Below are 70787 nucleotides of genomic sequence, written 5' to 3'. Positions count from 1 at the left end.
AATAATTGTGGTTGTTTTCCCATTTGTGTTTTTTGTAAAGTTAAGTTATTCTAGCCATTTTTGAAAAGCAGTTTTAGATCTTGAACTTTTTAGGCAGTTTTTTTAAGCAATTTCGGTCATTTTTTAATAATTTACTTTTTTATAGCCAGTAGATACGACTCATTTTGAAATTGTGCGTGGAATATAAAGTCACATAAAAATCAGTTAAAAGTATTTATAGCCACAGAATTTTCTGGAAGTTTCACCGAGCTGGTACAGAGAGATGTGTGGATTGTGAGTTCAGGAAAATTTAGTGTTTACCGAGCAACATATTATATAGCTGAAAAGTATGAACAGTAGTTTTCATGTTGGGCCACTAGTGGGTATATGACCCTATGACATAGTATAAAACAGTTGAAAACACCCTCTTGCAATCAACCCACATGTTCTATTCCTGTGCGTCACTGAAACAATTCTGGGAGAACTACTTCATCACAATATCTAAAATACTATCAGTTGACCTACTCGCCTCCCCGCATGTAGCAAGATTTGGGCTTCCCGAAAACTGGACGTACTTTCCAAAAATACAGTTGGGCATCATAACATTTGCATCTCTACTATCCAGGTGCCGTATATGACTCTGGTGGAAATCCAAGAACGCATCATCTTGTCGCCAGTGGCTCACCAATGTTGTGTCCTTTGTTAAAAATAGAAAAGATCACACGTTGTTTCAGAGGCAGTACTGACAGCCTGTTTTGTCTTATTTTGCTTATTTGAGCACTCTGTCCCCTGACTAAACCCCCTCTCTCTTCTCTTATCTATTCATTTATTTCCATTATATTTTTTAACATTTGTATTTTTTACTTATATTATTATTTTTCTATTCTTCAAGAGTCAACTCATTTATTTGTTCAGGCTTTTAATTAGCTACTCTTGGGCTGTTATGATGTTATGATTTCATGTTGTCTTGGCCATTTATATTGTTTGTGTACTTTCTGATGTTTTTAGCTGGGTTGTGAAGCACTTTGTGGCTTTTTGACTGTGAAAAGTGCTATATAAATATATGTTACTAACTTACTTACTATTCTATTTAATTAAATGTTAGATTTTATTTATATATTTTTTTATTTATGTATTTTTTCTCATATATTTATTTGTTTATTTCTTGCCTTCAGTTTTGTTTTTAGTGGGTGGGTAACATACTTCCCTTAAGGTGCAAGTGGAATTTGAGGATTGGGGGAAAAATGCGTAATGACCTCTGTATGTATACGTCATGTTTAAATCTGTTACTTTTGATTTGCTATCATACAAAACTAAAATAAATAAATAATAAAAAAATCAAACCTACACACTGAGGTCGCGCCTGTTGACCAGTGTTTTTCTGTTTTTACAGGTAAGCTGGTTTGTAAGCATTAAAAGTAATAGCCAACAGTAGAGTGAGACCATAAGTGCCTTAGAGTTGCATTAAAGGGTCAATTTATCAGTTTGAGTGTGTAAAGGGTAACTCGCCACGTTGTGAATTTAAGACGACATGTCGTCCGTGACGAATGGCGATCGCAGTGACAGAACCAGAGAACTGCTTCATGGTGCGTTGAGTTCATGTGAAGACAATCTAACTCATGAGAGATGCACATAACTTCTGTTAAATCAGTGATTCTAAACCATTGGGATGTGAAAACCTTTCAGTTCTGATCCTGTGGGCGACAAGGAGCGCAATGCTGCTTCCCACCACTTGGGACAGTGACGCATCATCCAGTTGTTGAGCACACTCCAATGAGCAAGAGAAGAAGACGCCAGACATGAACTTATGATTGAAGTGATGGAACAGTTTTAAAAATGAAAAAAAGAACACAAAAGTGATGCCATCCCTTCCTCAAAGGCGAAATACATCCAAAAGTACAACCGTGATTTATTACCGCCTTTGCTGCCCCCCCCCCCCCCCCCCCCCCCCCCCCCAACTCCCAGCAGAGGCTGTAGGAGGAGCTATGGCTGAGCGCCCGATGGGCTGTGAGCCGAAACACCTCCTCCTAGCGGCGGCTGCAAAACGACCCTTCACATATCCTAAGTGCTGTCTCGATATGTTGGAATCTGTCTGTTGATGCTAAATGTGCCTGAGGTGGATTTTTTTTCCCCCAATTGCAGACTGTCTCCTTAGAGCACAGTCTGCAATCTGCATTTTCTCCTCCTCTCCTCACCTCATGTTGTCCTTCTTTCCCCCAAACTTTCTATGCAATTTCGTTGTAGCTGTTACAATGACAATAAAGACGATTCTGACTCTGATTCTGAAGTTGGGTTTTGTGAACAGAGGTAGCGAGTCAGAGCCCAGGGTATTAACGCTCGTGAACCAAGCATTGAAGCCTTCAAAACTCAGGCGTCATCTCGAAATTAAACATCCACAGCTGGTTTTAAAGCCACTGGATTATTTCAAGAGAAAAGAAAATGGGCTGCAGATGCAGAAACGATGGATGGTGTCAATGACTGTTGACACTGATGACGTCCTACTGCCAAACAACACTGTGAGGCGCTGTATTGCTGACATGGCGTCAGACATACAGCATCGGCTTTTAGAAGGAATAAAGCACAGCGAGATTTTATCAGAATTTCTCTAAGTTTTGTGAGTATTTAAATCTAAATATTTTGGGGTCTGATTTTTCGTTGTTAACATAGACTTGAGCCTTTGTGCTTTTTCCTTTGTTTGAGGAGTGTTAACGGAGAACTTGTCCAAAATCTCGGCCGGCGGGGAAGGGCGTACAGAAACAGCAGCCCAGGCTTTAACCTTTTTTTTTTTTCACACCTTCAAATAAATTGTACACACTGTGCGTACAGGATTCTGGCTGGCGGCGCCACTGCTTGTTTACATTCATCCACACAACAAAGCAGCGGAAATCTACCCAGATGCTGCAAATTGGATTTTAATCACTGTCAGCAACAAAAGATTTTAAAAACTTATGAGCAATAAGTGACTTGCGCCAGCAGCGTCACCACACTGAAGAACTCCACGATCAATCGGCGCTATGGTATTGTGGGAGGGGCTGATAAATCTCTTCCCATGCCTTCCTACTGTGGAACTTACCACAACATTGTTTTTCTTGTGCCTGTGTATAAACCGCCTTGAAATTGCATCAAACTACTAATTTATTTATTTTCATAATTGGAAATAAATTCAGGTGTCAAGGGGTTGAATCAATCCTTAACAAAAAGAAGCTGAACCTTATAGGGGATCCTCTGGAGATGAATCTAGAGAAGTGTGGAATGAAGTAAGGAAGGCTACAGCAAAATACAGAAATAAAATAGAAATGCATTACAGTGGTGGCATCCTTCAAGCAGCCTGGCAAGGAATTACAACTATGGCATCCATCAATCAATATGCTGATGGGCGAAAGCAACCCATGAGAGTAAATGTGATTAATAACTTGGAATTACCAGATGTTTTCAACTCGTTCTTTTGTCGCTTTGAATCTGACTTTTCTGTAAAGGTCACCTTACTGAAATACAGTGGTGTTCAGTCTGCACTGCTAGCACTGCTAGCACTGCTAGCCCTGTCAAAAAATATATATATTTTTTGTTTTTAATAATTAAAAAGTACTTCTGAAATCTGTGTCTGGAATCAATTAGTGACTTTAGCAACTTTATCCAGAAGACGACTGGTTTTATTTTGTGGAGCTCAAATCTCCTATGTCCTCTAAACACATCACCTCCTTTCCTCTGCTGGGGCTAGCAGTAGCTTCATTGCTCCCCTCTGCTGGAAGCTGGACGCTGCTATTGGGTTAAAATGTTGAGTGACAGGATCATCAGCCAATCAGATGTTGATGTGTTATTGACAGAACATTTCAGGACCAGCAGAGTTTCTAGTGCTGGTCTTGGTGTCTTCATTGAAATGAGCTTGACTGATTGGCTCATGGGCAGGTGGTGATGACTCTGTTATTATCTGCTACTCTGGAGTGATGGCGGCTAATTTAACATCAAGATCCATGATACAATAGTGGACTTGCTTCAGGGGCCTTTTTCAGTTGTGAGTAGAAGAAGACCGACACCAGAAAAGGATGAACGAACTCAGACCAACAAAGCAGGATGGATTTAATCTACAAGTGATGGTGAGTGCTCATTTGTTTTGTTTTTACTTTCTCCAGATTAGATTAGCGCTGCTGCTAGCATTTGGTGCAGGTTTTGATTGTAAAGTGGTGGTTTCTATACAATCGCGGCGGCCCGATTAAATTACGTCGTCGTTCACACACACACAGACAAGCGCAGTAGTGTCATAAACGTAGTGAATGACATAGTGAATGACAGTAGTGCGCGAGACTTGCACTGTGCGAAACCCCCCAAAATTTGGATAACCCAGGAATGTGTTAAAAGTATATTAAAGAAGACGAGCGTAAGTAACAGCAGGTCCTCATGTTATCTGCTGGACACACACTGCATTACTGTGCTGAGCAGCTAAATGGGGTCTTTTTGTCAAGTGTTCCAGATGTGTGTTGATCGTGTCCAGATACCCACAGTTTGGAAAACATCCACCATCATACCAGTTTCCTAAATGTAAAAATGCCTCGCAGTGAATGACTTCAGACCGATTGCACTTAAATCACGGGTCATGAGAACCTTTGCAAATATATTATATTATATAAATATAATATATTATAAAAGACCTGGTGGTTCCTCGTATAGATGGCAAACTAAAAACTTTAGTTTGTCTATCAGAGTAGCAACGGTGTCAACAAAGCTAAACGTTTTATTCTGGTCAGTCTATAAGCACCTGGAGAAATCAAAGTCTCGTGCAAGGATTTTATTTGTTGATTTCTCTTGGGCTTTTAATAAGATGCAGCCTCACATTTTAATAGACCACCTTGCATCATATTTTAATCCACCTGCTCAGTTTTTAATGTTTCTTTTAGGCTTCTTAACAAACAGAATCAAGCAAGTGTTGGCGAACTGACACATGTACAGCAGAAGGCTTTGAAACACAGACTCACCTCAACGTTGTGTTCTGTCTCCTTTTTATCATAGTTTTATCATCATCTTATCATACACCAGGGGAGCGTCACCCTGGTTCTCCAGGGCCTCTGTCCTGCGTGTTTTAGCTCTCTCCCTACTTACAGCATACATATAACCACGTTTACATGTAGCTACCCAGCTATTTGAAAAATTGGTGATGTTTCTCAGATATTTCACAGTTACACATAAACGTAACTACGACTCACCACAAACGATGTTTTCTGAAAACTCCTGGAGATCTGGATAAAATTGCGTCTCTGTTTGCATTTAAAGGGGGGTAAGTGGATATTTGCGTCACAATTCGTGATGTAGAGTGTTTTTTCCATGATTCTGATTGGCTATCATGCCTTCATGCTTCCCGCTGCACTGCCCCCTACAGGTTTGGCATGCCCATAGCAGCTCTGAATCAGCGGTATATGCAGTCTGTGTAAGTGAAGATTTTTTTTTATGCTCGAGGGGGAAATGTAAAAACCCAGGTACATGTAAACGTGGCCTAAGTCTAAAGATGGTGTCAGCACCAAGGTTGTGAAAAAGCCCAATTACGAGCCCTTCATTGTAATCAGGTGTGTTGGAACTGGGAGAGAGCTAAAGCATGCAGGACAGGTGCCATCGAGGACCAGAGTTGGGCTCTCCTGATGTACACACACAGCCACAGAACATCACAGGAAGGCTGCTACATCGTCAAATTCTCGGATGACACTGTCCTCCTGTGTCATCTTCAAGGCCAAGACTCTGACCAATCAGGCCTTACTGTCAGGACTGTGGTGAACCCAAACGCAGACTCAGACTTCGATCAGCTTATGACAGTTTATTTAAAACAAGGTTTATAAAACCAAAGGGGAGATCTAGAGGCGAATGGTCTAAGTCCAGGCAGAAAGTCATAAACATGAGGAAGTCCAGAGAAAACACAAGGGAAACAACTGGGGTCAGAAGTAAAACGTCAATGATGATCAAGCACTGAGACAAGAGGAAGAGGGGCTTAAATGCACAAAACAAGAGCAGACAGGTGATACAAATCAACACTAATCAGACACATAGAGGGAGTTAGGCAGAACAATGACAGGCCACGAGAAAGCACCATTCACAACCAAAAGGTGGAATTTGTAGACTCTTATAAATATCTAAGCACTGACTCACAGCTTGAGTTTGACAAAAACACTGATCTGAGTGTAGCAATGAGTCGATTTAATGAGGAAGCTGAATTCTTTCAATGTCTGTGACACAATTTTACAACATTTTTACCATTCTTTTATTGAAAGCATTTGAACCATTTCCTGAACCTGCTGGTATAATGGGCTATCTGTGAAAGACAAAAAGAGCTTAAATAATGTCATCAAATTGTGCTCCAAATTTATTGGAACTCCTCAGGGGGACTTGGGCACAATCTGGGAGGAAGAAGTAGCTCGAACAGCAAAACAAATCACAAGCCAACCAGACCACATTCTAAGGAATTCTCTCTCATGCCTTCAGGCAGACGTTATTGTGTGCTCCAAAGAAAAACGAACAGGTACTCAGAGTCTTTCATCCCCTCTGTCATAAAGCTCTTAAACACAGACCAAACTTATTTTAAAATGTAAATGACCATAAAGTTCTTTGAATGGCATTATCCTTGTTTTATTAGTATTTTTGTATTACTGTTCTTACCATTTTGCTGCCTTGTGCTGTCTTACTTTGTGTTTATCTTATCAGGTGTTATTGATTTCTTCTGTTCTGACGTTCCCCTATGTCACTTGCTAAATAATGACAGATTGATTGATGACTGACTGATGACCGAATGCATGCATCTACTGTATGTAAATGTACACACTGGGAAAAACGGAATATTTCTCCTTGTGGGATAAACAAGGTTTCTGAATCTGAATCTGAATCCAAATCTGAATCTGAAAAAGACCGAAGTGGAGATTTCCAAAGTCACTGCTACACTGAGGGGGGGATTGCGACATTGAGAGTCGAGAACACCACGGCTATTCCGATATTAAAAGTTGAGAGAAACCCACATGAGGAAACTCCAAAGGAGCTAGCTGAAGCAACTGACGGTACATTGGACACTATGCAGCAACTTGAAGACAAAGTCCACAAACTCTCTGGACAAATTAAACCAGCCAGACAACAAGACGGCGACTTTCTTCAGTTCTTGAGTGACATTCCCAGATATGGGGACACATATTATTGTAGGAAAACCATTCTAAAGAGAATTTTGCATGATATGGCCATCCCTGTTACACTGCGGTGCTGCCTCTTAGCTTCTCTGATGGAAGGGGTTGGCTCTTGCTCTATTGAGTCCCACCTTGTCTCCAGGTCTGAAGGCAGTGCTTTGTACCTTCAGGAGCCTGTAGACCTCCCCTGTCAGCCATGGCTTCTGATTAGCAGCAAGAGTGATGATTTTAGACCAGGGGTTGGCAACCTTCAATGATATTATAAAATTAGCACATATATGCAGTATTTCTGGGTTTTTAGAACCATGGGTGTGGGTGTTGTAGCATTCAAAGTCATTGTGTTGTGATTCATTCATTCCGTTATTTAACATTAAGTGAATAATTGCCACTGTCTGTAGCCCAGAGGAGGAGGAGGAGACTGCCCTCCGAATCTGAAATCACCTCCAACAGATTGGTTGAGGTGCCGCCGAACGCTATGGGGCGGCTGAATACAACATTCAAGTACTAAAGTTGGACCCTGCTGCTCACCCATCACTCCAATTCAAACCAACGTTAACCGTAATGGTTAAACTTCACAAGGAGGCCCAACAGTGTACACCAGGGGTGTCAAACTCCATTCACCTGGGGGCCGCTGGAGGCAGAGTCTGGTGAGGCTGGGCTGCATCAGGGATTCCACAATCAAAGTTAGACAAAAAAATCCTCCAACATAAGTAGTAACACGTTTAATGATTTCTTCTGAACATGAAGTGTCCTGAACATCATTGGAATGTTGAACAATGATCACGAACTGTTCTTTTCTACCAGGGTTTCTCTTGCCTACTCTTTGCTGCCTGAGCTTTGGCAGCACTGACTTGTCTGAGTTACATTTGGCTTGAGAGGAATCACTTCAAATCATCTAAACTATCACAAGAATATTAGCCATTGTGGAGTTGCTATACATACCACATACTTGTTTTCTTGCAGTTGCAAGTAGCAGAGATATAATTCTTGATCTCTATAAACAACAAGAACACGACACCCTGTCAGTCCTGGTGGCCCACCCACAACTCATAAAGTAAGCTACACTAGATCAACTCACTAACTACATGAACTAAGCAACAAAAACACAACACAATCATTACCAAACCTACAAACCTAATATAACTCCCATGATGCATTGCAGCTGTCAGCTCTGTGATCAGCTGCAATGCATTATGGGAGTTTCTGTTAGTCATGTTTTAGATGTCATTGTCTGGGATTATATCAGGTTTGTAGTGTTGGTAATGATTGCATTGTGTTTTGTTGCTTAGTTCATGCAGCTAGTTAGTTCAATTAGTTTAGTTTGGTTCATTAGTTGTGGGTGGGCAACCAGGAGTGGACAGGGTTTGGTCCTGCCAAGGTGTTCACATTGATGTGTCAAAATAAAAGCTTCAAATATAAGCAGCAGCCATGAAGCTGAATATTTCATATGTAATTACATTACTCAATGTAAGCTTTTGGAAACTCCTGTGTCTGAAGCCACTGAAACTAGTGTTACTGGAGTGTTTGACAGCTATTATATAATTGACAACAACTGACCTCACATCATTGAACATCAGGCTACTGCTTTAGCGAGCAGCAGAAGTCCTTCCACTTGTACCTAGAGGGCTGTAGTAATATTATACTTCCATATCAAGGTGGGGGCCAAAAAAATATAATCTCCCCTGTTGTACATCATTCCTGGCATGGTGACATTGTTTTTTCCTCTGTGAAAGCTCCAGCTATAACTGCAGTGATAACTCCAGCTATAACTCCAGCTATAACTGCAGTGATAACTCCAGCTATAACTCCAGCTATAACTGCAGTGATAACTCCAGCTATAACTCCAGCTATAACTCCAGCTATAACTCCAGCTATAACTCCAGCTATAACTCCAGCTGTAACTCCAGCTGTAACTCAAGCTATAACTCCAGCTATAACTCCAGCTATAACTCTAGCTATAACTCCAGCTATAACTCCAGCGATAACTCCAGCTATAACTCCAGCGATAACTCCAGCGATAACTCCAGCGATAACTCCAGCTATAACTCCAGCTATAACTCCAGCTATAGCTCCAGCGATAACTCCAGCTATAACTCCAGTGATAACTCCAGCTATAACTCCAGCAATAACTCCAGCTATAGCTCCAGCTATAACTCCAGCAATAACTCCAGCTATAACTCCAGCTATAACTCCAGCAATAACTCCAGCTATAGCTCCAGCGATAATTCCAGCTATAACTCCAGCTCTAGCTCCAGCGATAACTCCAGCTATAACCCCAGTGATAACTCCAGCTATAACTCCAGCAATAACTCCAGCTATAGCTCCAGCTATAGCTCCAGCTATAACTCCAGCTATAACTCCAGCGATAACTCCAGCGATAACTCCAGCTATAACTCCAGCTATAGCTCCAGCGATAACTCCAGCTATAACTCCAGCTAAAACTCCAGTGATAACTCCAGCTATAACTCCAGCGATAACTCCAGCTATAACTCCAGCTATAACTCCAGCGATAACTCCAGCGATAACTCCAGCTATAACTCCAGCGATAACTCCAGCGATAACTCCAGTGATAACTCCAGCTATAACTCCAGCTGTAACTCCAGCAATAACTCCAGCTATAACTCCAGCTATAGCTCCAGCTATAACTCCAGCTATAACTCCAGCTATAACTCCAGCTATAACTCCAGCGATAACTCCAGCTATAGCTCCAGCTATAACTCCAGCTATAACTCCAGCTATAACTCCAGCTATAACTCCAGCGATAACTCCAGCTATAGCTCCAGCTATAACTCCAGCTATAACTCCAGCTATAACTCCAGCTATAACTCCAGCGATAACTCCAGCGATAACTCCAGCTATAGCTCCAGCTATAACTCCAGCAATAACTCCAGCTATAGCTCCAGCTATAACTCCAGCTATAGCTCCAGCTATAACTCCAGCGATAGCTCCAGCTATAACTCCAGCGATAACTCCAGCTATAACTCCAGCAATAACTCCAGCTATAACTCCAGCTATAGCTCCAGCGATAACTCCAGCTATAACTCCAGCGATAACTCCGGCTATAACTCCAGCGCTAACTCCAGCGATAACTCCAGCGATAACTCCGCCCCCACCTGATGATGCGTCTGGCTCCGCTTTGGCCCAGCAATGATGTGGAGCCAGCTTAGCACCAGTTTAGCCCTGATAGGCCGGGGCTTTGGCATAGGAAAGACAAAGAACTGGTGCTAAATCCGGCCCTGGCTCCGAAATAGCCCTTGGTCCTTTCTGGTGGAAAAACCTCCTCGGAGTGTCAAGAAAAGTGCTTTATAATCACCAATGCATTATTATTATTTTATAAATGGGCTTTCAACAGAGCCACACTCAGGAGCAGACTTTGTTCTCCCAAACACATTGGGTACATCCGTATAGTCCCTCCTATCTACTTTTGGGTGTGAGGCGTTAGGAGGCTTCGTAAAGGCAATCACGTTGTTGTGACCATCAGACTACAGTTTCACTAAGTGATGAAATAATAATCCGAGGGCGGCGCAGGTTAGTGATGTCATCCGTGGTGAAAAAACTCAAAATTTCTGAAAATGCACTACAAAAAGTGCATTTATAACACTTTCCCCTGTCCCTCTAACCCCTGATATAATGTCAAATATATCAAACTGAAAATAGGCTGCACAAAAAGTTTACTTTACTGTGTTCGTTTTACAACATCCACATAATATTCATAGCTGGGATCTGGGTTTTAGATTATTTAAAGTTGTTCAAGGCAAATTATTAATAAACTAATAAATTATTATTATAACTTACATGATCTGCTTTGAGTCATACTGAGTTTCCCTCAACGCTCAGATGAGCCGGTCCCTTTAAATGTTGTTGCCGCAAGGAATTGTGGGGCAGCGTGATCTGGTCTCCTTTGCTAAAGGAAGCATCAGTGTTTCCTCGACTAAAGGAGGTCATAAAGGAAGCATTGAGCCTCCTTTCCTTAGCTGATTGAGAATTTTAATGCTCCTTATCATAGCCGCCACTTAAACACTTCCAGGGTTAAGGAAAAGTAGATAGGAAAGGAGATAGGAGGGACTATTAGGATGTACCCATGGTCAGGACCAAGGTCGGCCATCTTGCCTCTCTGAAAAAACCCATTTCTAATTCATTTTATTGTGATTCACCATTTTTTTTTGTAGTACCAGCATATGTCTCACACACTCCCTCGACTCTTTCCTCTCTCTCTGCTTCACACACACACACACACACACACACACACACACACACACACACACACACACACACACACACACACACACACACACACACACACACACACACACACACACACACACACACACACATACACCAAGCTGTAGAGTAGAAAGGCAGTTAGAATCTGTGTTTTCTTTGCTTTCAATGCTAATATCACTTATTCATTGGAATCGTACTTGTCTCTTGTGTGTCAAGAACTCCAAAATCCTCCAGGCGTTACTATTAATTTTGGTAATAACAATTCATTTAAATCCCTCCACCCATCCAGCCACCATTGTCTGTGATCTGGCATAAACAGGACTTCCTGTTTAGCAGTAAGAGGAACTGTTCTGACATTACATGCCCTGTTGGAAAAATGACCTTCAATCTACCAGCTTTAACCGCAGCTTCTCCGTCATCTTTGTCACCTCGCTACATCAAATGAATCAACACATAATTTTTTAGGCAAAGTCTTTGAGACAAGACCCCAGCGAACTCAGTGGACCCAGGTCCATTGTGTGTGATGTTGCTGCCCTTTTGTGGTTGCTTTAGGTCAAAATGAGCAGTGGCCCCCTCCTGGAACCTTGCCATACTGTGCATGGAATTCATTATTCCAGCTGTGTCTCCAGAGTTCGAATTACGGGGGAGCTAAGGGGAGCTGGGCTCCCCTGAAAGGGACCTGAACTCCCCTGAAAGCCTAGTTTGACAAATTTAGGGGGAGCTCTAAAAACACTGGCACTAGTCTGATCGGAAAATAGGGCTCCCCCGAAAGCCACGTTGTAATTCGAACCCTGTGTGTCTCCCATATGTGTTGCACTCGTTCAGACATATATGCCCTGTCTACCCAAGCCAACAACCTTTTTTCTCCACGGCGTTCTTAAAAAACAATACGTCCACACGTCACTATGAACACGGCTCAACATGATTATAGTACATATGCCAGGCCTTTAGAGGCCGCTGTGGTTTACCAAACACACCAAAAACACCGAAGAATACATGAGAACATAGAAACTGCGAAGATGACATACTCCTGCTTCTCCTCATAATCCAGAACTGAATTCAGGGCATGTTCACATTCCCCTGCTTGAGGCGTGCTAGAGTTCTCTTTAGGGACTTTGTGGGAAATTCTGTTTCGTTTGGGGAAATATGAACGTACCCCAAACACAGTTCTGGAATGCAGTGCATTTTGGGTACACAAATCCAAAAAGGACGCATCGTTTTCAGGGTCACCATCTGAACCTAATGAAGATGTGAAGTGGTCCATCCCTCGATGATGATATATTGAAACATTGTTTCATATTCTTATTTTTTTTTTTATTGAGCAAAATTACAATTTACAAAATGTTGATAGTTTTACATTTTCTATTAAATAATAGACAAACATCACAAAATACAAGATGATGTATACAGGATAACTAAAAGAAAAAAAGAAGAGGCTAGAATAATGGGTACACGATTAAGTAATTCAGAGAAAGTCTAGGGTTTCTCTGTAAGGTTAAAGTCTTCTACTACACTGCAATGTTTTACAACTTTCTTTTTCTCCTACATTTAGAAGACGAAAAATATTGACATAGTTCCTTATCAAAAGTGTTTTTGTTAAACAATTTTATATCTGTTTTTGTGTATAGAGAATTTTCCAGTAATTAAGATTGTGTTAATGGACAAGTCATAAATGGAATTTTTAGCTGGTATAACAACTAAAACATGTCCTTTTTAAGGTTAAACAAATGTCAATTTGGTAAGACAACCAGATCCTCATTTATCCAAATAGCATTTTTAAATGTACAGTCTTTTGTTTCAATGTATTTGTCACAACAACTGTTGTAATCAAAATCAAATCTAAGTCTCAAACATTCAGGATTTATATGATTAAGTGTTTAGAAGTGAATTTTCTTTGCTTTGGAGCCACAGGAAACTTGAAAGATTTGGATCTTAGTGTTTCTGATTCTTTTTTCTTTCTTTCTTTCTTTCAAAGGTCTTTATATTTAAACATAATAACAGAAAATAGCTTTAACTTGTACAGGGAAATATTTTTTCCTTTCTTTCAGTCCACAAAATATCCAAACATGAGACAAGCCTAATCTAGATGACAAACTACCACAGCTGCATCCAAAAGTCACATTCTGATAAATAAAAGGTCGACAATACACACATCTGTACAAATAAGGACAATCCTTCTTTCCTACCAACTCTAAAGGAAGCCAAGTTGCATTTACGAACTATGTTGTCAAATAAGATGCAGTCACCCCCCCCCCCCCCCCCCCCACCGCATCCACCCATCAAAACACTTAGAAGAAAATAAATAAATAAATACAAAGAGCATTATCCAATCCAATCCACTTTATTTATATAGCACATTTTAAAAACGAAGCGTTTACAAAGTGCTTCACATACTGCACATAAAACTAAACAGTCCAACACTAAATAAGTATAAAACCATAAAATTAAAATCAAAACAGATGAAAAACTAGAAACACATTAAGAAACTACAAATAAGAATAAAACAATTAAAAAGAATAAATAGAAATATAAAGACGCTTAAAAAGCAATAAAATAAATGAGAACAATAAATAAAAGACACAGGGGACCACACGATTCACGCAGCTTTATAAAAAAAGCTCATTTTTTTACCGAAGAATTGTATGAGACTGTGAGATGAAGGTAGAATAAGGTATTTAATGAAAAATGTGTCTTGTTTTACAATTCGACCGTTATAAATTGGAACTGGTATATTTCTCATTGATCAAGAGTGAGTTAAAAGATGCTCTATGTGTTTTCTAAGTCGCTGTGGCCCCTGAGCTCTGCCCTGTGGGACGCCCCGGCCCCCGCACCGCGGAGCCGCGGAGGCTTGAAATCTCGCGAGAGTTGAGCAGCGTCGCGTCTGACGGGCTGTGTGTGTTGACGGGGAGGAAGAAGGCAGAGCAGCAGGAAGGGACGCTGCACCGCAGGACAAACAGCGCAGAAGTAGGAGGAAATACCAAACAAACCATGGCGTCAGGGGACACCCTGTATATAGAGGCGGACGGCACGGAAATGCCGGCTGAAATAGTGGAATTGCACGAAATAGAAGTAGAGACAATCGAGACGACAATAGTGGGAGACGACGGAGAACACCAGCCGATGATCGCCTTACAGCCGCTGGACGATCCGCACTCCCTCCACCCGCACCAGGAGGTGATCCTGGTGCAGACCCGGGAGGAGGTGGTGGGCGAGGACGACTCCGAGCTGCACACGGATGATGGCTTCGAGGACCAGATCCTCATCCCGGTGCCCGCCGTGGAGGAGGACTACATCGAACAGACTCTGGTTACTGTGGCCGGGAAAAGCTCGGCGACAGGCCGAATGAAGAAGAGTGGCAGCGGGAAGAAAGCGGGCAAAAAGAGCTACCTGGGCGGGGGGGAAATGGGCCGCAAGTGGGAGCAGAAGCAGGTGCAGATAAAGACTCTGGAGGGGGAGTTTTCAGTCACTATGTGGGCTTCGGGTAAGTTGCGAGTCCTGGCGGAATTCCTGCTGCTTGCCGCTCGCTTTGTTCTCGGTGTGTGTGTGTGGAGCCCGGGCCTGGCGGGGCCTCGTCCCCCGCTCCAACGACCACACTTTTCCCCGCTCCGGAGCAGACTAACCCCATTTGAAAGGTTTTTGTTTTTAAAGGTAGCCATGTTTTATGTGTCGATGGGCGCCGCCATATTTCCCCGGTCTGGAAAGTATGGCGGCCCGAAAAAATGGCGTTTATTTGGCCGACGAAGATGGCGGCGGGAGTGGGAGCGGGTGCAGCGCGCGCCGCGCGCCGCGAGCTCCGCTAGGCCGCTGTGGCGCAGTTGATCCGGGGCGGCGGCGCGTGCAGGGACCGCTGGCCGAGCGCCGCTCCGGAGCGCACAAACGCCGAAAACAAACACGAAACGTCATATTTACGCCGCAGGAAGGCAGAGCGGACTTCGTGCAAGGATTTTCACGTTTGACGGGTTTTTAAACGGCGCACATGTTGAAACGACGCGAGTGAAACTTGATCCGCCTCCTGACGTTAGATAGTAGGTATTAATACAAAGATGTTAAACACGAATGTCGCGTTCCATTAACAGGATAATAAATATACCAAACGTTGATTTGCTTCCCAATTTAGCACTATTTAAATTTTAAAACTCCTACTTGTGCGGCATTTTAATTGCTTTCAATGAACCTCTCAGTATTGTCATAATTAGAAGTAAATTAAAGAAATTAAAAGTACATTAACCAAAATCAAAGCACTTACAATACTTTTTAGATTGAATATATTAGGTGATCATGACTGAGTTTTTAATATTGCAATAACCGAATGATTTACAATAAATGCAATTCAGTGGATATTGAATTCAGTATACTTTATGTATATTGTGAATGTTGGTATTACAAAGGTGCCATTCACAGTGCATTACACTAAAGAAGTCAATTAAAATATCTACAGTTGGTGCAAATAAGTGGTTTTGTGGAGTAATGTCATTTTCAGATTGCTGCAATGTATTTCTGCTGAAATGGGATTTTTTGATTGCATAAACTCAAGCAGATTCTGTTTCTCCTTGAACTAAATGTTAGTTTAAAGACATTTTGTGTGAATTAATACAATAGAAAGTGTGTTGAGTATTTGGTCTGACATGTAGAAGTTGATTGGATGTTGCTTTGCTCAAGTCTTTTTTGCCATTTAAAATAAGGATTTAACATGTTTAACCCCTTTATATAAATGGTGACATGCAGCTTTCAGATTCGTGTGACAGAATTGTCTTGACGATGTGTAAAATCCATTTCATACAGATGACAAGAAGGACATCGACCATGAGGAGCAGATCACAGGTGAAAACTCTCCTCCGGATTATTCCGAGTACATGACGGGGAAGAAGCTTCCTCCCGGGGGCATCCCGGGCATCGACCTGTCAGACCCCAAACAGCTGGCAGAGTTTGCACGGTGAGTGTGTCGTCCACCTAGTTTACATGAAGGCAAACCAGAAGTACGACTTCTATTGAACCACAAGCTGTGCATTTTGTCTGTTGCAGCATGAAGCCGAGAAAAGTAAAAGAAGACGACGCTCCGAGGACGATAGCCTGTCCGCATAAGGTGGGTGCTTGACAATGTCCTCTACCACTGTGTGTTTGAAATTGTAGACTGGCACTTAAACAAGTACGTTTTGTGAAGATCAAATATCTGTTTTCCAAGGAACACTTGGCCGAGACGGCAGCGGCGGCCCAATGATCTCGCACTAGACACCAGAGGTTTAAATTCTGATGTAAAATACTGTTGTGTGTTTCGAGCTGCAGATCGTTCTGGAAATGATCGCATAGATTTGGTGGTGTGAACTTGGAGATTGTAGTTAATTCATATGGTGCTGTCCAAATCTTATCAAATCTCATCTTCTAAAACCTGAAGATGGACTGAGGAATCCCAGCAGGGTTGTTTGAGACAACAGACTGGGTGAGTTTAATATTGGGCTTCTCTGCAGAAGACCACAAAACGTGAGCAATGGTGAGAAGGTCTCTGCTCTCATCCTGGACGTCCTCAGGGCCGGGTCCTCGGCCCCTCGGCCCCTCTACAGTCTGATAGCATCATGGACCTCAGGAGCACCCGGAGGCCAGGCAGTGAGGGTGGAGAGCTTCAGGGTTCTTTACTGCTCCACCAGAGAGCCTGGTGACCTGCTGTACTGCTGCAGACAGGGAGGGCCTGTAGCGGGTGGGGGCCCTGGGACCACACCACCTCCTCTGAGACGCACAACATTTCAGTGCGTCCTCGTTTTAAACACTGAACGTGGAGGATCTTCATGCGTTTTCGGTTTGTGCGCGTCACATTAAGACGGTGTTCTGTGTGTGATGGGCTTTCCCGTGTTTCTCGCCCCCCAGGGATGTACCAAGATGTTCAGGGATAACTCCGCCATGAGGAAACACTTGCACACTCACGGGCCTCGTGTGCACGTGTGTGCAGAGTGTGGCAAAGCCTTCGTGGAGAGTTCAAAACTCAAGAGACATCAACTTGTACACACAGGCGAGAAACCTTTCCAGGTGAGTCCCCGGGGTTGTGTTGTGGTGGGGTATGGCGGGGTGGGGTGTGGTATGGGTGATCCGGTCCCTGGTCTGGCTCACCATGCTCCTCTCCTTGTCTGCAGTGGGGTATGGTATGGCGGGGCGGGGTATGGTATGGTATGGTGGGGTGGGGTATGGTGTAGTATGGCGATCCGCCCCCTGGTCTGGCTCACCATGTTCCTCTCCTTGTCTGCAGTGGGGTATGGTATGGCGGGGCGGGGTATGGTATGGTGGGGTGGGGTATGGTATGGTGGGGTGGGGTGGGGTATGGTATAGTATGGCGATCCGCCCCCTGGTCTGGCTCACCATGTTCCTCTCCTTGTCTGCAGTGCACGTTCGAGGGCTGTGGCAAGCGCTTTTCTCTGGACTTTAACTTGCGCACACACGTCCGCATTCACACTGGAGACCGCCCGTACGTGTGCCCCTTCGATGGCTGCAACAAAAAGTTTGCCCAGTCCACCAACCTGAAGTCTCACATCCTCACACACGCCAAAGCCAAGAACAACCAGTGAGCAGGGAGGAACTCTGGAGGACCCCTGGAGGAACTCTGGAGGAACTCTGGAGGAACCCTGGAGGACCCCTGGAGGAACTCTGGAGGACCCCTGGAGGAACTCTGGAGGAACCCTGGAGGACCCCACCTGCTCTGCTCCCCACAGACTCTTGTCCTGCTTCGTTGTGACATAACAAGTCCCTCTCTTGCCTCTAGGTGAAAGATTGAAAGAGAAATGACCTCTTTGAACTTTTTTGATATAACACGGAGGTTTGAACAAGGAACTGGTAAACTCCGCCCCCTCAGGCTCCTACCCCCCCTCGGCTCCACCCGGACGGAACCACGTTACACTTTCTTCTTGTTGAAGACGCTCATTCATGGATCTACACCCACACAAACAAGAAGCCTATTTCTACCTTAGCAGCACAGCCACAGCAAACGTTTTTGCAATATCTTTCAAATTTGCATTGATTAAAAGACAACTTTTCAATTTTGTACTTGCCTCCCCACAGTGTGCATATTGTACACGGTTTGACATAAGCTCTGTAATAACGTACGTAGTCAGATTGTCCCTGTAGCTCTTCACTGAAGAGGTTTGTTTGTTTTCTTTTTCCCTGCCTTGACTGTGTTTGAGGGGATTGACTGGTCTTTGCATATTTTTATTTTCTACAATGCAATCTCAGAATCGTGTAGATAATAGCCATGTGATTTTCAATAGTAAACACTGTTAAAAAAAAACCCAACAATTTTGATTAAAGTTTTCCTCCCTTGCACTACCAGCACAACAGGGTCATTTGTCTCATGTTGCAATGCAAAACTATTCAAGTTCACTGCAAAATGCAGTCGTTAAACGGAGGTGTGATCGTGTCAGATTTAAAAAAAGAAATAATTTCTCATTTCGAGGTCTATCTGAATTTAAACTCCACTGAGCTTGCGTCTCAAGTTTGCCGACGGACATTTTCTTCTGGTTAAAGGAAAACGACAGTATCAATTGATTGCTGCACAAGCGGCGTGGTATTTCTCGTCTTACAGCTTGAGCAGGTTCACGCCAACGTCCCAGCAGGTGTATTGTGGAACAATTTGTCAGCTGGCTTTCTCCTGCATGACACACTGAAGGACCCGTCATGATTGCCGTTGACGTTAAAGCTTTCACTGGGAACGTGGGTCTTCAAAGGCTCAGGCTGTGGACGTGAGCCAACTTCTGTTTTGTTTAGATGAATTCTGAAACGTTCAGACGACAAATGTCAGTTTTCCATCTGGTGTCTGGAGCCGGTCCCAGTTGACCGAGGAAGATGAAGCATGTGACTTAATTAGTTGAGAAAGGCATCAGTGTATATGATAAAGGCTGAAAACTGGAAAAGACTGTGCGGTGGAGACGGGGCTTTATTGGCTCGTTTGGTAGAACAGCTCCTCTCCTCTTCCTATGAAACACATTAAGACGTCCCCAAGTACATGTGCAGCTTCGAATCAGTCACTGCAGGCACTCGTTCTCCGGTTGAACACCTGATGTCAGTTCCTGTCAAACCAGGGATAAAAACAAGTGGCGCCGAGGCTGAGTCGTTGGGAAAGCCAGTGTGTCAGAGCTTCTTGGTAGAAACAGTAACAAACTAAAGTCGAACGTCGTCACAAGAGGTCCTGCTGATCTGGCAGCAGACCACGTGATTCGGGATTGATCAACAACAAGAATTGCACGCAGATGTTCTTGTTTTGAAATCACGACAAACACTGGAACTGGTTTTGTCCCTGCCGAGTCAAATCATGAACCAGATTCAGTATCGCACATTACATCCACTCTCCAGACAAACAACACACAATCCAATTACAGCCGGAATCTTCTTCATCTGATGGAACCACTGCATCCCACATAACGATTCCAATGCGGTCGTCATTAAAAATAAAGTGGAGGAGGTGATTTGGATGATGCATAGCCACCGGTGCCTCCACGCAGCACCGAGCATGAATTTAAAACACAACAGTCTTATCTTCCCACAAAGGGATCAAAGAGATCTGGGTCAGTTAAAATGCAGAGAACAGCAGAAACGAGCAGCATGGAACACAAACGTCCCAAACTCTCACTACCGCTGACCTGAAATCAGTTTTATGTTTCAGAAAATGAGAATTGCACAGGTTTGTCCTGAAGCAGACAGATCAGTAGAAATCAGTGTCAGGTTTTGTCATTAGAACAAAGAGAATAATGTGGAGTGACGCAGTTCCTGAGGCTGTGGATGGAAGAGCACCAGCTCTCTCCTTCTGAAAGCTTCAGTCTGTTCGGAGGGCGGCGAGCAGGGCGGGGTAGTCCGGCGTCCCCCAGCCCGTCACCGGGTCCCACGACGGTGCGGCACAGAAGCCTTTCCCCTGAACCTGCTCGTCCAGGCAGCTCAGGTGGCAGCCTTCGGTCACCTGCAGGGTCACAGGAAGTGCAGCGTAAAGAGACCAAGCTGTGCTGCAGGGAAATGCTGAAATGTCACAAGCGAGTCCTGTCACACAAAATGAATATGTTCAAGGCCGCCATGATGTAAACGAAACAAGCCGTGGAGCCAAAGGTGGATGAACCGAAGTGAAAAGTCCCTCCTCCCCAAGGATGACAGTTCAGTGGGTTGATTATTAAATGATTCCGGAAGAACGGATGAAGCTACTGCACGGTGTCATCCAACACTTGTGTTCAAAACAAGTTGATCAGGAAGCTGAGACCAGCCACAGAGAGCTTCCTGACCTCCTGCTACACCGGCGGCGGGGGAAAGACTCCCACGTCACACAATCATCTGTTGAACTAAACATTTATTCTGAGCCGAAATGGAAGAATCCACCACCTCCCTGACAAAGTGGCTTCTCGGTGACTGAAGCGACGGTAAGAAATGTGGCTCACATCGAACAGGGCCTGGCCCTGCAGCGTGTAGAGACGAGGGTTGAGGAAGCCGAGGGGAGGGAGCCCCTGCTGCAGGCGCTGGTCGTTGATGAGGGAGAGCATGCCTCCCACCACGGGGGTGGACGCCTGCAGGAGGAACGGCACACAAACGCTTCAGGGTCATGAGCTGCGTTCAAGTTCAGTGTGCGCAGTGTGGCTACAGTTACCGGAACAACTAATCCCATTGCTGATTGCTAGTGACTCCTTTGAAAAGTAACTTAGTTACTTCACAGATTAGTTCTCGAAAGTAACTAAGTTAGATTACAATTTACTTTTTCAGACCCCCCCACCCCCCCCCCCACTGTATGAACAAACACGGGTTTGCTGATCGCCGCCTCCTGCACCATGTTTTTACATATTTAACCTTTGACCTTCACTCTTTGTTGTATTTAATCTGAGTCACGCTTTTACTACTATTATTGCTATTTATTTACCCAGAGATGTAGTTGTAGTGTGTTATTGCACTATTTATTGCCACTGCCTGCTCTATGCGACCATGTTTGCCCCCCAACAAGACAAATAAAGTCTTCCAATGATTGAGTGGTTGATTCATTTAAAAAGAGGGGCCTTATTGCAATGTTGAGGTTTATTGACGACAATGGTTGGTTCCCATTCTTTTGTGTTACCTGAACGCACCATTACAGCAGGTTGGCCTGTGATTGGCTGAGAGTGGATAAGGGGGCGGGCCAGGTGACTGCATGCATTGTGTGTGTGTGTGTGACTGTCAGCAGAGGAAAGGAGGAGCAACTGGTTGTGTTTCATAATAAAGCGCCTTTGCAGACAAGAAACTTGTCGCTACAACAATAACGCATTCATTCATTCTGGCACCATATTTCAACATCTCTGCATGTTTAAAGTAATTCAAATATCCGATATACCCCAATCTGATGTCTCTCCTGATCACTACCAAGGGCCCAATATATTTAGTTGTCATGTGATTGGCTGATTTCTGATTTGCATCGATGAACTGTTGGCCAGATGTACCGAATGTTTACAAACAAACACACAATCAAATAAAATAAAATAATTTTCAATCAAATGAGATAAACTAGTGATGTGAATTTAAAGACACGGCACAAGTACTTTTCATGTTTAAGAAGCATCAGCTGTTCTTCAATGATGAGTTAATGACAATCAAGACTAAAGATGTTAGAAAAGAATGACAAAGTGAAACACTTGCTTTTTTTTTTACACTTCCAACACATAATAACTGCTTTTTTTTTACACCTTTTCCCCCCCAGAAAATCCCCTCTCACTCCCAGATAGAGCACAAAGTCACCGGACAGATGCTTTCGTTTGAAACTCTTGACAGAATATGAAGAATTGTGACGAATTTAAAACAAGTGACTCGATGCGTTTTAGCAGGTTTGTTGATCTTTGGCTACAAATGAAGGAGACGCGGACAACAGAGATTTAGACCTTCTCACTCAAGTGCAATATATTGAAAATTCACTTTCAAAGTTGAGAAATATGTGTAACTTTGTCAGTTTTCCTTCAAATGTTGATATAAATAAATGACACATGATGGTGTTCATTTATTACTTTTGTGACTTTATGAGGTTTTGGCTGAATCGAACCCTTCAAAGCCCCTTGAGAGGGCGTCTTACCGAGGTCCCGGACACCCAGGGGATGGGCACTCGGTTGCTGACCACCCAGTAGTTGTCGGACAGGGCGGCCATGTCCGGGTAGGCCCGGCCGCTGGTGTTGAAGTACGACTGAGGAGGAAGGCTTTCCGTGACGCTCTTCAGATACTTCTTCACTGCGCTGACCTGCGGAGGGACGAGGAAACGAGAAGCACAAGAGCAAAGAACAAAATGAAAAGAAAAGGAAACGTAGCGTCTCTCCTGCTGCTGCAGCATCTCAACAGGTACTGAACACGTATACTAACTCCACGGAATAAGTGACATTGAGTGGCACACGGTGTATTTTAGGGAATTTATAAACCGTAACACTGCTTTGCTTTCCTAAATATCTAAAATAATAAACAGAAACAAAAGGAAACATTGGCAGCCACAAGACCTCCAGATATTTTCTCTTTATTCACTTCACTTTTGGTAAAATAGTTCCACGCGACTGAAAACCTGCATGACCAAGAGGAAATGTGACTTTACTACCTGGTATTCAGGCATTTCAAAGACGTTGCTGAAGCCTCCTCCACTGATGTAATCTGTCACTTCATATGTCATCTTGAAGGGGTTCTTGAACGACGTTCCTCCGACCGTCGTCACGTACGGGCTGGGAAGTTGAAGCGGCATCAGTTTCAACACTCGGAGATGAGAGGGGGGTTTTAACGCGAGTAGGTTTCACCTTGAGGCAGGGAAACTGGGCCTGAAGCAGTTCTGCCCCCTCGCCTCATGTTTGCATCCAGCACCGCTGTCACCTGCAGCAGATCACACATTAATCCTGAAGCGACGAGCAGTCACACTCCACATCTCAGCAAAGCTTTACAGTGTGGTTGTGGAAATCAGCACGTTCAACATGTTTGACCGGACCGTCACGTGACGACGGCCGCTTGACTGACAACGACCTGGCTGTGTTTGTGTTTCCAGTGAGATGATGACGTGAAGGAGCGCCGCAGCCTCTTGACTCACTGCCAAGGAGACCAAGACACTCTCTTTCATGCAACACAAAACACTCCATCGCTCTCTGGCTCTTCAATTACTAAAATGATACCATTGAAAACCAGAATGTCTGTTTTCACCCTGAAAGACTCTCATTCACAGTCCAAACGGTTTCACGAGATGACGTCACCTCGAATGAAAAGCTCAGTTTCCCCGATGGACATGATAATGAAGATTAAAGGGCTCATTTGTAAAATAATCAGTGCAACTACCGTGCATCAGGTGGCAGTAGTGAGTCGCTGGAGAATTCAGTTTGTCTTACATCTCAACAACATTAGAACTGTGAAAGTAACCGAAGGTAGACGTGGCTGACGTTCTGTTTGGCCTTTCTGCCTCTTGATGCCAGACCATCGCTGCGTAAAACTAAAAAATGGCGACATGCTGGTTCTTCTCGCTGTAAACAATAATTATTTGTGTCCACAGTGACAATACAACTGCTGGTTTTCTCAGTGAGTCAACAAACATATTCAGACACAGCGGTCAAAAAATGATTTGCCCTTCTGGGTCAGAACCCTCCCCTCAATAAACCACAGCGCCTCCCCGCGGTCATGTTAATAAACCCCCTTAACCTTATCTGGCTCCTATAATAACCTTCATTAGCTTTTATAAAAAAAAACAAGGTGTGGCCACTTTGACAATTGGAACACTGAACCACGAAAAACATTTATTCTGCAACCTTGAACAGCTGCAACTGTGATTATCGTGGAGGAGTTTTTACGAGCTCCTCGCTGAAAGTGTGTGAAAGGAGTCCAGGACAGAAGCAAGAGTTCCTCCGCGAGGCACATTAGTCTTGGCTGAAGTCTTTTGGATTCCCTTCACCCTGACTGACCTGAGGCGAAGAGCAGGGAGATTCCGCGGACGCCGGCCTTCATGAACTCGGTGCTGATGCGCATCATGTAGGCGGCGGAGAGGCTGTCTTCGTCGTCGCCGTAGCTGATGGTGTGAACCCAGGGCAGGGCGGACATGTTGCTGAGCAGCACCATCCACTGGAGGAACGGCTCCTGCGACTCGTGACGGCCTGGAGGCAAAGCCAGGAGAAAGAAAGACAAACTGCTGCACAGCTGGAGGTGGACTTCTGGTTTTCACTGTTGTTTTTAGCTTTATTTTAGCCGCGAGAAGGCTAACTGGTGTCATACAAAGAAAACTGAGCTGTAAGAAATGTGCGCCTGCTTGCGGACACACTCATTCACACTCACTGAGTGGAGTCACAAATTCAGCAAGTGACACGTGAACTGGAATCCTTCACTCTATTTCTGGATCCAATTGGTGGAACAGAAAGTTGTGACGTGATCAAACACAGCTCAGGCTCCTAGTACCTGGATTGGTGAAGAACCAGGTGGAGATGTTGGCCCCTGTGCTCATGATGTACTCCACATCCAAGCTGGCCTCCAGCCCGGCCTTGCCCGCTCCCTGAGTTCCCACCACGCGATCGATCTGGGAATGATGCGGGAAGCCGCGACCGAACATTCCCATGAACTCGGCCAGATCTGCAGCGTGGTAGTACTGCTCCAGGAACTGCAGGGGACACAAACCCTGGACTCACAGTCTGGTCGCTGGGCGCCGTCCGACCGCGTGGGAGGGTCGTACCTGAGCTACGGCTTGGCTGTTGTTCTGAGCCGACCCCACGTCGGCGGCCGTAATGTTGTAGCGCTCCCTCAAGATGGCGGGCGTCACGCCAAGGTGCAGCCCCGCTGCGGAGCGCCGCCGCTTCCTGTTGACGTCCAGGCCTTTAGGAGGGAGACGGTGAAGACCGCCCACTGTCGAGGCACGGACACGCCAGTTAAACAGCTGTGACAGTACCAATGAAACATACTAAACACGGCGCTCACCGAAGTCGAGGTGTTGGTGAACGTCGTCATGAACCGAGTACGGAGCAGGCGACCGCACTCTGTGCTGGCCGTCTCGGAGGTACCGGTGGAACCGACTTCCCGGGAGCAGAACCTCGGCGACACTTCGCACACAAACACAGGAAACATCAACAATCACATAGCTGGTGAGTTCCAGACCCGGAGGAACGTTTGCGTGCTGGCCAGACAGAAGTGACTCTTCATCATCTCCACACTCCAAAGGAAAACACCAACAGGAACATTTTCACTCGTGATTCAAGACTGGAAATGAGCTTTAAGGGGAAGCAGCTCCTGGTCTGGGGGGTTTAAACGTTCCTATTTGATCAAGCTCACACCTTCACTGTGGCTCAGGTCATTGTGGATCTTCTCTTAGTGGGGCAGCAGAAGGTTGGACTCTTGCTCTCGTCTCTCTGCTCCTTCCTGGGGTCATACATGCTCATGATCTCCTTGTTGAACTCGGTCTTCTCATTTCATCTCCCACAGGCTTCTAATCTTTCTTTCTGACTGGGTGCATCCACGTCTCACGTCCAATCAAAATAGGTTGATTGAAGTGACAAAGTAAACACTGACTGGTGGTGATCTTCAGGGAATACTGCAGTAGGTTGTTGTATGCGAAGTAATCCTGAAGAGCCTGGTTAGAGTCGTACAGAGGAAACAGATGACTAACCCTAATCTGTCTAGTTAGTCACAACATGAATTCATGTTTTTAACGAGCTTTCCGAAAAAGTTTTTCATTTGTTTCTATACATTATTGGCCAGGTCAACCTTGCAAATGTAAAAGATTTAAATATATTTATAAGTTATTTCTGTACCAAATACTGTTGAACAGAGGTTGTTTTAGGCAGAATAAAGCATGTTAGGTAACCTCTTGGAAACTTGGGTGGATTAAATATTAAATATGTGTTTTCTAACAATACAAAAGAGGAACATTTTGAATATACATTATATGTTGAACTTAAAAGATATAAAGATTAAATCTCTGGTAACATTTACGTATCTAAAGGGTGAACCCAAGTTTCCTCTTTTCCACAACTGTAAATATGATGATTGCAGCCTGATGTCAACCAGTTCAAGCAGGAACCTGCTGGTGGCAAGGTTTTTCTGGTGGAAGAGTTTTCTTTCTGTTCCTCATGTGAGATTCTGGTTCACTACCTCACCAAGGAGGCTATAGAATCACCAGAATGTATTGATCTGTAAGCAAGATATCTATAATACCTCTGAGCTGATCTTTATGACAACTGGGACACACGTGCAATTTGAACAACGGAAGAAATCATTAAATGTTTGTGGTGATCCGGTTAAAAAATAATTCTGACACATTTTAATCTCGCCACATATGTTCCCTGCTTAATCTGTCACTGTAAATGACAAATGCATTGTGGGACATGGAGTCGTAGCATGTTTTGGTTTTGGGAAGTGTAGTTTATTGTTGTCCTGTTTCCTCCAGTGCCATACTGCATGTGTGTGTGTGTGTGTGTGTGTGTGTGTGACAAGACCAGTGTTTGTCCAGTGTGTGCTGAAAGAGGAATAAACAGCCACAATTCTGCAACATCTTCTCTTCTCTTCTCTTCTCTTCTCCCTCCATCTAACTCCACAAACTGTCTTCTCTTCTCTTCTCCCTCCATCTAACTCCACAAACTGTCTTCTCTTCTCTTCTCCCTCCATCTAACTCCACAAACTGTCTTCTCTTCTCTTCTCCCTCCATCTAACTCCACAAACTGTCTTCTCTTCTCCCTCCATCTAACTCCACAAACTCTCTTCTCTTCTCTTCTCCCTCCATCTAACTCCACAAACTGTCTTCTCTTCTCCCTCCATCTAACTCCACAAACTGTCTTCTCTTCTCTTCTCCCTCCATCTAACTCCACAAACTCTCTTCTCTTCTCCCTCCATCTAACTCCACAAACTGTCTTCTCTTCTCTTCTCTTCTCCCTCCATCTAACTCCACAAACTGTCTTCTCTTCTCTTCTCCCTCCATCCAACTCCACAAACTCTCTTCTCTTCTCCCTCCATCTAACTCCACAAACTGTCTTCTCTTCTCTTCTCTTCTCCCTCCATCTAACTCCACAAACTGTCTTCTCTTCTCTTCTCTTCTCCCTCCATCTAACTCCACAAACTGTCTTCTCTTCTCTTCTCCCTCCATCCAACTCCACAAACTCTCTTCTCTTCTCCCTCCATCTAACTCCACAAACTGTCTTCTCTTCTCTTCTCTTCTCCCTCCATCTAACTCCACAAACTGTCTTCTCTTCTCTTCTCTTCTCCCTCCATCTAACTCCACAAACTGTCTTCTCTTCTCTTCTCCCTCCATCCAACTCCACAAACTCTCTTCTCTTCTCCCTCCATCTAACTCCACAAACTGTCTTCTCTTCTCTTCTCTTCTCCCTCCATCTAACTCCACAAACTCTCTTCTCTTCTCTTCTCTTCTCCCTCCATCCAACTCCACAAACTCTCTTCTCTTCTCCCTCCATCTAACTCCACAAACTGTCTTCTCTTCTCTTCTCCCTCCATCTAACTCCACAAACTGTCTTCTCTTCTCTTCTCCCTCCATCTAACTCCACAAACTGTCTTCTCTTCTCCCTCCATCTAACTCCACAAACTGTCTTCTCTTCTCTTCTCCCTCCATCCAACTCCACAAACTCTCTTCTCTTCTCCCTCCATCTAACTCCACAAACTGTCTTCTCTTCTCTTCTCTTCTCCCTCCATCTAACTCCACAAACTGTCTTCTCTTCTCTTCTCCCTCCATCCAACTCCACAAACTCTCTTCTCTTCTCCCTCCATCTAACTCCACAAACTGTCTTCTCTTCTCTTCTCTTCTCCCTCCATCTAACTCCACAAACTGTCTTCTCTTCTCTTCTCCCTCCATCCAACTCCACAAACTCTCTTCTCTTCTCCCTCCATCTAACTCCACAAACTGTCTTCTCTTCTCTTCTCTTCTCCCTCCATCTAACTCCACAAACTGTCTTCTCTTCTCTTCTCTTCTCCCTCCATCTAACTCCACAAACTGTCTTCTCTTCTCTTCTCCCTCCATCCAACTCCACAAACTCTCTTCTCTTCTCCCTCCATCTAACTCCACAAACTGTCTTCTCTTCTCTTCTCTTCTCCCTCCATCTAACTCCACAAACTGTCTTCTCTTCTCTTCTCTTCTCCCTCCATCTAACTCCACAAACTGTCTTCTCTTCTCTTCTCCCTCCATCCAACTCCACAAACTCTCTTCTCTTCTCCCTCCATCTAACTCCACAAACTGTCTTCTCTTCTCTTCTCTTCTCCCTCCATCTAACTCCACAAACTCTCTTCTCTTCTCTTCTCTTCTCCCTCCATCCAACTCCACAAACTCTCTTCTCTTCTCCCTCCATCTAACTCCACAAACTGTCTTCTCTTCTCTTCTCTTCTCCCTCCATCTAACTCCACAAACTCTCTTCTCTTCTCTTCTCTTCTCCCTCCATCCAACTCCACAAACTCTCTTCTCTTCTCCCTCCATCTAACTCCACAAACTGTCTTCTCTTCTCTTCTCTTCTCCCTCCATCTAACTCCACAAACTCTCTTCTCTTCTCTTCTCTTCTCCCTCCATCCAACTCCACAAACTCTCTTCTCTTCTCCCTCCATCTAACTCCACAAACTGTCTTCTCTTCTCTTCTCCCTCCATCTAACTCCACAAACTGTCTTCTCTTCTCTTCTCCCTCCATCTAACTCCACAAACTGTCTTCTCTTCTCTTCTCCCTCCATCCAACTCCACAAACTCTCTTCTCTTCTCCCTCCATCTAACTCCACAAACTGTCTTCTCTTCTCTTCTCTTCTCCCTCCATCTAACTCCACAAACTGTCTTCTCTTCTCTTCTCCCTCCATCTAACTCCACAAACTCTCTTCTCTTCTCTTCTCCCTCCATCTAACTCCACATCAGAAACTTTTGTTATAAGCAGACACAAGCCACCAGTTAGTGAGTAAAACTATAATAAGCCAGGCTTCTCCACTACGGTTTGGATGATAATGTGGAAGAAAGTAACAATATTGTTTTATCTTATCTTGTGTTCTTTCAAATTATGAAATAAAATCATGAGATCACCAAACTCAACAAATGAATAAAGGCAGTTGGTCTGGATGTGGAATGTTTCCCTGTATCCATGGCGACCCTTGGCGGAAGTCAGAAACCTCTGATTGCTCTTGTTTTTTAAGTTTCATTTGTGAATGTTCAGCTCCATGAGGTGGTGATGTTGTGATAGGAGCCTTATCAAGGTAATAGAATATATGTCTTCAGGTGAGACTGAATAACAACGTGGGAATAAAATGAACAGCAATAGACTCTAATGTGAGCTCTGAACACCAGCGCTCAACTTGCTTCTCATAGCAGGCATGCAAACGTTTCCTCAGGTCAACAGATAAAAAAAGGTTTCTGTGTCGGTCAGAGGAGCTCCTGTTAGGTAAGAAGCTATTTCTATCAGATCTCAGCAACCTTGACCCCGATCTGAGTTTTTCATTAGGCTGCAGCTTCCTGTTTGATTTACACCAAAAACCACAGAAAAAGGAAGTTTATCACGAGGTGCAAGCAAAGGCAAGATGAGTCTGAAGAGGTCGAGCAAGCAGAACAAAGATATGCTTACGCTGCAGGCATGCTGCACTGCAAAAAGTCCTGAGTGTGAACCGCCAGGCAGTTTGTGATGCCGTGACTCAGCAGCCACCGACGCACCACCTTCTGGGTCAGTTCAGACGGACGCACCAGAGACGCCACTTCCTGCAGGCTGAGGTGTTTACCTGTGGAAGACCAGACCGTCCTGAGACACTCAGGGAAGAAACATGGGGGGGGGGGGCTGCTGCAGGTTTAACACCGAATATTACAGCATTTCTGGCTCCTATGTAAATAAAAACTGTCTCAACTTCCTCAAAATGTGTCAATAAAGTGTCAATAAAGTGAGAGCTACCATATTGGGCTGAGTCGGGGTCTGACACCAGCCTCAGCTTGTCCTCCAGCAGCTCCACGTTCTGCTGCTTCAGGGCAAAGGTCAGCTGCAACTCCTCTGAAGGATCCACCCGGCCGACACCGGTCCATTCCTCCGGGATCCTGCAGAGAGACGACGCCTCGTCACGCTACCGTGACCGGAGCACAGCCACTCATCTGGATTTTAAGCATCGAGTTTGTCTTCTTGCACAGAAGCAACTTCACACAGATTGCCTGTGAATGAAGTGTGCTTCACATCACCCTGTCTCTTCATGTAAAACCCACAGGAAGTGGATTCAGTTAAGATCAGGAGTCAGCGGGAGGCCACACCTTCACCTCTACCACAATACCAGTGTGACGTGAGGAATAAAGTGGAGCGGTACTCCGGCAACCTGAAACCTTTGCAGAGTAACGTATGCTGAGAATATTAATGCTGGGCTGCAGAACCCCTATTCCTGATACACGTGTGGTCATTTACCCTCTCAGCATCGGGATCCTGGACTCTGGAACTGAACGTTTCTTTATCAATTGTGCTGCATGCTGATTGTCTTTCAGTCATCTTCTGTGTTGCTCTCTGCCTCGTCCTCTCCTCGAAAAGTAACGTAAAGCTTTCTACTCATTGGCATTATTATACAATCCCAACCAGTGAAAAGCTCCTCGGAGTCCGGAGCAACAAGGAGATTCTTCCTGGTATCAGTGAGTTTTCTTCTTTTCCAGCCCCTCCCACTCTGCTCTGAGGTCACTGCTGTTGTTATGACCCGAGTTTTAGTTTAGAACAGATTGAAAGTTGAGGTTTAACTCACAGGACATCTTGGTCATATTCCAGATATCCGCTCTGGACTGCTGAGGTGAAGAAGAAGAGGAAGGCCAGCGCCAGACTGAGGGAGAGAAACACAAGTTAGAGTGTCACTAGCGGAGATTTAGTAACAACATATTAGGACACCAAGTTAGATTATTACATTTTCAACACAGTGCGTTATTTATCCAGAGTTTCTACATGTTGATCAGTGTGAGGGAGACACAGCTGTACGGGGGTGAAAGTAGCCCACTGAAATTACTCACACGACTAGAATTCAATTCGATTTTGGGGAAGTTTTTAATGCTTTGACACATTTCAATCTGAAATATCTAATCTAAACACACACAACTGGAATTAATAGTCAAACTTTTTGGACTGCATGTTTATAGCCAATAATTTTATAATTTGGTTTTATAAAGATTAACCTATATAATTACATTTGTACAGTTGTGAAGATTATATTGTAATCTGGTGTTTATATATGCAACTATTAACAGTTCTACTACAATCCAGGAGTTAATTGAAGGGCAAAAATACATTAAAAAATGGGTGAATTTCTTCCTTCTCCTTCTTTAAACATGGTGTTATTTTTCTCTTCTTACTTTCTATACTGACATCTCATGTTTTAAAATTATTGTTGTTTAAAAAAAATATAAAGGTAAATGTTGTGAACTATTTTGACAACAAATAATTTAAATAAAGAAATTATGTTATTGACAACAAAGCAGCACAATTAATACAATATCGTCCGATTCCATGCTTTGTATCTACACTACTTTATACTACTTTTTATATTCCATTCCATTTATTGTAATTTGAATGAAGACATTTGATACAGACGTTGAATTCCTGATATTAATAATGAAGTAAACCGCAATAAAGACCGAGTATTCTTAAAAGTGTTTCCTTATTTGCATACTTGCTTCAATTAGAATCGATAATAAAAGTAAATAGCAATTCACTGAAAAACTAGAGTACTAATCACTTTTCACTGTATAGTTAAGGTGTAGTATCGATCACGGGCGGGATGTGTCCATAACACACAAAGTCCTCCTGAACGGAGAGTATTAGTAGCGCGTTACTTCCACGTTACATTGATGTGGTCAGATGTTCTGTAGGTTCAAAGGGAAGCGAGTGACTGTGACTCGGTTCAGAAGGTCACATTGAAAACAAACAGTTTCAACAGACGAGACAAAAAACAATATTAGAATGTCTCGAGCTGATTGTCACACCGGAAGAGTCTGAACTGGTCAGTGTTTTATCTAGGTCAACACACACGCACACACACACACACACACACACACACACACACACACACACACACACACACACACACACACACACACACACACACACACACACACAGAAACATGATAAAACACAACAAAACATAATGAAACACAGCAACACAGTAGAAGACAGTGAAGCGCGCGACAGTTAAAAAGCTCCTCAAACCAACAGACTCACAGAATGTTCATCTTGTCCTCCGCTCCGCTGCTGATTCACATTTCACTGTTACACAGCAGCAGTCACATGACCCCGCTCACGTGACCCGCGTCGTCATCTCCGTCATCTTCAGCAGCAGCACGCGCGTGCCGCATTCCTCAACTTGTTTTTCTGTCATTTTATTTATTTAATTAACTCAAAGACTCAGTTTTTTTTTTTTTTTTTATTAACTCGGTTTGTTTTGTTTATTTCATTAACTCTGACTTTTTATTTCTGTCGTTTTCTTTACTTTATTAACTCAGGGTCCGTTTGTTTTTGTATATTTCGTCAACTCAAAGACTGTTTTTTTTTTCTTTGCCTCAATTAGTTTGTTTTGTCTCCTCACTTTTTCTTCTTCTTTCTGTATCAACCCACAGACCTGCTTTGTTTCACACTCTGGTCTCTCAGCTACTAAACTGACTTGAGTCTGGATCAGCTTTTTCTGTGGTTTGCTTGATCTCACTGTGTACTTGTGAGTTTCCTCACACAGAATCTAAAGAATCAAGACCTTTACTTGTCACAGGCAGACTTATACACAGTATAACATGCAGTGAAATTAAATGCATTTAGCACCTGTTGTGAGTGCATGCATATCCATATATATAGAGAATTATTTTGTTTTATGGAAGAAGCTCCTCCTTGTCCTGTTTGCCTTCTTGCAGCAGCAGAGAGAACAGTCTGTGGCTGGGCTCACACAATCTCCTGTCCTTTAACCTGCATCATTTGTTGTTGTGAAGGTGAGAATACTTGCAGCCAAAAGGTGGAGAAGTTTCTGAGTCTGAGAGGGAGCACAAGAGACCCCGGAGCTTCTCCACCAGGTGTTGCTGTGACGGGACCACGTCAGGTCTCCTGTCATGTTAACAAGCAGGAGCTTGAAGCTCTCCACCTCCGACTCCATACCAGAGGTGTGTTTATTCTTTGCTCCTCCATTCAGGCTGCACCCAGTACTGTGCTGGGATCTCCACCCACCGTTCACACTGAACTGGATATAGACCCAGAAGCAAGATGGAGGTTCATCTTTATTTTATGTTGGGTACACCGAATTAGCTTCATGCCCTTCCATCTAAAATTTCACTCAAGTACATAACCTGTATGTAGAAATATACATGACTTCTGTACATCGAATACACACGCTCTGCATGACGGGACATATTCTTACAAAGATAAACGCCGTTTCACCCAGTCTCCCCTGAAACATTATGCAACCAGCCCCAGCAGTGATCAGACCCACATGGAGGAACCGGCAATAAATCTGCTGCAGTGGGTAAAATTCCACTTCAAAAATCAGCAGTTGATTTGAGGATTGATTCCAAAGCAGTACATTTTAACATCAGAACAACGTGCTCTCCTCTTCCACAGATTCATGTCTAACACTTGGAGCCATCTTAGTAGCACTGTTCATACTGACGTACTTAAAAGGGAACAAGGTTTATTAAATGAACGTTTCAGAAGTGAACACCACCGGGTCATTGCAGCTTAAAATGTACTCCCCCCCCCCCCACAGAGAACGATTTAAACAACGAGCTACGACTCCATTCAGCTCATGTCTGAAAAGTAGAAATCCTCTTCTTCGTCCTCGCTGTCGGGTGAAGCCGTGTCCTTCCCAGAAAACATCTCCCAGACCACAAACGAGTCGTTTCCTGTTGGAGAAGTGAAGGATTGAGTCGCTTTGACTACTTCCAGCTTCTATACCCATTTCCTGAAACACTTGCCATGACGTTCAGGACACTGACCTGTGTTCTTACACCGGCTCAGTGGTTTTTTCACTGATGGCGTCGGTGTAAACTTCTGGAAGAAACACACAAGATAGTTTTGCAAAAAGGAAAAAGGCCCCCACATCGTTTCGACATGCGGGATGTAAAAATGACGCTTCAAAGAGTCCAAATGAGTAGAAAAGCACCTGTGAAAGACGCGATCGCTTCTGGACGTCAAAGCGACTTTTCTTCATCCTCTTCTGGAGCTGGTAGACGTACTTCTCGTCGTTACTCCTTTACACCAAGCAAACCAACCAGGATGGATAGATTTTATTCATGAACAACTGAGGCTAGAACCTAACCTTAATAAAGTGAAGGTGAACAGATCTCTATAAAATCCTTGATGAATGGCAGTGAACTCGTCCTGTCACTTCGCCAAACATCACAGTGAAAACAAAAACAACGGTTTTGTTCTGCATTCCACAAAGTGTTTCATTTTCTTAAAAATGGGCAAACCTGACTTTTCACAAACTCAAAAAGCAGGAAAGTGAAGACGCACCGATACCACAGCACTTCGGGTTTCATATTTTAAAATGTGTCGACGTACGTAGCCACTGTCCAGGTTGTGTTTGCGCTGCCTCCCCATGCATGAAGTAAACACACCTGTTTGGTGAGCCCATCATGCCCGGGGTGATGTGCAGGCACTGAGGAGTCTTCACGTCGGGCCAACACGCCGACCTCGGCGTCAGGGGCTGCAGCTCCGACAACGTGACGTCGCCGTCGTCGTCCGGACCCAAGCTGTGGAGCTGCCGTCGAGAGGAGCCGTTCAGAACGCATCCACAAGACTGAGCGGAGGACGGAGGACGGACAGAACCAACCTCGAAGCGTTTGCTCTGCATGTAAGCCGAGCTGAAAGCGTCATCAACGTCTTCTCTGGGCATGGCCTCCAGGAACTGACGCACCTGCTGCTTCCTCCTCAGGGTTCCCGCCCGGGCGGAGATCAGAGGAACGTCTGGAACCAGACCCATCGTCAGGCCTCCACGCATCCAGCCTTACATCGTTACAGCGTGAAATCACTGCTACATTCAGGGAACGTTTACTCACTTCCAGAGGTGGGGAAAGTCAATAAAAAGATGATTCAATCAAAGTAATAAACTCTACAAAATGAACCATCTCAATAAATAATAATAAAAAAAACCCCACACATTATGGTGAGCATCACCCCGGGCATGATAGGCTCACGTAAATGAACAAATTCCACAAGTTTTCCTGAATTGTTGCATTTGACATCACCGTATATAAAACACCAAAGCGAGGTCCCTTTGTGCAGAAACATTGCTCTACCTGCAGTGTTCGGGGCTTCTGCCTTCTTCCTCCTGGCCTTCTTGGGCTGCTGCTGGCTCGTTGCCATGGCAGTGTGCCGGTTGTGACACTCTTCTGCAGAACGCGTCTCCACCACCCTCGCTACGCTCTCCCAGTAACCCAGGACATGTCGGGGGTAGTACGAGACAGCCCTGCCAAGGACAACAGCTTAGACACGCAAACCTGAGGGAGTCTGACCAAGACAAGCTTCAATCTGCACGAGAAGAGAAAACGTACTGGCGTAGCTTCTGAAGTTCTGCCTCAGTCCACTTGTCCTCGTCAGGATGTTGTGAAGCCACTGCTTTGGCTTGTTGGGCCTTTTGTTTCTGTCTGGATTGTGTCGACTTGTGTGACGGCTTCGCGGGTCGAGACGTTCCAGGAGGTTTGGCTCGGCTGCGTTTCTTCCCCGCCTCTTTCTCGCTCTCCTCAGACGACTCCAGGTCCGGATGTGAGGAGCTCTGAACGTTCCTTCCCTTGTTGCTTTGCCTTCTCCCCCTCAGGTTCCTTCTCGTCACATTTAAGTCGTCATCAGATGAGAGGCTCTGCGGGGACTCATGGAGATCCACAGCAGGTCCCGGGGACTTCTGCTTCTTCCCTCTTGTCCTGGACGTGGTTGTTGAACGATTGTTGGACGTCTGTATGGTTGACGTCTTTGTTGAGGACTTTTCTGCTCGACTCTGTTGTTGTGGGACATTTGTCCTTTGAAGCTCTCTTCCTGAAGCTACACAGTTTTTGCTGAGCCTTGTGCTTCGGCTTTGTGCTTCCCTCGGCGCTCTGGGTTCTTCCGGACTCTTCGCCTTTCGTCTCTGACCCGTGGAGACTCGAGGCCTTTGCAGTGGCACCGCCTCTTGTTTGGAGGATTTACTTTTCTTGGAAGCTGTGAAAGGAGGAATATTTTGCCATCAAGCTCATGATAAGTCTCACAATGTTAAAAACTGCAGCTGTAAAGGCAGAGGTGTCAGTTTCAGGCACCGTTTACACGACAGCGTTTCAAGTAAAAATCATTTTTGGGCTTTTTGTTTCAGAAAAATGTCCCATTTAAACGACTACGTTATAAAATGATGATGTTGACACCGAAAAACACCTGACACTAGGAAAACAATGCAGTTCTTCTGTTGGGCCACTAAGTGGCGTGCATGAGCAGCAGTAGCGTTTCTCTAGCCTGCACAGAGAGCATTTCCAGAAAATTGGGTTCCCCCTCCCGTTTCCACAGAGACGAGTTTGAGCGTCATGGAAGACAGATAGATTTTATTGTCATTCTGACAATTTACGTCAAAGATGCACTGCAGAACGACACTTCAATGCAGGGACAGCTATAAAAACACACACAACCACATAAAATACCAGAGATAAAATCAATTCTCAAATCGAAGTTCCACCTTCGGAGCAGTTTTCAAAAAGCTACGTTTCAGTGGCTCCAAACACAGTTACTGTGTCAACGGACACCTAGAATGCGATGAACGTTTTTCATTTTCACTTGAAAACATTCATTTGTCTCAGCTTATTTCAAGGGTCCCAATCTGATCTCAGCTGGGCGGAACCAGAACTGCAATCCAGTGACGATCTTGAAATAAAAACAACTCCCAACAGTTTCTCTTATTATTGGTGGGAAGAGTGAATTTACCATGAGATGGTCAACATCTAATTCAATCAGGCTGCGTCATTGCCTGCGAGTTTAATGATGCATCTGAATTTTGTCGTTTCTGAAAAATGCAACAAATCATTGAGCGTTCAGCTTCACTTTGCCACTGAAATCAGTTCGTCTCTTCAGTGTCGGTGGCTTTTCTCACGACTCCACAAAAATACAACCGAAGGTCCAGACGTTAATTTACCCGAAAAAAAGAAAGTCCATGTTTTACTTACTTGCACGTAGGGCAGGATTGGAGTTTTCGGCCCGAGTGCCGCGCGCTGGAGCCTCTCGGGCCGCACCAGCTTCCTCTCCAGGGACCAGCGGACAGACGGGGGCCCGTGAGGGACACACGGGCTGCGTCGTCGGGTCGCTCTGCGACGCGAAGGAAGAGAAAACATGAATCTCTTTGACAGAGATAACAGTTGTTGGACGAGAGCGAACCCAGATGCTCACCGGGATGATGACGGAGGCTTCGTAACACTCGTGGATGGTAACGTTCTGGTATGCGTCGAGCACGATTCGGCCTCCTCGCCAGTAATCCAGAGGCGGGATGACAAGCCGCCCTCTTCTGGACAGTTTTGCGGAGCCGAATGGAATACTGGGATCTCCAGCTGGACAGTAGAAATACACTTTCAAGAGTATTTGTGCAGCACAACATCAGGCGATATGGAGTCATGTTGAATATTGTAATTACAATCTGATCACTCTGCATCGCCATCCTGCAATAATGAAAACTTTGCAACATCTTGTACAGCTCCAGGGTACACACAGATTGGTAGGTGTGTAACTACGTTTGTTTTCACGCCAACGAGGAGCTGAAAAACTTCACGCTTCCTACCGAACAAGTACAAATTACATATACAAGTACCGTATTTTCCGCACTATAAGGCGTACCTAAACACCTCAAATTTTTTCAAAAGCTGCCAGTGCACCTTATAACCCGGTGTTCGCCACAGTGGAAGAATTGCTCTTCTCGAGTCTGCTACTTGCCAGCTGAACAACCAGAGGCTTTTATTTTGACAACTAACTTCTCAACGGGATCTTCAGAGCGGACGACACTCCACACAACACCTTCATCACTCATGGTTGCACACCAACATTCTAACAAACCAAAATAAACTAGATGAAATAATTACTCCCTAAACTGGGGAACAAAAACACATAAACACAATCAACACAACACCAAGCCCAACAACAACCCACAATAACCTCCAACAACACAAAACATGAATTCCCATCATGCCTTGCAGCGACCACCTCTGTGCAAATGCATAAAGGAGCCGATAGCTGCAATGCATTATGGGAGTTTCTGTTTGTGGTGTTTTAAATGCAATTATTGGGGGTTATATTTGGTTTGTGGTGTCGGTAATAATTGTGTTGTGTTGTGTTTTTGTTGCTTAGTTCATGTAGTTTAGTTTATTACCGGTAGTTTAGTTTATTAGTTGTAAGTTGTCAACCAGCAGTGAAGAAGGTTTTGTGTGTAGTGTCCTCCTGGCATAGGCTGCAGGTAGGACTATCAAAATAAAATGCATGCAGCTCTCTGGGTGTTAGAATCAGTGGAAAATGTAACCTAATGGCTTTGAGCTATAAAGGTTGTTGACCACTGGTCTATTCCATGCAGTGCGCCTTATATATGAACAAAGTTGTAAAATATGTCAATCAATGTAGGTGTGCCTTGTAGTGTGGAAAATACGGTAGATAAATCACATTATGGTTGAAGAACTTCCACTGAATACACAAATCTGTGTGCACATAAGCATTACAGGCATACAAATATGACATCCTCATCACACACAACTTACTTTACTCTAAAAACACAACAAAAGGTTCAGAACAACTCGAGCTTTACTTACGAGGAGTCAAAGACTTTTTCCTGACTGTTCTCGGAGACGAGGCCTCGGCCTTCTTCTTGGCTGAGTTGTTTGTCCTGCCGCTGCTCTTCCTTTTTCCTCTACTTCGAGTCCCACAGATGAACAAAGAGTTTTTCTTTAATAATAGCACTTGTTATCTGTTGATTGATTTAAGGTTCAGCAGCAAACAAAAATGAATAATCTTACCTCCTGTATTCGGACTGAAACTTCTCGTACAATCCTTTCCAGTTTGAGGGAAAACCGTTAACGAACTTCTTCAGGAGCCACTGAGGGAAGTCTGAGAGCGGGAAGTGACAGAACCACACAATAAGCAAGCCGATTCCCCTCAAATCTACTTTTGTTCTTCTTGTTTCTCTGCTGATCAGGCTTACCCGACGAACCCTTCATCATCAGCTTTCCAACCAGGATGTAAGTCCTCCCAGAAACGGTCTTCAACACGGACTTTGAAACCCGCTCCACGATGACGTTACTGTTCCAACGAATGTTTTCTGAACTTCAAGAGAAAAAAGGCATGTAAATATACCAGCACTCACATTCAAGCCCCACAAGATCGAAATCAGCCGCAAAGATTCTGACAAAGCGTCTCGGAATATTACAACGCGATTCAAAGTAAATGTCTTGTCAGTTTCTTCGACTCTCATCTCATACAAACCCGTTTTTAGATTTCAGTTGCCCTACAGTTAAAAAAAAAGAAGAAATGACTTCAAATTTTCAGCTGAAATTTCAGTCATGAACACTGAAATTTAAGGACTAAATAAAATGTTGACCTCCTGATGAAGGTCTTCTTCTGGGCAGAATGTGTGACGACTGTTTCTAAATTGTTTTGTAGATGATGATGATGATAGAATGACAAAGATTCTGTAAATTGCAATTTATGGGCGTTGGTTTTTTTTATTACTTAATGTATACACAATGTTGGCTTTCAGTTAAAAATAATAATAAAAAAACCCACCTGATCTTAACATATTCTAATATTTATTCAAGGTATAACTAATACCAAAAACATCTTTAAATATGATAAAGTTTCATTATTTGAATTAAAGAAGAAAAATTACGTTTTTCTATCGAATTCTTCCAGTAATTTGTTCGAAAAACTGTCACTGAACTTTTCGCCAAATAGCCACAATGAGTGAGTGTGTGTGTGTGTTGGGGGGGGGGGGGGGCTTACCTGTGAATTCCTTCAACGTACAGGCCTTTGGTGAGTTTCCTCAGACACCACTTTTTCAGATAGATCACACCTTCCTGCCAAATGGAAAGATCAAAGTCAACCAAAGGAAAAGCCCCGGCTGTAGCGTTCTGGACGCTTTGTAGTCCGCTGATGTGAATCAGTTCCTTCCTCTGCGTGTTTCCACTCACACTCGGGAACTTTGCGTGGGCGGGCCACGTGCTCTTGGACGCTGCCTGTTGTCTTTTGGGTATGAGAACCTTTGGAGATTTCAGCAGGTCTTGAAGCAAAGCCGACAGCGGCGCCGCAGGGTTCGGCACCATCTCCTCTGAGTGTTCAACGTCTGACCACACTCTTTCTGAAGAGGCTTCAGGCTCCCCCACACTTGGAGCCGTGGAAAGAGAAGCATCTATGGGCTGCCGGACATCATCTAGTGAAAATATTCCATTCAAACGGATCAGAGCATCTTCATGAACACAGAATCAGACGTGTATTTTGTTTTTCACTTGAACACACACCTGCATTGTTGGGTCTGCTGTGGTGAGGAACTTTCTGTGACTCCACTTTGCTTTCTCTGTCCTTCATAAGAGCAAACACCTTGGCTGGGGACATCAGAGCATTCTGGACCACTCTGGCACGACACGGGTTTGATAAATGTCCATCTTCTCGGCTCGCAGCAGCACGGAGCAATGCTTGGCCCGTGAGATCAGACTCTGACTGGCTGCGCTCGGACTCATCAGTCACACATTCTGAGGCATTTCTAATATTATCTTTCTCCATTTGACATGTGGGGAACTGATCCAGGTCACCTGCAAAAAAATATGATTTTTCATAAGCAAAGCCATATTAATCTGATAGGGAAACTCAAGTGTGTGGAGTTGTTGCTCTACTGAGTTCTGTATTATTATTAGAAAGGCAATCACCTCCATTAAGGACACAAGTTCTTCTGTTATGAAATCTCTGGGCTGAAGACGTGAGAAGACGCGGATCGAAACCAAATCTGTAGCCTGTTTGAAAACAGCAGAGGCCATGAGGAAACACAAACATCATTTTCTTCTTCCAGATGTTGGCTCTTTCCAGAACAAGGGTTTGAATCCCTCCCCACAATCTGACTGTCTCACATTTTTCTCTCCTTCTGTCCCCAAACCTCAACAGCAGAAAGTTTCCAAGCCTGGTTCTGCAGAACATTTCTACATGCGAGTCTGGTTCTGCAGAAAGTCTCCACCCCTCAGTCTGGTTCTGCAGAAAGTCTCCACCCTTGAGTCTGGTTCTGCAGAAAGTCTCCACCCTAGAGTCTGGTTCTGCAGAAAGTCTCCACCCCTCAGTCTGGTTCTGCAGAAAGTCTCCACCCCTCAGTCTGGTTCTGCAGAAAGTCTCCACCCCTCAGTCTGGTTCTGCAGAAAGTCTCCACCCTTGAGTCTGGTTCTGCAGAAAGTCCCCACCCCTCAGTCTGGTTCTGCAGAAAGTCTCCACCCCTCAGTCTGGTTCTGCAGAAAGTCTCCACCTCTCAGTCTGGTTCTGCAGAAAGTCTCCACCTCTCAGTCTGGTTCTGCAGAAAGTCTCCACCTCTCAGTCTGGTTCTGCAGAAAGTCTCCACCTCTCAGTCTGGTTCTGCAGAAAGTCTCCACCCCTCAGTCTGGTTCTGCAGAAAGTCTCCACCCCTCAGTCTGGTTCTGCAGAAAGTCTCCACCCTTGAGTCTGGTTCTGCAGAAAGTCTCCACCCCGTCAGTCTGGTTCTGCAGAAAGTCTCCACCCCTCAGTCTGGTTCTGCAGAAAGTCTCCACCCCTGAGTCTGGTTCTGCAGAAAGTCTCCACCTCTCAGTCTGGTTCTGCAGAAAGTCTCCACCCCTGAGTCTGGTTCTGCAGAAAGTCTCCACCCCTGAGTCTGGTTCTGCAGGTTTCTCCCTGCTGAAAGGTTGTTTTGTCTCTCTGACCTTTCCTATTCTTGCTTGTTTGGATTTGTCACTGTAAAACTGACGGTGTTGTATCGTGAATTAAGATTGGATTGGGGCAATGAAGAGGTCTTACAGTTCTGCGTGGAGACTGGTGGAGGTGGAGGTGGAGGCTGCTCAGCAGTGAGCTGCAGGCTGGATGTGTTGGAGTCGCGGTGTTCCTGGCGGACATCCGGGGCTTTCCTCACTGCGTGCGACTGGGGCCTCTGCACTCTCTTCCTCAGCCGAGACTTGACGGGAGAAAACACGTCGTCCTCGGCACCCGCACTCTGTCCGCGGATCGTGGACACGTTACATCCCGAGAAGTCTCTGATCTGAGGCGGATTCATGAGGAAAGGGTGGGACACGGCAGTGGACTCGAGGAAAACCCGCAGTGCGAGTCCCCGTCGAGCTTCAGTCGGACCTTCCGGAGTGGGCTCCTCGGTGGAGGGAGGGCTGGGTATCGGGGACAGAGTCAACGCCCGGGCCTCACTGTGGCTGGAACTGACCTGCAGGCCGCTGAGCTCGCTGTCCGCTGTCCGGTGCCTCGAGGCGGCGGTGGCAGGCTCCTCTGCCCGCCACTTCGTCTCCGTCTGGACTTTGTATTTCAGCTTGGCGAAAGCCTTCGCGGGCGATTCGGGCCATGGGTTCCGCTGCTGCAATGTGCAATAATGCGACGTCATTGCGTTAGATGAGAGTCATAATCTGAAACTGTCGAACTGTTTACAAGCGAGCTCGAGAATTTGAATTTCCTCACTTGTGCTGTCTTTGGTCAGAATTATGTGACGTACTTCCTCCAAACTTACGTCACTTCCGCTATTAAACTTTTTTTTTATTGAACAAAAGTGCAGAATATATACATATAACAAGGCACTTGATTGTCATATACGATGAACAATATAACAATAGTTAAGATTCAATATCAAAGTCAAAACTACAAGTTCAATCTTTATACAATAGAACAAAATGGACACACACACAAAACAACACACAAAATAGGAAAAATATAAAATAAAGTAAATAATACATACATAGGGGCTTTTGAAGTGTAATAATCAATGGTAAAGTAAAGTACAGATTTAAAGGGGGCTATGGGTTTTTTTCTATCTAAATCCTACAGTCATGTTTAAAGATTTTTTGGCTATATTATTTTTTTACTTACGCTATTAAACTCATCACCTCCTTTATCTTTATTTAAATCACTGTTTAGTTAAATTGCACTTAAGCTACAAAATCTTGTGATAAATAGTTTTTGCATTTAGTTAACAATATAAGATTTTCCAATAATTAAAATTGTGTTTGGTGAGGGGGTATTCACAAGAACAGTCTTTTTTAGTAAATTAAAAGGGTTAAGTTAAAGAAGGATGTTCATCAAATTTATCAAAGTTGCTTTATTTGTGAGTTCAGCGACACATTTTCACACGTAGAGAACTGAAGTAGCTTTTCCCTCTCACTTTACGTTAAAAAAATACAAATTACACATGCTAAAATATATAGGCAAAAATATATGACAAAGTAGGCATAAAAAAAGCTGGTAAACAGTTCAGCTTCCTGACAGTCTGATGGATGAAGCTGTTCTTCAGACTGCTGGTCCTGGTGTTGATAAGTGTAAATGTAAATGTATTGCGAATATATGCAAGTGTTTGTCCCTTTGTTGATTCTTGTTATTAGGGTTAGGGTTACGGTTACAGGATCTACAGTTATATATGTGTATTTATCTACTTATATATGGTTATATGACTTACTTATATATATATATACACACAATATGTAATGGATCTACTTATATGTGTCTATCTATCTAGGATCATTGGTTCACTTATACATGTCATCTACCAATACCAATAGATATTTGCAGGCCCGCCCCTCCCTACACGCAGAACAAGCGCTGTGTAGGGCCCCACGATCCATGGGGGGCCCCATTTTGCGCAAGTGAATTGAATTTCCCTCGGGATCAATAAAGTATCATCATTCTCTGCAAATGCGCAAAGGATGCGCGTGCATTTTGCCGAGAGGCGCGTAGAGCACCGCCACCAAGTCAGCCTGAGGCAGGAGAGAGAGAGAGAGAGAGAGAGAGAGAGAGAGAGAGAGAGAGAGAGAGAGAGAGAGAGAAAAGAGACACAATGATTGAAAGCGCGAAGCATCACCATCTGACCAATCAGCGGTCAGATGGGCCGGCAGGCAGTTGTTTACAGGTAGAGAGGAGAGAGAGAGAGAGTAGAGAGTACAGAGTAGAGAGTAGAGAGTAGAGAGTAGAGAGAGAGAGAGAGAGAGAGAGATGGCTTCCAAACGTCAATACGATTCGGGAGCTAGCTAAAGAAAGAAAAAGCCCAAACAAGAAGAGGCTCGTGCTTCACTTGAAGGTGGGGATGTTGTTGAAATAAAAAAGAAAAAGCTTTGTGGCATAAACTGTTTATGCCACAAAGTTTTTTCAGACGTGTGCATCTGTAAAGTTCTTGTTCCACTGTTGATAGAGGCTGTTCATTTGATTTGTTAGTAATTGTAATTTATTATTATTATTATTATTATTATTATTATGTTATTGGAAGGGGGCCCCCAAAATAAAATCCTGCTTAGGGCCCCCACTTGGCCAGGGGCGGCCCTGGATATTTATATATCTTCATTGTTTATCTCTGCCATGAGTCCGAGGAGAGGAAAGTGCGCATGCGCAGAGTTGCTCAGCGCTGAAGTCAATATCCGGGTTCAGGTTGACGGCTTGTCTCTGTCTTTGTTTTCTAGTTTGTATTCGTGTAGACAACAGCACAACTGGCAGGTTCGTCTCAGTTATATTGAAAGACGATCTATGTGAACGTAAAAGTGTGTTTTGGTTGAATTTATACTCGCGGACGTTGTGACCGGAGTGATGCAACATGGCAGCCGCGGCTGTCAGTCGCTGCTTTCTGTCGGCGCTCCGGACTCGAACCCGGGCTCAGAGCCGAGGACTGGTGGCAGCGGGCCGGGCGTGTGAGCACAGCGGTGGGGAGACACACGGGGGGCTGGACAGCGGGGCTCACGGCCGGGGCGGCCGGCAAGGCGGCGGGAGGGAGCGCGGGGGCTGCGGGGCGCCGCTGCTCGCCTCCGTGTCGGTGTGTGCGGGGCTTTGCGGCTCCGCGCTGCTGGACGACCACGGAGGAGGAGGACCGGAGCAGAGGTCGTCCCTGTCGGGGAGGCTTGGACCGGGGCAGAGGTCGTCCCTGTCGGGGAGGCTTGGGCCGGGGCAGAGGTCGTCCCTGTCGGGGAGGCTTGGGCCGGGGCAGAGGTTCTCCGTCCCAGACACACTCCTCCACCGCCTCCTGCCCTCCGCTCAGTGCGCAGCCCCGTCCAGACCGGACAGCCCCCGGTATAAATACAACTTCATCGCTGACGTGGTGGAAAAGTCCAATCCTGCCGTGGTGTACATCGAGGTCCTGGGCAGGTCGGTTCCTCACACACAGTTATTTAGATCAGAACCTCACGACAGCTTTCAGAACTTATTTCACTTCATTTTGCCCATAATGTCATTTTAAAATGTGTCTTTTACAAATGATCCAAAAATGGATTTGAATGGATCTGGAGAGAGTTGAGAAGTCACTAAAAGCTTGGAGAGGAACGTTTTCTATTGGATAAACAATTGATTTTTAAATTTGATCTATCCATCCATCCATAGGATCTATTTATTGTAACCCAATATATATTTTCAATGAATAAACAAAATAATACATGTCTAGTTTGAAATGTCTGAAAAAGGGAAGGAAGAAGTAAAACTGATTTAATACTACCTCATTACTCAATACATTTTCGAATCATCCTACTTCCTGATTCTTATATGAAAAGAAGAACTGTATATCTATTACACTACTCTGAAATATCAGAATGAACCTAAAATCCAGTCACCTTTCCAAACAAACTTAATGTGACCTTCTCTAAACTTTTGAAAGCTCATGTGTTCAGTGTTTTAGTGTTGTTTTTTTTAATGCAACTTGCTGTTTTGACAAGGAAACATTCACTCCAGGTGTTTGCTCCAGGAATGGATCCATAAATTCAAAAAGCTAATCAAACAGTCCTCATCACGATGTTCACATTTTGACATCCTCTCTAAAATTCCATTGACTCCCGAGTTGGATTTTTATTTATTTATTTGTCAACAAATGAATTGATTTAGTGGATTTAGCTGTAGTTAGTCTTGTCATACACATCATGTTGCATTCTGGTTGACTGTGTAAGTCCACTTTCCCACACAAAAGCTGGAAGTAATTAGTGTTGATAATGACGTGTGCAACAACTCATTTTCCCAGAAGTGTTTCTTGTCCATAAGATCACCACTCCCATTGTTGTAAAGACTCCAACAAAGTTATTTTTTAGCTTGGCAAATGTTGCACAGACCAACCAAGTGGAGTTCAAACTTCATGTGATGTTTTGCTCAGGGTTTAAAGCAGCTCAACGTTCAGCAGGTGAGGCTCTCGGAGCTCTCCGCCGCTTTCACCAAATATTAAAAACTATGTTGCACACGTATTGTCTGGAGTTGGAGAGTGACTGGGAGGATGAGGCTCACATGCAGATGTTTGCCGTATGGGATGTTGTCCAAGAACCTCAGAGCTGGTGTTTGTCCATCCATGTGGTCCCTTGAAGCTTTTCAGTGAGAAGTGGTTGTGTTGAGAAGGAAAAACCTCTTGGACTGAGCGACTACGCTAGCTGGAGCATGGCAGATGCTTGGACGAGCTTTTTCCCACAAAAATATGGCTTATCGGGACTGAAAGTTTACTGTACATCTGTACTTTGCGTTAACGGGTGAACACTTTATTTTTTTCATACTTGAGTTTTTTTGTTGAACAGTTTTTCTTCTAGCAGTCACAACAAGGTTGTCAGCATTTTAACATCGATCTACATTAAGCAAGCGGCATTCATGTAACAATACTTGTAAACGAAACTTGTAACCATTTACTAGTCAGTGTTGTATCGCTGCTGCAGTTCGAGCTTTCAATGGGTATCGGCCATTTCCCATAATCGTTTCTGGTATACAGTGGGTACGGAAAGTATTCAGACCCCCTTAAATTTTTTACTCTTTGTTAAATTGCAGCCATGTACTAAAATCATTTAAGTTCATTTTTTTCCTCATTAATGTACACACAGCACCCCATATTGACAGAAAAACACAGAATTGTAGACATTTTTACAGATTTATTAAAAAAGAAAAACTGAAATATCACATGGACATAAGTATTCAGACCCTTTGCTCAGTATTGAGTGGAAGCACCCTTTTGAGCTAATACAGCCGTGAGTCTTCTTGGGAATGATGAAACTAGTTTTTCACACCTGGATTTGGGGATCCTCTGCCATTCCTCCTTGCAGATCCTCTCCAGTTCTGTCAGGTTGGATGGTGAACGTTGGTGGACAGCCATTTTGAGGTCTCTCCAGAGATGCTCAATTGGGTTCAAGTCAGGGCTCTGGCTGGGCCATTCAAGAACAGTCACAGAGCTGTTCCCAAGCCACTCCTTCGTCATTTTAGCTGTGTGCTTAGGGTCATTGTCTTGTTGGAAGGTGAACCGTCGGCCCAGTCTGAGGTCCATAGCACTCTGGAAAAGGTTTTCGTCCAGGATAGCTCTGTACTTGGCCGCATTCATCTTTCCTTCAATTGCAACCAGTCGTCCTGTCCCTGCAGCTGAAAAACACCCCCCACAGCATGATGCTCCCACCACCACACTTGACTGTAGGGATGTTGTTGGGCAGGTGATGAGCGGTGCCTGGTTTTCTCCACACATACCGCTTAGAATTAAGGCCAAAAAGTTCTATCTTTGTCTCATCAGACCAGAGAATCTTATTTATCATAGTCTGGGAGTCCTTCATGTGTTTTTTGGCAAATTCTATGCGGGCTTTCATGTGTCTTACTCTGAGGAGAGGCTTCCGTCGGGCCACTCTGCCATAAAGCCCTGACTGGTGGAGGGCTGCAGTGATGGTTGACTTTCTTGAACTTTCTCCCATCTCCTCACTGCATCTCTGGAGTTCAGCCACTGTGATCTTTGGGTTCTTCTTTACCTCTCTCACCAAGGCTTTGGTTGGACGGCCAGCTCTTGGAAGAGTTCTTGTCATCCCATACGTCTTCCATTTAAGGATTATGGAGGCCACTGTGCTCTTGGGAACTTTTAAGTGCAGCAGAAATGTTTTTGTATCCATGGCCAGATCTGTGCCTTGCCACAATTCTGTCTCTGAGCTCTTCAGGCAGTTCCTTCGACCTCATGATTCTCATCTGCTCTGACATGCACTGTGAGCTGTAAGGTCTTATATAGACAGGTGTGTGGCTTCCTTAATCAAGTCCAATCATTAGAATTAAACACAGCTGGACTCCAATGAAGGTGTAGAACCATCTCATGGATGGTCAGAAGAAATGGACAGTACCTGAGGTAAATATACAAGTGTCACAGCAAAGGGTCTGAATACTTATGGCCATGTGATATTTCAGTTTTTCTTTTTTAATAAATCTGTAAAAATGTCTACAATTCTGTGTTTTTCTGTCAATATGGGGTGCTGTGTGTACATTAAAAGGAAAAAAAATGAACTTAAAGGATTTTAGCAAATGGCTGCAATTTAACAAAGAGTGAGAAACTTTAAGGGGGTCTGAATACTTTCCGTACCCACTGTATCACCAAAATAATTGTCATACAGGTGAATGGGATCTGCAGTCTGAGAAGTTCTTGTAGAGGTTTCAAAATAATTTCCCAATATGTTTAATTTTTAGGACAGTACTTTTTGGAACTACATGGATGGATGATGTTTGGTATGATTTCAATTTTGGCGTAATGAAAAAATGAACCAGATATTTCCAACAGAATTCAGGCCAGTCAACAGAGCATGATGTTGACGACACAGCCTCACACATATTCTCCCATTGTTCTGTAGTGATGGTTTGACCCAACTCCTTATAAAGACATAAACAAATACAGAAGTCAAGGTAAAACTGACATTTTGATGGTTTGAATCCTTGCACTAAAACCTGCTAGAAATGTCAACCAGTGGTTAAGGTCTTCTCTAATCTTAGTATTAATTGGTTCATAATTCTTTTTATACAAGTCGTTGGGGTTATGAGTTAAACACCCCGAGATATTTTAATCAACAGGACATCTTTGCTTGAGTTCTGGAGGTGGGTTATGATTGAACACTAATAAGTGTGTTTTTTTGTGTATTTAGTTTATATCCAGAGAGTGAACCAACCATATGAAGGAGGTCATAAAGATTCCCAAGGGAGACATCTGGGTTGGTGACATATACCAAGATATCATCAGCATAAAGTTCTACTTTATGCTCTACTTTATTGACCACGATTTCCTGAATATTACCATTTTCTATTATTACTTGTGCTTGAGGTTCTCTATAAAGTGCTAAAAGGGTTGGTGAGAGGGGACATTCTTTCCGTGTAGACCTTTCCAATTTAATACGATTAGTCAAGCCCCATTTTAATACGTGCCGTTGGGCCTGAATATAAAGCTTTAAGGGTATTAATTGAACTTGCAGCAAAACCTAATCATTCTAAAACCAAGAATAAATATTCCAAGTCACCACAATTAAAAGCCTTTTCAGCACCAAGACTAACCAACACTGCCTCTAGTTTATTTTGGTGGATGTTTCGTATGATATGAAGAGAGTGTCGGCACATTATCCCGTGTGTCTCGGCCTCCAACAAAACCGGTTTGATCTTCGTCGATCAGTTCAGGAGCAAAAGACTCTCGCCTTCTAGAAATAATGGCTGTGTACAATGTGTGATCTTGATTTAAATGGTAAATGGTAAATGGTCTAGATTTATATAGCGCCTTCTAACCACACTGAGTGCAGTCCCAAAGCGCTTCACATATCAGTCATTCACCCATTCACGCTCACATTCACACACCAATGGGACAGAGCTGCCATGCAAGGCGCTAGTCGACCACTGGGAGCAATTTAGGGTTCAGTGTCTTGCCCAAGGACACTTCGACACATAGACCAGTGTAGACTGGGATCGAACCTCCGACCTCTCACTCCGAAAGACGACCACTCTACCACCTGAGCCACGGTCGCCCGATTTAAGATCGATATGGGTCTGTAGGAGCTGCATAACATTTTATTCTTTCCCTCTTTGGGAATAACTGAAATAATGGCCTCATTCCATGAAGGGGGTGTTGACATTTCCTCAAGTGTATAATTAAAGGACTTCAGGAGGACTGGAATCAAATGTCCTCTAAAAGTCTTATACCACTCAGCCAGTAGGGCGCCAGTTCCAGGGGTCTTATTATTTTTCACTTTTTTCAGTACACGCTTCAGATCCTGTACTGTGATCTTGGACGTTAGGTATTTATTTTGGTCTTCTCCAATTAAAGGTAAGTCTAATGAATTTAATAATGTTTTAATTTGGTCCTTATTATTTGGCTTTGGTTGTGAGTACAACATTCTATAATATTCCTGAATTGTCTTATCAATTTGGTCTAGGTCACTATGTGTTTGTCCTGTACTGGGATCTAGTATTTTGTAAATTGACTGAGATCTGTTTTTCCTGTATTTTCTTGGCTAATAACTTTGTTGCTTGAGGGCCTGCTTCATAATATGACTGCCTTAAAATTCGTTCTTGTTTTCTCCAGCTCTTCTTTATACATTCTTGAGATTTGGTTTCTACGTTGTTTAATTTGGCTCATTATCTGGTCATTTTGATTTTCGATGTGTTGTTTCTCCAATTCTTTTAATTTGATGAACAGATGAACACTTTAACAAAAAATGTGGCGCTTTCGTGTGAAACCGTTTCTGCATAGACAAGGACATGCAGCCGCCTCACCAGACAATCGCTTTATATACATCTTGTGAAAGAACTTAAAACTGTAAATTTCAATCTCAATTTGTTGATAAATTAAAATATTTGCATGTGTAGAAATAATGTTCCAATTATATTGAATCAAATCTTACTTTTGTCACCATTTCTACTTTGAAATACTCTGTAAATTGCATAATTTTGTTACTGTATGTCTGTAAAGGTAGTATACACACCAGTGTTTCATGCAATGGTAGGCTTTATGTTTTATTTGTCATTTTTTTTGTACTCAGGATATTGAACAGTTTCTTGCAAAAGCAGTGATGCCTCTTGAACCTTCCCACATTTGGTCACATTATAACCACAAATATAAATGTGCTTTATGAGATACACAACGTGAAGTTGAAGAAAATGGTAGATGCTTCAAATAAGTGTGGTGTGCAAAAGTATTCATCGCCCTTTGCTCTGATCCCCATGTGGAGGAAGGAGCTCTGGTCAGATGAAACCAAAATGGAACTGTTTGGACTAAATGCAGATGACTGTGGTAGAAAACCAGTACTACACACCCTGAACACATCATGCTGTAGGGCTGCAGAGAGGCTGCGCAGAGGTGATGGAAGACGGGGGAGACCAAATGCAGGGCGATGTTGTGGGGAAACACGTTAGTGTGTACATGTGAGTCTGTAAGAGACTTGAGACTGAAGGTTCACCTTCCAGCAGGACGACGACCGGGAACGTCCAGCAGAGCTTGGGCGGAAAGGTTGACATCAAAACAGGTTCATGTGTTCGAATGGACCAATCAAAGTCCAGAGCTTCACCCACTGAAAATCTCCGGCACGACTTGAACTGCTGCTCACACAGATGCCTTCCATCCAATGTGACTGAGTTTGAGCTGCTTTCCAAAGAAGAACGTGCAGAAGTATCCATGGGTAGACGTTGACAGAAGACTTTCTGCTGTGATGCAGCTGAAGGACGATCGACTCGGGGGAGGAAGACTTCGGCACTTTGTGCTCTTCGCTTGATTTGTTTAGATACAAAATGTGAAAACCATGTATCACTTTCCTTCCACTTCACATTGTGTTGGTCCGTCACATAATTAACATACATTTACATTTGCGGCTGTTAAGGGAACAATTGAAGCTGTTTTAATACTTTTGCAAGCCACTGTGTAGAAATAATTTTATTTGACTATTAATATGTTTGTTCGGTTAAGAAAAGCAGCTTACAACATCACTAATATGGACGACTTGAGACATTGGCTTACTGGCCCTTCCTCCACCGGTGACCTGACTGCCTCACTGTTCCTCTGTGTGTGATAATAAATCACGTTTTTTTCTTCTCAGACATCCGTTCTCAGGGAGAGAAGTGCCGGAGTCCAACGGCTCCGGTTTTATCATCAGCAGTGACGGTCTGATCGTCACGAACGCCCACGTCGTGGCCAACAAGAGAGTCGTCCGCGTGAAGCTCACCAACGGAGACACGTACAACGCCACCGTGCAGGACGTGGATCCTGTGGCCGACATCGCCACCATCAAAATCACTGCCAAGGTTACAACCGAACTCCAATCCTCTCAGTTTGAAGAGATGATCACGTTTTCCATCACGGGCAGAACAAAACACAAACAAGAGAGAAGACAAATCATGAAGGTCCAACATGTAGAGTCTAAATATTGAAATACGTCAGCAGATCAAAGCTCAAATGATCACTGATTGTTTTAAAATGCTTGAAAGTTTTAATCTAGATGTGTGGAAGAAAACAGACCTACTGTTGAATTCAACTGTGATCCTTCTCTGGCGTGTAGAAGCCTCTACCCACGCTCCACCTGGGCCAGTCGTCTGACGTCCGCCAGGGGGAGTTCGTGGTGGCCATGGGAAGCCCGCTGGCTCTACGGAACACCATCACCTCCGGCATCGTCAGCTCAGTGCAGAGAGGCAGCAAAGAGCTGGGACTGTCCCACAGCAACATGGACTACATCCAGACGGACGCAGCCATTGACGTGAGTGTCCAGCTGTAAGTTGTTTTTTTAACGCTTCACTGCAGGAGTACAGATGTACTGCGACTGGGACGTGTGAGGGTTTTTAACACTTGGTCTGTTTCTGCAGTTTGGAAACTCAGGAGGTCCCCTCATCAATCTGGTGAGTCACAACTGGACCGTTGACACAAACATGTAGGTTTACTGTGATTGTACATCTCAGGATGAGTAGCTGGAGTCGGACCTCCGCTGCCATGATAAAGTCATGAACTAAACCCCGCTGAGCCCTGCTCTGTTCTCCGGTGTAGGACGGCGAAGTCATCGGTATCAACACCATGAAGGTCACTGCAGGAATCTCCTTCGCCATCCCATCTGATCGTCTCAAACTTTTTCTAGATCAAGCGACCAAAAAGCAGAGTAAGAACCAAATCAGAACAAAATCCCCCTGGAGGGGAAGTCAAAGTTTCTCACAGTCTCTGTTTCTTCAGGTTCCAGGTTTGGTGAGTCAAAGCGACGGTACATTGGTGTTACGATGCTGACGCTGACTCCCAGGTAAATGATGAGTCATCCTTTTGTTTATTAATCCATTCACTCAAGTTCACCGAACATGAAGGGATAACAAATAAAACCACATGAAAGTTTACATTGTGTTCAGGTTGTTTGGCCAGAAGAGCTTTGAGTTGAAATTAATGTTTTTAGAGGTGGGGGAGGTGGAAGAGGTTCCAGACGTTCCAGAGTTGGAGCAGGTTCCAGAGGTGGAGCAGGTTCCTGAGGTGGTGGAGGTTCCAGAGGTGGAGATGGTTCCAGAGTTGGAGCAGGTTCCTGAGGTGGTGGAGGTTTCAGAGGTGGAGATGGTTCCAGAGTTGGAGCAGGTTCTAAAGGTGGGGGAGGTAGCAGAGGTGGAGCAGGTTCTAGAAGTGGGGGAGGTACCAGACATGGAGCAGGTTCTGGAGGTGGTGCAGGTTCTAGAGGTGGGGGAGGTACCAGAGGTGGAGCAGGTTCTAGAGGTGGGGGAGGTTCCAGAGGTGGAGCAGGTACCAGAGGTGGACCAGGTTTTAGAGGTGGAGCAGGTTCTAGAGGTGGAGCAGGTTCCAAAGGTGTGGGATGTCCTAGAGGTGGATGTTCTTGAGGCGGAGTAGGTTATTGAGGTGGGGGAGGTTCCAAAGGTGGAGGAGGTTCTAGAGGTGGAGCAGGTTCTAAAGGTTGGGGAGGTAGCAGAGGTGGAGCAGGTTCTTGAAGTGGGGGAGGTACCAGACATGGAGCAGGTTCTAGAGGTGGAGCAGGTTCTAGAAGTGGAGCAGGTTCTAGAGGTGGGGGAGGTTCCAGAGGTGGAGCAGGTACCAGAGGTGGACCAGGTTTCAGAGGTGGAGCAGGTTCCAAAGGTGGACCAGGTTCTAGAGGTGGATTTCTTGAGGTGGAGCAGGTTCTAGAGGTGAGGGCGACAGGCTGAAGGTTCTAGAGGTGGAGCAAGTTCCCGAGTTGGTGGAGGTTCCAGAGGTGGAGATGGTTCCAGAGTTGGAGTAGGTTCCAAAGGTGTGGGAGGTCTTAGAGGTGGATGTTCTTGAGGCGGAGTAGGTTATTGAGGTGGGGGAGGTTCCAAAGGTGGAGGAGGTTCTAGAGGTGGAGCAGGTTCTAAAGGTGGGGGAGGTAGCAGAGGTGGAGCAGGTTCTAGAAGTAGGGAGGTACCAGACATGGAGCAGGTTCTGGAGGTGGAGCAGGTTCCAGAGGTGGGGGAGGTACCAGACGTGGAGCAGGTTCTAGAAGTGGAGCAGGTTCTAGAGGTGGGGGAGGTTCCAGAGGTGGAGCAGGTACCAGAGGTGGACCAGGTTTTAGAGGTGGAGCAGGTTCCAAAGGTGTGGGAGGTCCTAGAGGTGGATGTTCTTGAGGCGGAATAGGCTATTGAGGTGGGGGAGGTTCCAAAGGTGGAGGAGGTTCTAGAGGTGGAGCAGGTTCTAAAGGTGGAGCAGGTTCTAGAGATGAGGGCGACAGGCTGAAGGTTCTAGAGCAGGTCAGAGAAAAGGGGCGTGGGTCCAGGCCGGAGGTGACTGCACAGCTGTGACGGTGCCGGTGGGTGAAAGGGAGGTGAAGAACCTGGTTCAGTTGGAGGAACCTCTAGAACCAGGTGGAGAGGTGGAGCTGGGTGTAGAACCAGGCTTTGTTCATGGAGATTTAGAATAAAGAGGGTGGGGCCGAGGACAGGGCCCTGGGGAACACCAGTGGTGATTGTGAATGAAGTGACCACAGCCTGAAATGTCCCTCATGTGACCCGCGGATCTGAACCGGCAGTGTTGGTTCTGTGTCGCCAGCATCATCGCTGAGTTGAAGCTGAGAGACTCCACCTTTCCAGACGTGACACACGGCGTCTTCATCCACAGAGTCGTCATCGGCTTCCCGGCCCACAGGTGAACGGGATGTGAAGCCGTTGAGGCGTCAAGAAATGTAGAATATGTGAAAAGTCCAAAAGTTTTTGTCCTCGGAACAAAGGAAAAGTTTGAACAATTTTCCAACTGACATTGTAGAATCAGGGTCAGGGTGGATTGAACACCTGAATGTAGAGCAGTGTCTGTATGTCACTTTGATATGTGGCTTTAGGACCCAGAGCTGAGACGTTGTTTGTCCTCATGGTGTCTCTGTTGTCTCAGAGCTGGCATGCTGCCAGGAGACGTGGTGGTGGAGGTCAACGGGGTCAAAGTGGAGTCCTCGGAGCAGTTCTACCAGGCCCTGCAGGGCAGCGGGAACATCAGCATGGCGGTGCGGCGAGGGCGAGACGGGATCAACCTGCAGATGACCCCCGAGTACACAGATTGAAAGTAATCCCACTACTTTAATCGGCTGACCTCACGTGAGCACAGCGGACAGACGAGCTCAGCTTGTTATTGAGAAGAAAACTGTGAATATGTCAAATAAAATGTTAGTCGGAGAATCAATGTGGAATAAAATATCCATCCAGCAGGTGGAGCCATGACGCAATAAAACTATTTCAAATATTAGAAGTGTCATTTTGTCCTGTTTCAGTGAACGTTGGTACACAAGGACTCCAAGTCTCGTCTTTCAATGTTCCAGAAGCAGTTAGAGCAGTAACAGATGGCAGAATACAGTATAGTACACCTGCAGAATACAGTATAGTACAACTGCAGAATACAGTACAGTACACCTGCAGAATATAGTACAGTACACCTACAGAATACATTATAGTACACCTGCAGAATACAGTACAGTACACCTACAGAATACAGTATAGTACACCTACAGAATATAGTACAGTACACCTACGGAGTACACTCTGCCATGAATTTTAATTGTGCAGCCCAATGATAAAATTTGAAATTTGGGATGCCAAGTCCTCCTTTTTTGATTGGTAATTGCAGCTTTTGAAGTTCCATCCTTGTCCTTTTGTTGTTCCACACAAATGCTCCTACTGTACTATGTATTTTTGTCAACATTTTGGATGGGATATAAGTAGGTAGCATTTGAATGACATACAACAGGCGAGGAAGAACATTCATTTTAATTATGGCTATCCGGTCCAGTAAGGATAGTGAAAGATTAGTCCATCTGAGAAGGTCAGTTTTTATTTGTGCTATTACAGGTAAAAGATTATGTTTGATCAACTTTGAAGGATCTGCACTAAAATATATACCAAGATATTTAAATCCTTTTGTGGCTACTTTAAAAGGGTGATAACTCAATGAGCTTATTTGATCTCCAAGCGGAAAAGCGAGGGATTTTTCATAGTTTATTTTATATCCTGAAAAAGCACCAATCATTTTGGTTAATAAAGGGAGAGATTTGGAAGGATTCTTCAAAAATAAAAGTACATCGTCGGCGTAAAGTGATATCTTGTGGGAACCGCTCTCTGTTTGAATGCCCTATCAGGAACTTCTGTTGTTTGTTTTTAATGCCATTAATGGCCTGGGTCCCTCTTACTTGTCGCATATTTTAACTATACGTGATCATGGCAGGGCCCTGCGTTCTTCAGGTCAGCTTCTTTTAGATATTCCAAGGTCGAGATGTAAACAGTGGGGAGATCGCTCTTTTGCTGTTGCTGCTCCCAGACTGTGGAACAAACTGCCCCCCGACATTCGCACCACCACTGATCTCGGCCTTTTTAAATCAAAGCTGAAAACTCACTTTTTTAAGTTGGCTTTTAACTCTGTCTAGGACAGTGTATTTTATTATGTATGCTCGGTTTTTATGAATCTCTGGAAGGCTCCACCAACCTGCAGCACCGTCGCACCTCCCACAGTCAGCACCTGTGTTTTATTTATTGTTTTTATGTATTATTCTTGTATTTATTTCTTAATGTATTGGGGAGTTTTTTTTTTTTTTTTTTAATATATATATAGCTTTGTTGAGCACTTTGGATACCACTAGATGATTGTAAAGGGCTATAGAAATAAAGTTTGATTGATTGATTGATTGATTGATTGATTCTTTTTCTTTTTAAATTAGGTGGGTGTGACTTATATTCAGGTGCTTCTACTGGCTCCTCCCCCTTGAAGCAGGTTTAGTAGAGGAAACCCTGAGTTTCTACTGGCTCCTCCCACCTGAAGCAGGTTTAGTAGAGGAAACCCCTAGTTTCTACTGGCTCCTCCCACCTGAAGCAGGTTTAGTAGAGGAAACCCCTAGTTTCTACTGGCTCCTCCCACCTGAAGCAGGTTTAGTAGAGGAAACCCTGAGTTTCTACTGACTCCTCTCAAATGAAGCAGGTTTAGTAGAGAAAACCCTGAGTTTCTACTGGCTCCTCCCACCTGAAGCAGGTTTAGTAGAGGAAACCCTGAGTTTCTACTGGCTCCTCCCACCTGAAGCAGGTTTAGTAGAGGAAACCCTGAGTTTCTCTTGGCTCCTCACACCTGAAACAGCTGCTTGAAATGGATTTGTCAAGTCTGAGGACACAGTGCAGGGATGCTAAATGCTAATAGCATCCAGATCAGTGGGTGGAGCAAAGTACTGCATGTTTGATCATAATCTGACGTGGTTGTTAGAGGTGGAGATTAAAAAGCCTTCAAGTGGCTCCTGAAACACCAAAATTGTTGTTATTATTATAATTATAAATTACCAGGAACATTGTCGCACTTGTTTTTTCAAGTGGAAACACACACACACACACACACACACACACACACACACACACACACACACACACACACACACACACACACACACACACACACACACAGGAGAATTCATTTCTTTAACTTGACTTCCTTTCTCTGGCTGTTTGTAGGTCCATCCTGAGTGTATTACAGATTAATTGTATTGAGAGTGTTACAGATTGATAAAAGTACATTTAATACATACAGATTGTGGTTCAGGTTAGTTCTTTGATAACATTACATGCCAGGCATGTGCAGAGAAGTTTGGCCTGTGGGTGTGGTTTTCCTCCTACTCTTCTCTTCCTCCTCTGTCTGCTCTCCAGGTGTCATCAGCACAATCGCCTCCACCTGTGGCTGCTGCCTCCTTCCACACTGACCAATCACATCCAGCAGTGGTGCTCATGAGAGGGCCTGCAGTGATCAGGATGTTTCCCCCTGTGCTAGATGGCCCCAAACATTTGTGGAGGGTGTTGCAGGGCATTTAACCACATACACAGGTTTGTAGCGCGTCTCAGGTAATTTAACCACAGACAAAGGTTTGTAGTGTGTCTCAGGTCATTCAGGTAATTTAACCAGACAAAAGTTGATAGTGTGTTTCAGGTAATTTAGGTCATTTAACCACAGACAAAAGTTTGTAGTGTCGGGTAAATTCCCCACACAGGTTTGTAGTGTCTTGGGCCATTCAGGTAATTAACCACAGATGGGTTTGTAGTGTTTTTCAAGTAATTGACCACCAACAAAGGTTTGTAGTGTCAGGTAATTTAACCACAGACAAAGGTTTGTAGTTTGTGTCTGAGGTCATTCAGGTAATTTAACCAGACAAATGTGAGTAGTAGGAAGTCTGATGTAAAAGGGTGGTGAAGTCTGCAGGAAGAGGGGTGGAGTTTGAGGATCCATTGTTTTTCTCTGAATTTTCTTGGGTTTATGGACCAGTTTGCGTTGTATTCAATTATTCTCTGAGAAGCAGTGTACTCCTACTTCTTCGAAATGTTGGTGTACCGTGTTGGTACCTTTTTTATTTCGTATTATGTACTTGTGTTGGTGTATTCTGGTGCGAATAGAGTTGCCCGTTTCACGCACGTAAATTTTGTTGCAATGGTTACATTCCATTATATAAATAATATTTTTTAGATCTATGGTCCAGTATGTTATCGTGGGTGCTCCTCGGTTTGAATAAGTATTATAAATGTATGGAGGTGAAGTGTGGTTGGTAGTAGAAGTGGTATCTCTGTTCCCTGATTTAAATTGTGAATGAACTAAGAGGTCTCGCAAATTTGTATTTCTTCTATAAGCTGTAATCATTCTATAGTTTTTCAACTGGTTATTGGATTCCTGTGTTTGTGTAAAATTATCTTTAAGTTTTTTGTTAAAAAAATGTAGTTGTTGATTGTAGGTGGTGACATACGGCACCAGGCTCTGTGATTGACGTTCAGGGGGAGTCTGAGCCCTGGAGCTTCCGTAGACTTCCACCTTGATACCCCGGAGAAAGTGTATGGAATATCCCCTTGGTGCGAGCGCTTTAAATAAAACTAAAGTCATTAAAATCTGCGTTCGGTCCCGTCCAGATACCGAAAATGTCGTCCAGATGACGCAAGTACAGTAGGGGTCGCACGGAACATTTTAAAAGAGCCGTGCGTTCCCACTCTGCCATGTATATATCCGCATATGCCGGGGAATATTTCCTACCCATCGCACAGCCTGAGATTTGTAAATACCACTGTTCATTGAAGATAAAATCATTTCTAGTGGGTTAGGGTCTGGTGATTCTATAAATGCTTTTTTAATCGCTTCTAAGCCTAGGTTGGTATCTATATTGGTATATAATTGTCTATTGTGAAGAGAAAGGCTTCCGAAGGAATGGTTAAGGTTTCTAGTTTATTTATAAAAGCATATGTATCTTTAATATAACTTGGGTGTTTTTTTGAAAGAGGGTTAATATAAAAGTCAATGAATTCCGCTATTCGGTAGGTTTCCGAGCCGCAATCGCTTATAATCGGGCGGCCCGGAGGTACTATGAAGGGCATTGTCAATGATTCTGGGGGTTTGTGGATTTTAGGGAGTAAATGAAAAGAACGAGGATGGTAAGGATGAGGACCAATTAAGTAGTCCCTTTGCTTGGCTGTAATATATTTTTGATTGTGTAGGGATCTAATTATTGGTAAAATTAAATTAGCAGTAACTGGTTGTAAGGGGGTTTGTAACGGTACATAATAATTGAGGTCGTTTAGTTGTTTAGAAGCTTCTAATAAATAATTATGTTTATTCTGTATCACCACTTGACCTCCTTTATCCGCTGGTTTAATAATGTCTTTCCTTTTCTTTAGGTTGGCTAAGGCTCTCTCCTGGTTGGTATTAATGTTAGAATTGCCGCTATGAGTAACTGAGTTAAGACAAAGTGTTATTATCCCTTAGTATTAGGTTTCGGAGCGGTAAGGAGAGGGAGTCCTCTGCAGGTTCCCAACTAGAGTTTTCCATAAACGGTACGTAGTCGTATTTTGTACCTTGGAAATGCTCTAAGAGTTTAAGTCTCCTGTGATACAGGTGGACATCTTTTCTAATTTCTAAAAGTTGTGGAGGTTTAGGTGTGGGAATAAATGTTAAGGCTCTTTCTAGGAGTTCCAATTCTAAGTATCCTATATTTAGGTTTGATAAGTTGGTAACATTCGAATTAGGTGGGGCGTAGTTGTAATTTGGCTCCCCTACTGTAAGTTTAGCTGTTTGAACCAATGTTTCAAAATGAGGTTCGCTGTGTTACCTGTCCAGTGCACTGGATCATTCGGGTCCGCCTCGAAGGTTAGGGTTTGGGTTAGGTAATTTATACAAAGAAGAAAAGCACTGGCAACAGGTCATACTTTTAAAACAGTGTTTTTCAATATTAAAAAGGATCGTTTTAAAAGGTGTTGTAACAACTTTGTAATAAAACCTTAATTCTTAAAACTGTGGTGTAACACCTTCGTATTTTTAAGAAATTAAACAAGAGTAAAAGAGGGGGGAGCAGAAGGGTGGGGTGGGAAGGGGAGTGCTGTTTTAAGGGGGGTAAGTCCTTAGGTTTTGGCAAGGGGAGGAAGGAGGTTAGGGTTGGGGAAGAAGGATGGAGGGTAGGAATAACCTTTAGGTTTCGGGGAGGGAGGAGGCTAGGGAGAGAGGGTGGGAAGGTGGAAAAAATTGAATTAAAGTAAAATAAATTAGAATCGGAGCAGGCGTATACAAAAGTTCTTTAAGACTTTATTAAATAATAAACGGAGTCAATGTCTCTCCCAGGTGGTCTGTTGGGCTGTTGGAGAAGTTCTGGTTCTCGGTGATGCAGTGTGGCGTGGATGTGGATGAGGCCCCCAGTGGAAGGAGGTCTGCGTGTTGCCAGTCGCCCTTGGTGGAGTCTTCTCACTGAGGGAGCTCCGCTGGGCGGTGGTTACATCCCTCCGGTGGGTCCGCTGTTGGAGGGCCGGCTGTGGTGGTGTGTGGGTCTCCCTCCTGCCAGTTCTGTTGGTGGTTACGGGGGTCTGGGCCTGGTGTGTTGTGGTTGGTGCCTCCTTCTGGGCTCTGCTGGGGCAGCGTCCCTCCATCCCTCGGGTTGGTTGGGGGGTCGGTGTAAGGGAGCTCCGGGGGGGTCCTTCGTGCCGTTCCTCCCGTTCCATGTGCTCCGCTCGTTGAGTGGCGATGGCCGGGGAGGGGGAGGTTTTGGTCTGTCCAGTGGGGCTGAGATCCTCCAGACCCTCAGTTTGTGACCCCGCCGTTCTGAAGTGGAGGGGTGGTGTGAGGTCTGGATTAGGGTCACACATGGTCCAGTCTCGAATATACATGTGTGCTTCTTCTATAGATAGTGTGGTGAGGCGGCGGCCAAATCTCTTTTTAGCTACGCTAAGTGCTGTTTGCCAAGCCGATGGTTGAAATGGTTGGCTACTTTCTATTAGCGTGCTTATTTCAGATAGAGCCTCCTGATAGTGATCCTTTAATATTTCTAAGTTCGGTCTCATCCAGAGGTATGTGTTGGCTTTTATCTTGTCTCTCACCTTCTGGGTGGGGCCTGCTGGCTTTATGAAGTCGGACAGTTTATTTGTTTTTTTTCTCCATGCCTGGTGGAATAGTGTTATCCTCAATGGCCTTGGAAATGATGTTTTGATGGTGTATAATCTGTATTGCTTTGAAATATAGTGTGGACCTAATCCTGGATTTTGTGGGGTCCAAACCTTTCAAGTCCTCTCTGGGCCAGATGATGTGATGTAGATCCATGTGTAGGTCCTCCGGGTCTGAAAAGTGGGTGTTCACCAGTTTCCCCAGTGTCGAGTACATCTCTCAATGAAAGAGTAAAAGGTAAGTAAGGAGGAAAGGTAAGTATCAGGAAAGTAAAGGAAGGGATATAATGAGTGGATGGAGATGAAAAGGATCAGTAAATGCTAAGATTGATAATAACTGACTGTATATTTTCGTTAAAAGGATGAAATTTGTTTGCTAAAACTTTTTACAAAGGACGATTCAGTTCCAGAGAGGTTTCAACCCGAATCAAGTGAACCACACCAACCTGAAGTCCGAGCTGCTGTGGAGTGTGTCTAGGTTCTGGAGGCCGCCGTGCAGGAAGATCTGCTTTCACTGGAGGTCGTTGCTGGATCTCTTTTCTTGCAGCAGCTGGTTTCAGTGATGTGGAATCAAGTGCCTCTTTGCATTCATCCAGTTAAAAATTTAAACTTTACTGAGCTCAGTTAATAATCATAAAAGGGTTGGGTTGGGGTTAGAGGGTTTAGGGTTAGGGTTAGGATTTTTGACTTTCTTTTTTCTTTTTAATCCTTTAAATGTGTGTTTGGGATGGAAGCTGGTTTTATGCAATAGTGCATGTGTGTCGGTTTCTTTTAAGAAGACTTTTATGTCCAATTTCTGGTCCTGGTGAAAATATGTACCGTGGTATTGTTAAAAGTAACCAAAGCCAGCCTGGCCTGGCTTGTCATGAATTCCTTGGGATAGCCTCGGGAAGTGGAAGGCCACTGACATGCAGCGGGGGTTGAATGCGACTCTGTTTGTGTGAAGCTCACCGGTGAGAGAACAATTTGCTTTGTTAAAAGACCCCCCTCAAACAGCCCCCCCTCAAACAGCCCCCCTCGGAGTTTAACCCACTGGGAGGAGGAGACTAGGAGGAGAGAAAATATAGCAGCATTTCCGGAGCTCTCTCTCTCTCTCTCGCTCTCTGCGGCAGCGGTTCTGGGCAAGATCTATTCGTGGTGAACTGCTCCAGAACCCGGGAATATTCCTGTAAGGCCGGTATTTCTTCTATCTTATGTAATAAACTCCTGTGTTAATCCATTCTCAAGGTTTGTAGGTCTTTAACTCACTGTTCATTCCTTTCTCCTTGCACCGGGAGCGAGCTGTCCCTCCCTGGAGACGGGGTCTCTAAAACAAGACGGACACATGGCGTCATGAACAGGATTCTTCATTGTAAGGCAGATTGGACGAATTGGTCCAGTGAGTAACGGTTTTCGACCCACCGTCTTGCAGAGCCAACCCAGGTACAATTGAAATAAGGTAAGCAGTTCCCCGTTTTATCGAAAACTGCACATAGGAGACTCTAAATTGGCTCTGTGGTTTGTGAAGTTGAAGCCGTCAGATAGTCGCTAAATTTTACAGAATAAACGTTAAAAATATTAAAGTTGAATAACTTGAGAGTGGAATAACGGAGTTTATGCCGGGTGCCAGGGGCTCGCCGAAGAAGAGTGGTTCTAAGAACCCTCTTGAGGTCCGGGACCTCAGGATCTGGGATCCATTATAATAAGAAGTTCTGGGAACTATAAAAAAAAGTGTCCGGGACCCGCTAAATTTGGAGATTGGATACTAGCAAACTTGGTTAGTGCCAAGGGCACGCGTCTGGGATGCAATAGATTAGAAAAGCGCTGAATAGAGAAAACTGCAGGCTACTAACATTTTATTAACATAAAGGAATTGTGTGGGTGCTTCGTGTGTATTTTTGCATTTGTATCAGGCTCATGTTTTGAAAATACACATTTCTGTGGGTAATATTTTGGGTTGTGTTGAATAATTATCTTGTTTCTTGTAACAACGTATTAAGTGTGTTGATATAACTGAACGTATTATGCATGATGATTGGACGAGTGTAATGTAATAACTCACAAATGTTTTTAAAATGAAGAAACCATCTGGAGCAAAGGTAACCGTGTCCTCGGAAGAGCAGAGTGACCATGAAAAAACATAGAGTGGACAGATAAGGGATACTATTAAGTTCAAAGAACAGGTGCAAGAAAGGCCCCCCCCCCCCCCCCCCCCCCCCCAGTGATAAGTTCGGGGACACCATTAAAAACGCAGAGTGGACATCATTAAAAAAACGCAGAGTAAGCAGAAAAAGACAAAGCCGAGTCTCTTTTGAACATGCCGACGGACACCACGGTTATCTCCAGGTGGTCAGAGGAAAGTCTCTTTGAACGTGCCGACGGAAGCCCCGCTTATTTCTAGTTAGTCAGATAAAAAAGTGTGAAACACCTGGCAGATCAAAGGGTGTAGGACCCTCAGAATGTGTATATAAGGACTGAACCGAACGACCAGTCTTTGTGTCTCTTGGTCGACCGAGGGGCTCCGAGTTTTAGAAATGAAACTCTTTTTGCATCCAGATCTCGTCTCCCAGCCTGTTTTCTTTGTTTGTAGACTAGCTGAGTACCAGTATAGTTAGAGAATTATTAATTTGTGTTCGTGGAAGATTTCTGACATCGCAGTACTTGGCCCTGGACAGCACTCCATCAAAAAATTCACGACATAAAATTGGCGGATCCAGCCAGGAGGAGCAACCGGAAAGTGATCTCGCCTGCGGATGAAGACCTGACTCAACACATTGTGGCCACAAACAATTGGAAAAGGTAAGCAGATTGATTTATTCTGCTCTAAATTCTTGTGTGCTTGATGTCTGGTCTCCGCCCAGGTAAGATCCTACCGGACCAAATTAATCCAAAAGAACCTAGCTAAAGATAAAAGTATTTATAATAAATATACAGAGTGGGAGGTTGGACTTGGATGCAAAATAAATTATACTAAAACAACCATGGTGCGGAAAGAATGAGTGAAACCTGTCTGAATGTGCTTGTCGTCTTCTGGCTGGTGTGCTGTTTCACATTTCTGGGAGGATTGATCTGGACAGTGATTTAAGCAGTATATGTGTCAGACAGTCAAATCATACAGTAGGAATACCTGTAAAGTAGAAGGGTCCGTGGGGGCATTTTTGTTTGTCGATTGATAACGCCATGGTTTGTTGGGGGGAAAAAAAAAAAAAAAAAACCAACAGACGGAGTGCCTTGGTAAGCCGGCGCAGCTCTGTGGATACCGCCGGAAGTTTGTTAAACTAGAATAGCTGAGTGCTATTGTGGAATAACTCAAGGCCGGGTCTGAACGGGCAGAAACTGCTAGAAGCAGCTCTGTGGATACCGCCGGAAGTTTGTTAAACTAGAATAGCTGAGTGCTATTGTGGGATAACTCAAGGCCGGGTCTGAACGGGCAGAAGCTGCTAGAATTCCTCCTGAAGAACGGGAGAAGGTGTACACAGCGGCTTTAAGAGGGAGCCAGGACAGAAGGTTCTGTCCCAACTCGCGGTTACCGCCAAAGGTCAATTCAAGGGTTCAGTAGGGAACTGGGCTGTTGAAACGAATTTTGGGGCTGCAAGGGTGGGTTGTAAAACTCTTATTCCCGACGGGGAACAGGTGTGAATGAAAAGCGTGCGTGTGTGTTGAGAAGAACTTCTAGGAGTGAGAGGTTGGAAGGAGCAGTTTTGGCCAATTGTAGAAATGTAAATAAATGCATGCAATGAAGAGAGGAGTGTCAATTAAAGTGTACATAGGCAGTAAATAAAAAATAAAAAAAACCTAGTCTTAAAACACATTTTTATTCTTTGGCTTTTACCTCAGCGTGAGACTCTGCTCTGGTTTTAGTGCCTTCGTTTTTTATTGTTTTAACCTTTTGTTTTGTTTATTGTTTTAACATATTATTGTTTTTATTGTTTTAATGTTTTTATTTTGCGATTTTATATTTTTATTTTCAATGTACAGCACGTTGCTTCAGCTGCGGCTGCTTAAAAGCGCGTTCTAAATAAAGCTGAGTTGAGCTGAGTTGAGTGAAAAGAGAGAAGCGGTAAAAGTTGCAAAGGTGGAGAATTTACGACAGATACGCAACCAAACCAGAATAGGTTATCTGATCCTTGGAGCAGGAGCATGTGTGACGCTGACACTGCTGACAGCAGGGCTGGTGTGGGTAATCGTTGATAAAAGATTGTACTTGGGGAAGTGGAGGAAAATACTAAACCAAGTTTAGTGATTAATGTCAGGAATTTGACGAAATACAGAATTAGCAGATTAATTAGGAGTTAATAAATGCTAAAATCAAGAAAGTAAAATTCGCTGCTTATATTTAATGAATGAAAAGAACAATTAATCCAAAACAGTATTTTCTCTAAAAAAACAGAAAATATTACGGCGAGCCAACCCAAAAGTAATTGTTTATGGAAGAAGGCAGCAGTGACGAAGAGTCCTGGCAGCCACACATTGAAGAGACAGGAGATATAGAGACTCACGGAGTAAGAACACATTTTTGGAAAGAACGCACTTACAAGGACGAAGCTGGTGTTGAGCTGTGGCAAACCGAGCAAGAAATCAATCAAAAGCTGTGGCATTTAACAAAGTTTGTCAATCTAACGCAAATACAGGAGGAGTTTCCTGACGCGCCTTGGATATCAGTACTCAGGAGGCGCTTGGATGAGGTGCTGACACGGCTGTGTGAAGCCCCCTCTCGGCAGGCAACAATTCAATTGAGCCCTGCATTAAATGTACCAGAAGGATACGGAATAGGTGGACGGCACAGGGTGGCAGTAAACCCACGGCTAAGTATCTCAATCATTCCACGAAAGGTGAAGTGGGAGACAGGTAAATTTGCTCAATTTACACGAACACCACAAGAAGACGGACGTGAGATATGGTTATATGATTACACCAGAACACAGATAGTAAAAGCAGCAGTCACAGTAAAAGAGACTATTGTTCTAATACGAACTACCCCCACAGACGGAGAAGTGGAACCGCCCAGAGCCCCAGCTGTAAAACAAGGAGTCATGGGGACAAGAATGGGTAAGGAGATCAACAGGAGGGAAAGCCCAGCGGAGGTAATAACACGACAGCACCCCAAATTTGAAAAATTCTAAAAAATATGAAAAAATGGAACCAAAGAACTCCTGGAAAGGCGCAATGGCCTCTAGAAGGAGCCTTTGATGAAAAATGTTGTGATGAAATGGCAGTAAACATTAGACACTATAAAGCACACGACAACGGCAATAAAAGACGAGGAAAGAGAATAAAAGAACAGGAAATGTTGGAATGGTTTCAGCAGGAGGGACAGAGACGAAGACGATTCAAACAAACAAGACCTCCGACTCCCCATAGTCCAGTCCGCTCATCGAGCCTCAAAGGGGGTGAAGACAAGCAGAATGGTGGTAATGGGGACACTACCCCACTCCCCACTGCACCACCATGGGTGGTCGAGGCACCCCCACCATATGGATATCCTGAGGAGAAGAATCCATTTGCGAAAAATCCAGCTCGCCCAGTCTCATGGGACGCCAATCCATTTAAAGGACAATTCCCAATATTAAATCTGGATCAAGGGGAATGCTGTGGTCATCTGAATGGCAAGATCAAGGTCTCATGGGACAAAGCAGCAAAACCAGATGAGGAGCATCAAGGGGAGTACGACGAGGAGCTGAGACTGACCACATCAGGTGGGTGGGAAGACGCGGGATCTCGTGACAGAAAAAGCTACCAATTGCTGGACCAACGGCGCTCGACCGGTGACGAAGACAAGAGAGCCTATCTGAGGGTGAAGGAGAAACAACAACTGAGGAGTGAAAGTCCTCGCCCTACACCAAGTGACAAATGAACAGGTAGAGAAAGGTCAAGAGGGTCTTCTCGAAGAAGCTCACCGGAAAGAAAAAGCCAAGCCACCAACTGGGAGGAAGACAGCAGCTGCTCATCACGACACACCGGACAAAGCGCTCCCAGAAAATCTCAAACACCAAGTGGCTCGGAAGAAATGTACACCATAAAGATGGAAGTGGAAGGAAGATTGGAGAAAGACCCCGCATGTAAACTGGTACAAGGACTGAGAGAGAGAAAAGACCAAGAATGGAAGCAAGGGCCAGATGACAGGAGAACCCAGTGGAGGAAAGAAGTGGAGAAGAGAGAAAGAAATCAAGTGCTGGATGAACCAGAAGAGGAAGATGATGACCGCAGCGTAGAATCCCTACCAGTGCAGGACAAACAAGAAATGTACACCACACAATGGGAAGACAATGGCCTACGCTACACCTCCAGCCCCGCCAGCTGCATGGACACCTGACATGGTAATGACCAGGCGCAGAACAAAACAGCTGAAACGACAAGAAGCACGCATCCAACCATGATGAAACCACTGATGACAAAAGCGGGAGGACAAATTCAATATGTACCATGGTCTTTCATGGACATGGTAGGACTAGCATTACGTCTGCCCGACCTCACAGAAGGAGCAAACAAATGGATCACCAAGCTGGAGGAAAATACTGCAGGAATAAAATTGGCGCTCGGTGACATCAAGGCCCTGCTCATGAATGTGGCAGGCAAACAAATAACAGAAGAAATCTTCACAGCCATACACCTGCCTCTAGTGGTGAGAGGAAACACAGCAGATCAAGTGGGCTTCGGAGGACACCGCAATGCAGTGTGGGCGGAGCTACGACAGCATTACCCTGAAAAGATGGACCCATCCAAACTAGAAGGAGAAATGCTATCCGACACAGACTGCCCAGCAAAATTCCTACGCGAGTTCCAGAGAAAATGGAGGGACGAAACTGGCAGTGCCTGGAATGCCAACCAAACCACACAGTGCCTGTTCAAAGTGATGGTGAAGAAAGCCATGCCAACTGCCATCCAAACGAAACTGGATGGAGTGGTGGGACTCATGAAGATGGAATGGCCCCTGTTCTCTGAGCATGTGGTACACTTTGTGGAGCAATGCAGGAAGGAGAAACAAAAAGAGGACATGAACAAGCAGCTGTCCAACAAACTGACACAGCTACAACTTGGAGAACTGGCTAGACAAAAGAGAGACAAAATGAAGGTGCAAGCTCCCGTCGTGACTGTCACTCAACCACAAGGTTCGGACCAGACCAGCCCACCACAGCCGCAAGCAGTAATGACACAACCAGCTCCCACCCACCAACCACAACAAGCGGCCCCGCTGGATGCAGTAATGTCATCAATACCACCCATCAATGTATATGTGAACACCTGTGAAAATGCATACAGACCAGCAGAAGGAAGAGGTCGGCCAGGACAAGGAGGAGACATGATGCGACGTGGTGGAGGAAGGGGGACAGACAGACTTCGGAGAGCTCCGTCTAACCCTCAGATTGACTATGCACAAGACGCCATCTGTTGGGGATGCAATCAAACAGGCCACGTGAGAAGTGACTGCCCAACTAACCCATGGGAGGGCCCTGCCCCACACCGACAATAGGGGTACCCAGAGAAACCAAGGGGGGACACAATGGCACCAGCTCTCACAGGAAGACCTCAAGAAGAGCCCACCTTAGCAGTAGTCATACAAGATCAAGAACACCAATTTATGGTTGACACAGGTGCCACATACTCTTGTATTGGAAAAACCGGCTCATCCATCCCCCTGTCGTGTACCTCAGTAAGAACTATAGGTTTCTCTGGGAAGGCCCAAATAATGACAGTAACTCAGCCGGTCCCCATGCTAATTGGAGGAAAAGCCATCACCGCATCACTGCTGTACTCCACTGACACCCCAATCAATCTACTTGGGAGAGACATTTTGTGCCAGCTACAAGCCAACATAATGTGCACACCGGATGGAGTATATGTCGATTTCCCAGACCAGGAACTGACCGAGTTAAATCCCATGATGACTCGGCAACATGACGACATGAAAAAACGGCCATTAGTATATTGGATTCGACTAATGGCAGAATCAAGTCTACAACACCAATGGCAGACATGGAAAAAGTTGGCGGAAACCCATATCGGAAGTGTGGATAACTCTACATTGCCACTACACTGCACCCTAATGTATGCAGAAGAGCCACATGAAGACTACGACAAGTGCTGGGAAGAAATGATCAATAAAAAAAAACATACTATGTCACAAGCCAAGACATCTATGTGGGGCCGCAGGGAGCAGCAGCAGCAGTCACCCTTCCAGAACAACAGCAGGAATGGTTCCAGATATCTTCCTCCACCCCACATGTCACACTCACAGTAGCCAAGGGACATGAAAGCCATGAACTGGGATCGATGGTGAAAATGGCCCTACAAGAAAAGAACAGGCATCCTACAGGAAACAAATACATACACATATCGTCGGACAAACAGCTGATGAGAATTTCAACACAACGACTGGTGGACGAGGGCACAGCGGAGAAGGTGGTACTGGAGCCCCGACCAGTCATACAGATGCCGCTAACTGAGGAACAACAACTTATCCTACAACAAGTTCCACAGGAAGTGTGGTCGCGCCACAAAACAGATGTCGGCAGAGTAAAGTCAGCGCAACCTGTCCACATAAAAGTGAAACCTAATGCCCGACTGCCATATAGAAAACAATACCCATTGAAGCAACATGCGATCAAAGGCATTGAACCAACCATAAATGGTTTAGTAGAAGCAGGAGTGTTAATTGAAACAACTAGCAAATGTAACACGCCTATCTTTCCTATCAAAAAACCTCATTCTTCAGATTACAGGTTGGTTCATGATTTACGAGCTGTCAATACTGTTGTTGATGCTGAGACTCCTGTTGTTCCCGACCCTCACACATTACTGTCAA

The 70787-nt window shown here is 44.4% G+C and overlaps 4 protein-coding genes across 4 annotated transcripts; 2 read left to right on the top strand and 2 right to left on the bottom strand.

The window, feature by feature from the left end:
* The first annotated feature begins 14238 nt into the window (after positions 1-14238).
* On the top strand, positions 14239-18653 carry yy1a (YY1 transcription factor a). The gene is made up of 5 exons (XM_080513191.1): positions 14239-14832; positions 16134-16284; positions 16374-16434; positions 17211-17369; positions 17720-18653. Exons 1-5 carry the CDS (start codon positions 14340-14342, stop codon positions 17900-17902), a joined length of 1047 nt encoding a protein of 348 aa, XP_080369317.1. The 5' UTR covers positions 14239-14339; the 3' UTR covers positions 17903-18653.
* A 592-nt stretch (positions 18654-19245) lies between these two features.
* Positions 19246-32532, bottom strand: tpp1 (tripeptidyl peptidase I). Its single transcript, XM_080512287.1, has 13 exons — positions 32447-32532; positions 30984-31058; positions 30164-30303; positions 29846-29996; positions 25236-25357; positions 24994-25163; positions 24723-24921; positions 24236-24424; positions 23093-23165; positions 22900-23020; positions 22393-22554; positions 20747-20872; positions 19246-20280 (listed from the first exon to the last, which is right to left on the bottom strand). The coding sequence occupies exons 1-13, from the start codon at positions 32455-32457 to the stop codon at positions 20140-20142; spliced, it is 1680 nt and encodes a 559-aa protein (XP_080368413.1). The 5' UTR covers positions 32458-32532; the 3' UTR covers positions 19246-20139.
* Positions 32533-34000: 1468 nt separating this feature from the next.
* mis18bp1 (MIS18 binding protein 1) lies at positions 34001-40509 on the bottom strand (the record flags this gene model as incomplete). The annotated part of the gene is made up of 14 exons (XM_080513090.1): positions 34001-34104; positions 34198-34252; positions 34365-34452; positions 34822-34964; positions 35037-35170; positions 35503-35672; positions 35758-36397; positions 37384-37522; positions 37604-37761; positions 39004-39104; positions 39208-39298; positions 39393-39514; positions 40190-40263; positions 40378-40509. The coding sequence occupies 14 exons, from the start codon at positions 40507-40509 to the stop codon at positions 34001-34003; spliced, it is 2151 nt and encodes a 716-aa protein (XP_080369216.1).
* Positions 40510-44818: 4309 nt separating this feature from the next.
* Positions 44819-55798, top strand: LOC308142705 (serine protease HTRA2, mitochondrial-like). Its single transcript, XM_080513232.1, has 8 exons — positions 44819-45532; positions 52207-52411; positions 52666-52860; positions 52967-52999; positions 53145-53253; positions 53325-53388; positions 55143-55238; positions 55479-55798. The coding sequence occupies exons 1-8, from the start codon at positions 44988-44990 to the stop codon at positions 55642-55644; spliced, it is 1413 nt and encodes a 470-aa protein (XP_080369358.1). The 5' UTR covers positions 44819-44987; the 3' UTR covers positions 55645-55798.
* The last annotated feature ends 14989 nt before the right edge of the window (positions 55799-70787 follow it).

This window comes from Blennius ocellaris, assembly GCF_963422515.1.
Source record: "Blennius ocellaris genome assembly, chromosome: 17".
NCBI lineage: Eukaryota > Metazoa > Chordata > Actinopteri > Blenniiformes > Blenniidae > Blennius > Blennius ocellaris.
The sequence above is the reverse complement of the archived record's forward strand: the minus strand, read 5'-3'. Positions and strand labels throughout refer to the sequence as shown.

Excerpts from the sequence above, each read along its gene's own strand:
- tpp1 (XM_080512287.1), bottom strand. Across the intron at positions 23,166-24,235 it reads CTCCCTGCTCTTCGCCTCAG|GTGACAGCGGTGCTGGATGC; the intron begins GTCAGTCAGGGT and ends GATCTGCTGCAG. Across the intron at positions 20,281-20,746 it reads AGGGCCAGGCCCTGTTCGAT|GTGACCGAAGGCTGCCACCT; the intron begins GTGAGCCACATT and ends GTGACCCTGCAG.
- LOC308142705 (XM_080513232.1), top strand. The coding sequence starts at position 44,988 with ATGGCAGCCGCGGCTGTCAGTCGCTGCTTTCTGTCGGCGCTCCGGACT. Across the intron at positions 53,254-53,324 it reads TCAAGCGACCAAAAAGCAGA|GTTCCAGGTTTGGTGAGTCA; the intron begins GTAAGAACCAAA and ends CTGTTTCTTCAG. Across the intron at positions 53,389-55,142 it reads ATGCTGACGCTGACTCCCAG|CATCATCGCTGAGTTGAAGC; the intron begins GTAAATGATGAG and ends CTGTGTCGCCAG.
- yy1a (XM_080513191.1), top strand. The coding sequence starts at position 14,340 with ATGGCGTCAGGGGACACCCTGTATATAGAGGCGGACGGCACGGAAATG. Across the intron at positions 16,435-17,210 it reads CGATAGCCTGTCCGCATAAG|GGATGTACCAAGATGTTCAG; the intron begins GTGGGTGCTTGA and ends CTCGCCCCCCAG. Across the intron at positions 17,370-17,719 it reads CAGGCGAGAAACCTTTCCAG|TGCACGTTCGAGGGCTGTGG; the intron begins GTGAGTCCCCGG and ends CCTTGTCTGCAG.